Consider the following 72,089-nt stretch of genomic DNA (forward strand, 5'->3'; position numbering starts at 1 on the left):
GCTCATGTTTAATGTTATCTCTATGTGTAATGATATGTCCATGTTTAATGCTATATCCATGTGTAAGGCTGTATGTATGTTTAATGTTTAATGCTATGTCTATGTTCACTGTTATCTCTATGTATAATGCTATGTCCATGTTTAATTCTATATACATGTTTAAAACTATGCCCATGTTTAATGTTATATCTATGTGTAATGCTATATCCATGGTTAATGCTATGCCCATGTTTAATGTTATATCTATGTTTAATGCTATATCCATGTGTAGTGCTATGTCCATGTTTAATGTTATTTGTATGTTTAATGCTATGTTCATGTTCACTGTTATCTCTATGTATAATGCTATGTCCATGTTTAATTCTATATCCATGTGTAGTGCTATGTACATGTTTAATGTTATCTCTATGTGCAATGTTATGTCCATGTTTAATGCTATGTCCATGTTCACTGTTATCTCTATGTATAATGATATGTTCATGTTTAATTCTATATCCATGTTTAATGCTATGCCCAGGTTTAATGTTATATCTATGTTTAATGCTATATCCATGTTTAATGCTGTGCCCATATTTAATGTTATCTCTATGTGTAATGCTATATCCGCGTTTAATGCTATATCCGTGTTTAATGCTATGTACCTGTTTAATGTTATCTCTATGTCTAATGATATGTCTATGTTTAATGCTATATTTATGTTTAATGTTATCTCTATGTTGAATGCTATGTCCATGTTTAATGCTATAGCCATGTTTAATGTTATGCCCATGTTTAATGCTATATCCATGTGTAGTGCTATGTCCATGTTTAATGCTATGTCCATGTTTAATGTTATCTCTATGTTTAATGCTATGTCCTTGTTTAAAGCTATATCCATGTTTAATCTTATCTATATATGTAATGCTATTTCCATGTTTAATATTATCTCTATGTTTAATGCTATATCCATGTGAATGCTATGTCATGTTTAATGCTATGTCCATATTTATTGCTATGTTCATGTTTAATGCTATCTCCATGTGTAATGCTATATCCATATTTATTGCTATGTTCATGTTTAATGCTATGTCCATGTGGAAGGCTGTGTCAATGTTTAATGCTATGTCCTTTTTTAATATTATCCCTATGTGTAATGCTATATCTGTGTTTAATGCTATGTCCCTGTTTAATGTTATCTCTATGTCTAATGATATGTCTATGTTTAATGCTATATCTAAGTTTAATGTTATCTCTATGTTTAATGCTATGTCCATGTTTAATGCTATAGCCAGGTTTAATGCTATTCCCATGTTTAATGTTATCTCTATGTCTAATGATATATCCGTGTTTAATGCTATATCTAAATTTAATGTTATCTCTATGTTTAATGCTATGTCCATGTTTAATGCTATAGTCAGGTTTAATGCTATTCCCATGTTTAATGTTATCTCTATGTTTAATGCTATGTCCGTGTTTAGTGTTATATCTATCTTTAATGCTATATCCATGTTTAATGTTATCTCTATGTGTAATGCTATGTCCATGTTCAATGTTATCTGTATGTTTAATGCTATGTCCATGTTCAGTGTTATCTCTGTGTTTAATGCTATGTCCATGTTTAATTCTATATCCATGTTTGATGCTATGCCCATGTTTAATGTTATCTCTATGTGTAATGATGTGTCCATGTTTAATGCTATATCCATGTGTAGTGCTATATACATGTTTCTTGTTATCTGCATGTTTAATGGTATCTCTATGTTTAATGCTATGTCCATGTTTAATGCTATATCCATGTTTAATGTTATCTATATATGTAATGCTATGTCCATGTTTAATGCTATCTCCATGTTTAATGTTATCTCCATGTTTAATGTTAAGTCCATGTTTAATGTTATCTCTATGTTTAATGATATGTCCATGTTTAATGTTATCTCTATGTGTAATGATATGTCCAGGTTTAATGCTATGTCATGTTTAATGCTATGTTCATGTTCAATGCTATATCCATATGTAATGCTATGACCTTGTTTAATGCTATCTAAATGTGTAATGATATATACATGTTTAATGCTATATCCATGAGTAATGCTATGAAAATGTTAAATGCCATGTCCTTGTTTAATGCCATGTCCAAGCTATGTTCTTGTTTAATGCTATGTCCATGTGTAATGCCATCTCCATGTTTAATGCTATGTCCATTCATATTGAACTGATGATGTTAAGCCTATTCAAGGGAATGAGCTTGCGATGGAGGTATAATCATCCACAGAAGCTTTGTGCTCCCGTGTTGTCAATTATGTTTTGCCTTTTCTTCTCTACAGGTATAAATACACAGTTAACCTCTTAGTGTCCAGAGGGAAGGACAACCTTTCAAGCCATGGTTCCCCAGAGGTTTCCCCCCTTAGGGTGGTTTTTCCTCTCCTGTGTGCTGAAAGGTGACTCTTCGTGAGTCTCGAGGTAGCTGTCACCATGATCAGCTCTTTCAGGCCTAATTAATTGGACTATTAATTAATTAATGTTGTAATTAATAATAAATAAATTAAATGACCATTAGTTTCTGTTGTGGTTTTTTTTTATACTATTGACTAATAGTAGCTGTAACCATATGTAATAACAAAAATGAATGGAGTTTATCCAGACCAATGGATCGGGCCCAACCAGTGTGTACACTCAAGAGCTGCATGGCTGGCTTCCTCAGGGCCCTTTGCCAATGCACAGGTGTACAAAAAAAGACAATGTATGAATTTAAAAGGTTACAAAGTTGCATCAGTGCGTCTTTTTTCATATGTATAGACGTCACTTACATCTTCACACACATCATAGTTAAACATTTAGCGTGAGTAATGTTATAAAAAATACTAAAACCCCATATTTTTCAGATATATCTAATCCCTCATTAAATCAGTTAAATTGACAGAACATACCCCCAACAACAATTCAGGTGTCCAGATTGTATATGCATTTTGAGCATTTTAATTGGGCTTATAAGGTGTATATTGCTATTTTGGAACAGTTTTTTTACATTTAGTATGTTGAGTTTGTAACTGGAAATTTTAAACAAAGAAGCCGTAATCACCACCCAATCTAGGATATGTCACTAATGGCTTCAGGATACATTCCAGGACTTTCCTGAACCTTTTTCACCAATGCTTCTGTGTCGTTTAGAATTTTTTGGCACAGGTTATGTGTTATGGCAGAGAAATCGAGTATATGTTTTTTTTAGATTATGGAAATACCCTACATGCATAGGTTTCTTTACATTTTGTTTTGGAATTTGCCTGGAACGCTGCTTAGAGTTTTTATGTAGGTTATGTGCCATCAAAATACCCCACATTTTCATCTTGTTTTAATAAGTTGCAGCAATCCTACTGTTTTTTGTTATCTCAATTTAAATCTCCGTTTATTCAATGTATGCGTAAAGACAAGTTACAGTGTGTACATTAGAGGAATGGGAGACACCCCCCGCGTTTGCACAGTAAAACAACGGTCCGCTAAAATAAAATGATATTGGTAAGAATACCAGGGTCCGAAAGACTCTAGAATGAACAGTGGACAGTGAATAACACCAGATACGGAGAGGAGATCAACATAGTGTGATTGTGTCAGAAAATACAGTATTACAAAAATACAGCAGTATTAATAAAAAATAAACATAACTAAAACAGAATCCAAACACACCAGGATGTCATTGCTATCCTACTGTTAAAGCAAAAGCAGAACAATATATATTATTGAAAACATTTACAATTCCCTAGTTTTGTATGATACAGAGTCCTATTAGAGAGGGGCAGGAAGGGCAGTGGTACCTAAGGAGTCTGTCCTAATACCTTTTTTATAGCAGACTTTTTGTGCGTTTGGTGGGGGGATCGTACAAGGAAAATGCCATTTTTGTCTTTGGATTAGGATGTTTCTCAAAATCTTTAAATGGAACTGTAGAAAAGTGTAGCTTTTTCCGGTTCCAAAATTATCTTAAAGCCCCTATGTATTAAACACGGCAACTTGGGTCAGGTTGATCACAACTTTTGTATACCATGTTGTGGTCTTGCGTAACACTAGGTAAGGCTGTTTGACTTTGATTGGAAAGGTATACCCCACCATGTTTTATTGTTATTGATAATGCAATTTGGTTTTGGGAACTGTGCATCACCCTTACCTCTGACATGTACCAGCACCAAAGTTTCACTGTGTATGGAGGAAAGAGCATACTCTACATGTCTGGCTGGGTACCTAACAGCCAGAATGTCTTCACAAAGCACTTTGGTTTGGGTACACCAATTGGTGGATGGAAGCTTTTTAGGCTGGGGTGTCATATATATATAAAAAAGTTAAACAACTCCAGGCTGGTATCGGAATTATCTACCTGGATACTAACGGTACGTACATTTCTAGTTTCCTATTTTTCCTTCTTGCTACATAACCCTGCACCCACTGATACTTTTTTAACCTGTTCCATGCCATAAGCACATAAGCTTTCTGGACCTCAGAGGTCTTTTCGTCAACATTTCTTCTGTAGGAGAGACCTCTAATGTCCAAACATACACCTATCAATATAAATCATACAACTTATGCAGTTAAGTGTCCATTTTGCTTGTGGAGCTCTGTAAGAACAATACCAAGACTTTGCTACACCTTTAATTTTATTTCAAATATTTTAAATACACAATAGATACTTAACATAGACACAACTGTACCATGGAACTGACAAAATGTTGATATTGTTATAAAGATACAACGCCTGGCTTCTTCAAAATATACATAAATAAAAATCAATTAATTCAATCTGAATCCCATTATGAGAAATGTATTCTTTGTTTTCATCACATTGGTTACAGATACAAAGGCCTGACAAATGGAGATATTATTTTATTGTGGGGCCTTGAACGGGTTTTCAGGTCTCCCAGGAACAATATGGGAGATAAAGGGATTAGCCTCAAACAGACCCCCACCTCTGATATTTTCCACCGACAGTCAGGCTGGAGCCCTGGCTGGACACCCTGTGGAGATAATCCTGTCTGGTATACATTGTGGGGCAGGAGGCTATTCTAGCCGCCCAGCAGCTCCAAAAGTAAAACCTGTATGTCCTGGTACTGGGCCTGGCGGTGTGGGTGGCAGAGGGCAGCTTCTGGGTCGGGGCAACAGGAAAAAGGGGTATAAAATAGAAACTGAGTTCCAGGGGAATATAAATATCCACAGCGGTGTGACTGAAGGGACGAGTCCGTCACACAGGTTATCAGAGAAATATAGAAAAGAGCATCTCTAGATAGCTTCACCCCACTGATGGGACTCTCCGGGCGTGGTTTATCCTTCTCTGTAACAAATATGTAACGGGCCTTTGAAGTCAGTTGTGGAGATGTTGTCATGTGTGTTCCGATTCACGTTGACACTTGAGACTCCTGTTTCTTCTGCGTACTGTTTGTAAGAGGAGTCACAGCCACCCCAACGCCTGTGCGAAGGACAAAGAACCACTTAAACAAGTGATATTCACAGAAAATATTCCATCTGAAGAAGAGGCCCATGACTTTCTGAAAACCTTTGTAACTTTACATTGTTTTGTATGTTGGCCCAATAAAGTATCAACTTTGACATAATACCCTACTATCACCCTTTCAACTGCTGGGCTGTGTTAAAACACATTAAGAACAATCTCAATGCTCGCTTGACAGCCTTATCACACTAACATCAGCACTCACTAAATAAGACTGCAAAGTAAAATCTAGATCTAGGCTTTCCTGTGTGTTGGACATCACAGCAGGCACAGACCTCCCTAATACCCCTTTGGCCAACCTGTGTGACCTCTGGAGGTGTTATTATGTGAAGTCATGTCCTGGTACTCCAAGATTACACTCAGTACAAGGATGAGGAGGTAGGTTATGTGTCCCTCCCAAATATGTATAAGATCAGGGCAAAACTAAAGACATAGCTACATTTAAGTACAAATACCCCTTGAGGGCATACATATAATTACAAGTGAAAAAAAACAGAAGGTGCCAGTGCCTGACCTCATATCATGAGAAATAAGAAAATTATGGGGATCAGCTGGTCCCCCATCCTTAAAATCACCCTTATCTGTCTGGGTCTTCTGCAGAATCTTTATCAATGCCACATGACATACCTTTTTTATGATTGCCAGCAATAAGATAACAACAGATACCAGCATAATACTTCCTGCAATAGACACCATGATGATCTCATAGGTCCTGTTTGTATAATCTGCTATAACAAGGGCATAAAAAAGTAGTCATTTTCCTCTTCCCGTACTGCCACTCAAGAGTAATACGCAAACATGACCTTTTACAAAGAAAGAGAATATCGAAGTCCCTGCATGCCTGAGTTAAAAATCACACAGCAAGCCAAGCATAGTCAGAAAGACAATTATTTTACACTTTTATAGAAAGTGTTATTGTATGTGAATTAGCACTCCTTTTAACTTTTCTCAGAACAGCTGAGCTCACGAACATTAATGAAACATACCCCTGCTTGAGTATGGGTGACTTAATTCAGAAGTGTTGTATTTGAGTGCCAAGCTAGTTCCCAAGTGTATGTATAACTTAATATTAAAATTAATCAATCCTTGGTTAAGCCTCAACTACTTCATCTGGAAGGCTGTGCCATGCATCAACCACCCTCTCGGTAAAACTTTTGTTGTGTCATGTTTTGTAACAGCTTTCTAGAATGTTACCTAAATTGTGGTTCTCTCTCTCTCTCGCATTTAATATTTCAGCCCACAAAGAAAAAAACTCCTTTTTCGGAGTTTGTGTCTGCAACCATTTCGCTTCCAGAGTTTTCCAGAGCCATTCTGTAAAACAGCAACCAAAACATAATATAAAACATAGTAGAAAACACACACATATATATATATATATATATATATATATATATATCCTATAGTACATTACTGTGGAATATGATGGTGCCACATAAGATAATTATAATAATAAATATTATTAAAAATGAAATTCAATAATTGTGTATTATCAATATATTGTTAAGATATTTATAAGACAAAATATTGCGCTATAATAGCATCAAAAAGCGTAGTGTAAGGATAGTTTAGTCACCTTAACACTTTATTTAGCAATACTTTAGCCTTCATATACTAAAGATTGTGTTAAGTATTTTTTCCACCCTTGTGTTTTACACTATTTTTTTGCCGTAACCAAACAAAATTATATTTAATTAAAATATATAAAAAATAGCATTGAGCGTTCTAGAATATCAACCTCAAAGCAAAACTCATACCATGGGAATGGGTGGTGGATAAGAGAACATCCTAAAATAAACACGTTAGTCTAATAAGAAAGCTATGACCCCTATACAATTTTTTTTCCATTTATATGACTAACATGGCTGGTCCTGAACAACATACGTGATCAGTAAATCTTGTATGTAATGAACGTAAATTACAGAGTGTATTTACCTGAAAAAGAGATGCTTCTGCCTCTATAGCCCACGGGACTCTCTGGCTCTCCTCTTTGATCTTGGGTGGTTTATGATATATTTTATGGCATAAGGTTAGCACCTTGAATCATTCCTTTACGCTCCTCCCCCCCCCCCTTACATTTTTTTCCAGTATAAATTCCATTGTAAAAATGCCAGCGGCTAATTATCAGAGATTAGATCTCCACCTAGAGGGGACTGAAGCTGGATTGGAGTCAACGTTCTGCTACCCTGGACCAGAAGGTTTATGTTGGCAGAGAGCTAAGAAAACAATATACCGTATATTATATATATATATATATATATTGTGACAAACCCTGTTGCATGATGGCCATACATGTCACATTTAGGGGTCCTAAGCACAGTCCTCTAGGACAATCAGAGTCGGGAACACCAGCTTTGAACAAAACAGCACTTTATTTTAATCACTTAAACCCCCAAAAACCAAATCATAAAAAGAAAACCTCCCAATTGGAGCCCTCTCTAACTGAACTATGCTGGTCCAGACTGCCCAGCCTAATCACCCACTACCTCAACCTTCCAGCCGGACCCAGCTACGCCAGGCTCTGGAAAACCTCCCCCAGACAACACACAAAATGTCTAGGCAGGTATTGCCTCACTTGGCTCAGGGATGGTCTTCTTGTTCAAGGCCTCTCCTTGCCCTGGGAGCGCAGGGAACTTCCTCTTCCCCCAACAGTCTCTCTGATTATCAGGCTCCAGGGGTTTTTAATGTCCAGCACCTGTGCCTGATGCCGGCTCCATAGGAATCCCGGACCGGATCCTGCAGACTTCTAACCTCCTGGAAAAGCCGGCATGGATTTTCCACAGAATGGGGACGGAGCATTGGCCCACCCTGCTCTCCAATTGCTCCACCCCAGGGACCCATATTTATGATCTGGATAGCACCTGTACCGAAATGCCACACTAAGCATCTCCCTGGAATTTACACTGTCACAATATATATATATATATATATATATATATATACACAGTATATATACTATACTGTTCAAAAGTTTGGGGTTGCTTAGAAATGTTCTTGTTTTTGAAAGAAAAGTATATATATATCTATATATATATATATATATATATATATATATATATATATATATATATATATATATATATATATATATATTAAATGGATCAGAAATCCAGTGCAGAAGGGGTTAATGTTGTAAATAACGATTAACTGGAAACGATGTAACTGGAAACGGCTGATTTTCTAATGGAACAAAGAAAACACATAATTTGGGGGCACAAATACAAGATCCATTCTACACCCAATTCCAGCAAATTTTAAAATTGCCCCTTTTGCATGTATGTAAAATACCAATCTCAAGTGGTTAGAAGATGTATACTCTGTTGACTTTAATGGGACTCCATTGAATAAGTGGTCATATTTATACAAACCTCAACGTATAAACCAAAAGAAGGCAAAGAAATTGCATTGACAAAACGTCCCGTTGAAAAGGGAAAAGGTATCTAAATATTATGAGAAAATCTGGTTTCCTTGGATCAATGGCACATACATTATCTGTTACGTATTCTAACACTATGAGGGTATTGGCGAAAGCTGACAAAACAACAGTCCTTAGTTCTATCCTATAACGGACAAGTAATCTAAAGTCACGCCACATTAAAGATGTTATTTTCTCAGTATGGTCTAGAGCAGGGGTGGGCAATTAATTTTCCCATGGGGCCACATGAGAAATTGGAATGGTTTTAGAGGGCCAGACCTCTACAAACTACAAACTCCGAAGCCTTGTCCATTTTGTTAACTTATGTGCTGTTTAATAAAGTTATTCAAGCCTACGTCATTGGTAGAGGTGCTTGAATAAGTAAGGCCTGAATAACTATTAGCACAGCACAGAAGTGAACAAAATGAACAAGGCTTCGGAGTGCATACCGTATTTTTCGCTCTATAAGACGCACCTGCTGATAAGACGCACCTAGATTTTAGAGGAGAAAAAAAAGGAAAAAATATTTTGAGCTAAAAAATGGGCTAAAATATTTATTACAATAACTGAATAAGCTATGAACACAGTAAGACACGCAGTAAGACACACACAGACACAGTAAGACACACACAGACACAGTGAGACACACACAGACACAGTAAGACACACACAGACACAGTGAGACACACACAGACACAGTGAGACACACACAGACACAGTAAGATACACACAGACACAGTGAGACACACACAGACACAGTAAGACACACACAGACACAGTAAGACACACACAGACACAGTGAGACACACACAGACACAGTGAGACACACACAGACACAGTGAGACACACACAGACACAGTAAGACACACACAGACACAGTAAGACACACACAGACACAGTGAGACACACACAGACACAGTGAGACACACACAGACACAGTAAGACACACACAGACACAGTGAGACACACACAGACACAGTAAGACACACAGACACAGTAAGACACACACAGACACAGTGAGACACACACAGACACAGTGAGACACACACAGACACAGTAAGATATACACACACACACAGTAAGACACACAAACACAGTAAGACACACACACACAGTAAGACCTCCCTCCCTAACCCCCCTTCTCAGTATCTCCCCTCTAACTCCCTAACCCCCCCTTCTCAGTATCTCCCCTCTAACTCCCTAACCCCCCCTTCTCAGGAACTCCCCCCCCGCCCCGGTCACTTACCTTAAACTCCTGTGTTGGAAGCGTGAGGCGTTTGTCTCGGGTGCCGGCGCTTCACTGCTGATCGCCGGCGTCTGACGTCATATGCCGGCGCCCAGCGTAAAGCGCCGGCACCCGAGACAAACGCTTCCAACACAGGAGTTTAAGGTAAGTGACCGGGGCGGGGGGGGACACCGGACTCATTGGTGAGTCACCAGGACACTCTTTGCGGGCCGGTCCGAGCTATTCAGCGGGCCGGATGTGGCCCGCGGGCCGTGCTTTGCCCAGGTCTGGTCTAGAGTATGTGCACAACAGGGATTTTTTTTATTATTTATTTACAGAGAAAGAATAGGAAATTATTACCTCCACAACCCACTCAAAGAGTTGTTTCTGACCTTCCTGATGCTGTGGTTTGTCCTCCCAGCTACTCACTAGAAACCCTTCCATGCGGAGTTGTTTAAAGAGTAAATAAGGTTGTATGAATGGTCCTATAGGGGAAAGATATTCATAAATTCAGTAAATGGAAACTGGATTATACATTGCCGATGTGCATAAGTGCTTCATCAGGTCGGTTTCTTTGTACCCAAGAATGACATGTGGCCACACCCACTCTTTGCCCACATTCCCTCCCACAAAAGACACTCTGGGACTAGCCCCACCCCTGTACTAAGCCACTCCCCCAAGAGGGAGGTACACCAAGTAGCCTGCCCTGTAAAGTTGCTAGGTATGTCGACTTTTAAAAAAAAATAAGCTTGACTAATCTCACTACATTTCCCTATTTTAAGATATAAAATAGTAACGTTCGGTCTAAATTACACAATGTTTATTAAAAACAAATGTTGTCTAACTCATTACATTTTACAGTAAATATAGGTTTGAATAACAAACAACTGATGATCATGCAGTAAAGATTAGTGTGAAATGTTGACAAGGTTGAAGTGAAGAAGCTTTAGGGCTTTCTGAATATTTTTAGGCGCATTCAGAAAGGTTTGTTGCCTAACCTACAATGGAGTTTAACCACATACCTGTTTGAGGCACTGAATCGTTGTACATGGAGATAGCCCCGCACACAGCAATTCTTCCAAAGTTTTTAATTTGTTGCAGAGCTGTATCTGCATACGTTCCACCAACCTTAAAAAATAAACAGATATATCGCAATGTAATCACAGTTACACAAAGAGCCAGTGTGACCAATGCCCTATTTTAAATTAATATATATACATATATATTATATATGTGTGTCTGTGTAAATATAACATACCGTGTGAGTGTTAAACAAAAGAGGGCAGCACAAAACCTATTTAGAAGCTCAAAGTTTTGTAGTATTTAAACAGAACTCATTCAACCGTAGTGTTAACCCATCACAGATAAGTGATGGCAATGCTTTTGTCAATTCACCTTAACACTTTTACAATAGTTCATATAAAAATGAAGGACATATGAATGTGTATGAATGTTAATGCATATGAATAAAGGATATATTGAAAATAAAGTTTTCTAAAACCAAATATTTTTGTATAGAAATGTCAATTGGCAGTAATTACACAAAAGCATATGAAGTGCAGTATCTCTACTGACATGCCCCATGTTCTTTAAAAAGGGATTTTATGTTAAACCTCCTTTTATATTAAGAATATTTTTGAATGGTCATTACGACATAATAGTAGAAGCTAGGACATCCCCAATAAGGATGGTGCAGGAAAATGTCCCGCAGGAGTCAATGGGAGCCCACACAGTGCGAATGCATTCACCCAGTGCGTGTAAACTTATTACATGGTAGCATTTGTAACTGTACCAGTCCCTTCCAGAGGCCTCCAGTACTTTTCCCAATAACAGGGTTTTTTGTCACTGACCCCTGCCCTTCCTGATTTGCAAACCTATAATGTTGGAGATTAAGGCACTGTTTAAAATGTTTCAAAAATATAAACTTACATTCTCAAAATAACAATCAAATCCCTCTGGAGATGCTTGTTTCAGAGCTTCCTCCAAAGAGCTCACTGTCTTGTAGTTAAAGGCTTCATCAAAACCAATTTCCTTAAGATAGGCAATTTTGTCATCTGAGCCAGCAGATCCAACTGCCTTACAGCCCTGAGCAGGAATACAAGTAGTTCAAATTAGCACAAGCAAAAATGGCTTTATTCAACATTGGAAATTTAATTTAAAGGTTGTTCACCGCAACATAGTTTTAAGACTTCATGTAATACTTTTCTACCTAATAAAAGTTAGTTGTCCTGGTTATCAAACCACAAATCACAGGGCACGATTGCAGCTGACTCAATGCTATCAGAGGTATGCGAGTTCTCTTATCAACAATACGTTCTTCTTGACCATTATGATTTACTTTGCCGTTTTGTGCATCAGCCAGAAAATCATGTAAGATTGGGATGATTATTGTCATATTAACAACAAAACCAACAAAGTGTTCATTGTATATAACACATTGGATTACAATCAAGCATTTGCTAAGCAAAGTTAACAAAAATGTGGAATTCCATAGAAAATGTCCGCTATAAAAATATTTTATAATAACATGCTATTACCAAATTATATGATAGATATGAGTTTATATTCCCTTAGTGAAGCATAGTGCCCACAGACAAAAAGAGAGTGAATTCACTAAGGACTTGGTCATCTCACAGTAGTGATGTATCCTGGCTTAGGGCGACTAGGTCTAGGGCAGCAAGTTCAGGGAGACAACAGTACCTCTGGTACAAAACTAGGGAGCAGACCATCCTCTCAGATGATCTAGCTCCTCAGTGAAAGTAGATCTTGCTAACCAACATTATGGATGTTGTGTCAGCTCAGCCCAGCCCCCATAGACTTCATTAAAAGACGATGCTCGCCTTTACGATGTGGTGCACAGCGTTATGACATCATATGCCTACGCACAGGCCCTTTTATTGTATTTGGGATGCCTTCTGCAGGGGTAGAGATTGAAGAAGTGGCCCTAGGCCAACTCCAAAGGAAAACACATCTCATAGTATTTACTAGACTTGCGCATTCGTCTTCGGGCGAACATGAAAACGAGCATGAAGAGGCCCTTTTTTTGTTCGTTCCGAAGACACGCCGAAGAGAATACAGTGCCGGCAAAACGTAGGAGAAGACGAAGACTCACAACCACGAAGAATCGAAGATTCTTCGTGATCGTCTTCGTTTTTGCCGCGCAGCCGCCAAAATTTCAAACAGGAGTGAGCTGATCTCGTCTGTCCAATCAGCTCACTCTTGTGACGTCACGCTAAGGGTCTCGTCCAATGCCTGTGCTGCTGTTTTTTGAATTCTGAAGGCGCCTTTATAAGACCAGAGCTTGCCTGAGAGATCCATTCATTTTTCGCTGTGACTGCTTTGGCAACACTGCTGTGCTGCATCCGAGCGTTACAGAGAGATTGTTCTGTTCTGTGTGAGACTGGTAAGCCTTAGCCTGCCATTTCTCACAGTGTACTTCATCCTCACTTCAGTGCTACTTAATATAATTAATAATAATAATTTGATTAATTTAATTTTTTTTTATTTAATTTGTCATCAACTGTAGTGTAAGTGCTGTTGAGTTGACAGTGCACCCAGTGTCTCAGTGGCACTGGGGTGCCCTTGCCCTGGGCTGGCACTAGTGCCTACTGCCTGTCCTGCTTAAATAAATTAAATAGAATTTATAAATAATAATTTAATAGAGTCTATAATTTAATAGTTCATTATAATATTATATATATATTTGTCAGTCATATATATATATACTATAGTATACTAGTGTAGAGTGTACTGTAGACATTCATCTACTAGTGTCTAATTTAAAATCAGTAATATTAATTAATATAATTAATAATTGAATTCATTATAAAATTATATATATATTTGTCAGTTATAGTTAGTAATAGTATACTAGTGTAGCGTGTACTGTAGACATTCAAGACATCTACTAGTGTCTAATCTAAAATCAGTAATATCAATAATTCTATAATTCTTTCTTATCTTAATAGTTAATTAAATTAGCTATAAATAAAAGTAATAATATTAATTAATTACTACTAGCGTATAGTTCAGCTAATCTTATTAGTACTGGTGCTGCAGCTCTATACTTTGTGCTTTGTTTTAGCAACAGCAAGAGACCAAGTCAATTTTTCTTAATTAATAATCTTTCATTTTATTTCATTTGTTTTGCTCACCTCAGTCAATCAGTGAAGTGAACTTGTTGGGCTAGTGAGTGCAGCCGCATAAGTGCTGTGTGTTTTTGTTCAGCAAGCAGTGAAGCTAACTGTTTTGCTGTGACATTTTATTTTATTTCTAATTCTTCTCAAGAAAAATTGACTGTGACGAGCTGTACTAAGCAAAGCTTCAAGCTACTAGCTGTAGTACTAAAATAATTCTAATCTTCTTTAATCTTAATCTATAATATATTATAAATAATATATAACAATATAAATTCTAATTCATAATCTATAATATAAGTAATTCTAATTCTAAATTCTAATTCATAATCTATATTCTTCTATCTATAATACATAATATATAAGTACATTATTTCTAATCTATTAATATTATATAACTTAATATTAATTAATAAATCATACTGAATCTGATTTAACCTCACTTTAGCTTAGTGGGTTTGAGAGCGTCTGCCTAGAGGTAGACTTATAGTAAGGAAATATAGCTTTAGGCTAGCATAGTAGTAGGCTAAGCTCTTAGGCCTGTGTAAATTCAAATTAAAAATAAAATACTGCTAGTTATTAAATAGTTAATAATTTAAATAACTTTAGCACTTTGCCAGATTGCACACAACAGCACAGTGCAGTAGTGCATAGTTTTACTTTTTAAGCAGTAGCACTGAAGAGAACTTCCTCTAATTTTTTTGTCTTTAATTCATTTTTCCTTTTTTTTATTTTTATTTTTTTATTTTTTTATAGTTTTTTAAACACTACACTACACTACACACACAACACAAAATTTGAAATGGATCCTCCTTTTGGGACTAAGGAGGGACAAGCTCCATCTACCACCACCACCACCACCACCAGTTCTAAGATGCAGCCTTTGCGTCAGTCTAGTCGGCCAAGTAGGCCAAGCTCTCGCTTATCATTTGGGGAAGCATTGCTTGAAGGATCATCAAGTAAAGGAAAGGCACCAAAAGCAGGCAGTAGTAGTGCGGCTAGGCCCACAAGCTCTATGGTTTTTTACGGAAAGCCTAAAGCACCAGAAGCACGTTCAAAGTTAAATGGTAGCACAAGTAGTACCAGCCCAGTGACTAAAAAGAAGTGCCTTTTGCCCCAAGCAGCATCTTCCCCATCCACAAGCAGCATGCAAGGTACCAAGCAGAGCCAAATTAGCAGCAAGACTCAGAGGGGTCCCAAACAAAAGCGATCTCATTCCTTTGTAGGGAAAACCACCCCCACCGCCTCTACCACCACTAGTGCTGCGCCTACTGTTCCCACTGGTACCGCCACGCCATGTCCTCCTAGTACCTCTAGCAAGCCACCAAGTCCTTACAAAATTTTTGTAAAGACAGTTAGAGAGAGGGCTACACATAGTGGGACTTCACCTAGCGAGGTAGCAGAGGAGCCTGAGACTGAGAGGCCAAGTGCAGAGTCTATTCTTCCTGCTCGCACTACTACTAGTCACGAGTCTCACGACGATATCAGTCTTAGCTCCAGCCTAGCAGGAATTCCATTTGATCTGGCTAATGAAGGGCTAGACTATGAGCCAGAGGAAGTAGAGGAGATGAGTGGTCAGGAATCAGATTCCTCAGGGAGCAGTGTCCAAATGACTAGTGCACAATTTTCCCCTGAGCCTCCACCTTCTCCGCTACGATCATCACCATCACCACCACCACCAGCAGCAGCAGCAGCAGCAAAACCTAGCAAAACCTAGCATTTAGCAGTCCCACTATGGCCAGTACTGTTACCACCAGTCCCACCACCACTAGTTCTGCCTCTGTTCATCCACCCCGAGCAGTAGGAGCAGCACCCAAGGCACACTCCAAGGCTATGCGCGCCCCAATTTGGGAGCACTTTGAAAATGTTGAAGAAGGGCGCTATGGAAAGTGCAAACATTGTGGGACGCTAATAAGCAAAGGGAAAGTGTCTGGCCATTTTACCAGTGCTAGCATGAAGCATCACCTCAGCACTCAACACAACGCTGTGCTATTGGGGAAAGATGCAGAAGTAAAACTTAGTGCAGGCAGCATAGCTGGTGGCCGTGGAAAAACCCCAACAGCTTCTTCTTCTGAGCCAATAGCAGCAGCAGCAGCAGCAGCAGCTAGTGCTGGCAGCCAGAGACCAAGGCAGGTTGGAGCACTGCATGTCCAGCCCACCCTGGAACAATTTGTGGCATTCCAATCCAAAAGGTCAATGCCCAAACAGCAGGCCAATAAAGTAACACGACTGATTGGTCAGTTCATTGCTGTTGGAGGGGCATCCTTCTCTATGATCGAAGGGGAGCCTTTCAAACAATTGATGGCGGCTGTGGCTCCACAATATACAGTTCCGTCACGTTCCACTTTCAGCAGGAACATTGTCCCCTCATTGTATCGGTCCTGTGTTGCAGCAGTGAAAGAGGAGCTTTCCAAGGCTGCTGGTCAGTGTGCTCATTTCACTACAGATTTGTGGAGTGCACCTAGCGGCCAGCATGCCTTTCTTTCTTTGACAGCACACTGGTGGCAGCCCGGTGTGTCTAAGGAAGCTGCTGCAGCAGGCTACCGATCTTTCCTTCTCCATGCAGAAGTGATGGATGAAAAGCACACTTCCAAAAATATTCTGCATGCAATGAGGAAAATGTTTAGCCTTTGGGTGGGAGCAGAGGCGGGCACCAATGTTGAAGTTGGTTTTGTGGTAACTGACGGAGGTGCCAATATGGTGAAAGCGCTGCGAGATGGTCATATTGTTGGTGTGCGCTGTGCAGCCCACATCATCCATCTTGTAGTGAAGGCAGCAATGTCAGAAGGAACTAATGTGGCAGCAGTAGTTCTGTCCCGCTGCAGAAAGATCGCTGGGCACTTTCACCATAGTGTTAAGGCTAGCCAACTTTTGAGGGAAGAGCAAGAGAGGTCAGGTCTTCCCGTACACTGCCTATGCCAGGATGTCAGTACACGGTGGAACTCCACGTTAGACATGCTGGAGAGGATTTTGGAGCAGCAGAGGGCAATCCATAATCTTGCCTCAGAGCACAATATTGGGATTACCTCTCCATTGAATAGGGAGGATTCGACAGTGATCGCCCAGCTAGTGGCAGTCCTTAAACCATTCAGGGATGCCACAGAAAATTTAAGATCAAACACTGCCAGTCTGGCCCAGGTAATCCCAGTGTTCTCCCATCTAGGCAGCAAGATGGATGTGTTCCTTGGAAACCGTGAGGCTGTTCAAGGTGGCACTCTACATCCTGACGTAGCAGCCATAGCCAGGAAGCTGAAGGATCTGCTAAAAGTACACCTTCGCAAACGAATGGAAGAGAGTCCCGAAATAATGCTAGCGTGCCTTTGCGATCCAAGAATTAAGGGAAAGCTAGCTTTGAAATTTAATGTTCTCAGTAGCTACCGGGAGCAATTGGTCAACAAGGTGCGTGACTGGCAGCGTAAAAGGGGAATGCTGTCCGAGGAGGGAGAGGTGCAGGAGGAGGAAGAGATGATGTGGTCTGCTACTCCTAGCAGCAGCATCAGCAGCAGTGCCACAAGCAGCACAACACAGCTGTGTGGAGCAGCTGCGTTTTGGGAAGAGGCACTTGGGAGTATAGTTGGACCATCTGACAGAGCTAGCAGCAGAAAGGAGAGTAGTGCTGCTGAAATGGTCAAACTTTACCTCTGTGAAGTTCCTTCTGCGCCTAATGTTGATCCTCTTAGCTACTGGGATGAAAAGAAGAGTGTGTGGCCTGCACTCTCATGGGTTGCGCAGCAGCTACTATCATGTCCGCCAACCACTGTTCAAAGTGAGCGCATGTTTTCTATGACTGGAAACATACTGAGTCCACAGCGCTCACGCATGGCACCTCATCTGATGGAGCAGATTGCCTTTCTTAAATTCAATCTGCCCAAGTTGGGTTACCCAGCTCTTAGCTTGGAAAGTTAATTTTTTTTCTCTGTAATATTTAAGGTAGTTTCTCCCCCTGGTTGCACGTGTTTGTGGTGTGGCAACGTCTGCTACCTCCGCCGGTGTACCCAATTTACGCTAGGGCCTAGTGTCTGAGTTCTGGAAGTCCGCTCCCAAACGCCATGGACTGACAGACTTTCATGCTTTGCCCTGGGGTGAAACAGGTGAGCGGGTCGTCAATTGCCCACTCATTCACCTTTTTCCGTTTCCAACGCTGCTGCTGGTGGTGGTGCCAGTATCTTTTGCCAGTTCGCTTCCTGGCTGAAATCATGCCTCAAGTGTCCCTAATGGAGAGGGTAGTTCCCCCCCCTGGTTGCACTTGCTGCGGTGTGGCAATGCCTGCTACCTCCGCCGGTGTAGCCAATTTACGCTAGGGCCTAGTGTCTGAGTTCTGGAAGTCCGCTCCCAAACGCCAAGGACTGACAGTCTTCGGATGCTTTGCCCTGGGGTGAAACAGGTGAGCGGGTCGTCAATTGCCCACTCATTCGCCTTTTCCAATGCTGCTGCTGGTGGTGGTGGTGGTGCCAGCGTCTCTTCTCTGCCAGTTCGCTTCCTGGCTAGTGTCATGCCTTAAATGTCCCTAATGGAGAGGGTAGTTTCTCCCCCCTGGCTGCGTCTGTTTGCGGTGTGGCAACGCCTGCTACCTCTGCCGGTGTAGCCAGCTTACGCTAGGGCCTAGTGTCTGAGTTCTGGAAGTCCGCTCCCAAACGCCAAGGACTGACAGTGTTTGGATGCTTTGCCCTGGGGTGAAACAGGTGAGTGGGTCGCCAATTGCCCACTCATTCGCCTTTCCCAATTCTGCTGCTGCTGCTGGTGGTGCCAGCGTCTCTTCAATGCCAGTTCGCTTCCTGGCTAGTGTCATGCCTCAAATGTCCCTAATGGTAAGGGCAGTTTCTCCCCCCTGGTTGCACTTGCTGCGGAGTGGCAACGCCTGCTACCTCCGCCAGTGTAGCCAGCTTACGCTAGGGCCTTGTGTCTGAGTTCTGGAAGTCCGCTCCCAAACGCCAAGGACTGACAGTGTTTGGATGCTTTGCCCTGGGGTGAAACAGGTGAGTGGGTTGCCAATTGCCCACTCATTCGCCTTTCCCAATTCTGCTGCTGCTGGTGGTGCCAGCATCTCTTCAATGCCAGTTCGCTTCCTGGCTAGAGTCATGCCCAAAATGTCCCTAATGGTGAGGGCAGTTTCTCCCCCCTGGCTGCATCTGTTTGCGGTGTGGCAACGCCTGCTACCTCCGCCGGAGTGGCCAGCTTACGCTAGGGCCTAGTGTCTGAGCTCTGGAAGTCTGCTGCCAAACGTCTAAGACTGACAGTGTTTGGGTGCTTTGCCCTGGGGTGAAACAGGTGAGTGGGTCGCAATTGCCCACTCATTCGCCTTTCCCATTTTTCACTGCTGCTGCTGGTGGTGGTGCCAGCATCTCTTCCGTGCCAGTTTGCTTCCTGGCTAGAGTCATGCCCAAAATGTCCCTAATGGTAAGGGCAGTTTCTCCCCCCTGGCTGCGTCTGTTTGCGGTGTGGCAACGCCTGCTACCTCCGCCGGAGTGGCCAGCTTACGCTAGGGCCTAGTGTCTGAGCTCTGGAAGTCTGCTGCCAAACGTCTAAGACTGACAGTGTTTGGGTGCTTTGCCCTGGGGTGAAACAGGTGAGTGGGTCGCCAATTGCCCACTCATTTGCCTTTCCCATTTTTCACTGCTGCTGCTGGTGGTGGTGGTGCCAGCATCTCTTCCGTGCCAGTTTGCTTCCTGGCTAGAGTCATGCCCAAAATGTCCCTAATGGTAAGGGCAGTTTCTCCCCCCTGGCTGCGTCTGTTTGCGGTGTGGCAACGCCTGCTACCTCCGCCGGAGTGGCCAGCTTACGCTAGGGCCTAGTGTCTGAGCTCTGGAAGTCTGCTGCCAAACGTCTAAGACTGACAGTGTTTGGGTGCTTTGCCCTGGGGTGAAACAGGTGAGTGGGTCGCCAATTGCCCACTCATTTGCCTTTCCCATTTTTCACTGCTGCTGCTGGTGGTGGTGGTGCCAGCATCTCTTCCGTGCCAGTTTGCTTCCTGGCTAGAGTCATGCCCAAAATGTCCCTAATGGTAAGTGCAGTTTCTCCCCCCTGGCTGCGTCTGTTTGCGGTGTGGCAACGCCTGCTACCTCCGCCGGAGTGGCCAGCTTACGCTAGGGCCTAGTGTCTGAGCTCTGGAAGTCTGCTGCCAAACGTCTAAGACTGACAGTGTTTGGGTGCTTTGCCCTGGGGTGAAACAGGTGAGTGGGTCGCCAATTGCCCACTCATTCGCCTTTCCCATTTTTCACTGCTGCTGCTGGTGGTGGTGGTGCCAGCATCTCTTCCGTGCCAGTTTGCTTCCTGGCTAGAGTCATGCCCAAAATGTCCCTAATGGTAAGGGCAGTTTCTCCCCCCTGGCTGCGTCTGTTTGCGGTGTGGCAACGCCTGCTACCTCCGCCGGAGTGGCCAGCTTACGCTAGGGCCTTGTGTCTGAGCTCTGGAAGTCCGCTGCCAAACGTCTAGGACTGACAGTGTTTGGATGCTTTGCTCTGGGGTGAAACAGGTGAGTGGGTCGCCAATTGCCCACTCATTCGCCTTTTCCATTTCCTTTTCCATTTCCATTTCATTATTTTCCTTCTGATACACAACCAACCAACCAAACATAACACACACAATAACACAAATAACACAGTGACATAATACATAACACATATAACACACAGTGACAACACCCATAACACCCATAACACATACACGTACAATGCACAAATCACAAGGACCTTTCCTCTTGTTATTTGTCCTGGCCTTCACTTCTACACTCACTAGCATTAACGCTATAACTCACACTTCATACTATAACATTTTTCCATCCACATACCTGCCAACAGACCCAACTTTTTCAGGGACAGTCCTGCTTTTTTCCAGTCCTGTCCCATCTAATTTAGCTATCTAGGTATGCAAAATACACGTTGGTAGTTATAGCTCGGTAGGTAGCACTAGTATAAACATTAAATAAATATAATAAAGTACTAAATAATAAATCTAACTTTAAAATACATTTAAATAAACCCCTTAATTTTTTAAAACCCCTTAAAATTAAAATTAAATTATTATTTAGACATAATACATCTTTAACCAAACCAGTGCACTGCTACTAATCTTAAACATAACCGTACATTAACCCTAAGCTATTTTTTAGTTCTTGTCCAACATTTTTCCATCCGCATACCTGCCAACACACCTAAGATTTTGGTGGACAGTCCTGCTTTTTTCCAGTCCTGTCCAGTAAAAGTTGGGTTGTTGCAAAGTATGCCATTGTGAATAGGTAGCAAATGTTAGGCATGTATTACAAGTGGTCCAAAATCAATTTAAAAATTTAAAATAATCCCTATTCTTTTATTAAACATCTATGGATGTGTGACTGTGTATGATAAACGGAGGCCAAGTTCCTTGGAGCATTTGTCTCTAGGTCATTTTGTGTACAGTACACCTCAGTACGTGTGTGCAACTCTATTGGTCGTTTCGGCAGGGGGCTGGCCTGCCATCAACGAATGAAGTGCGTTCTGCAATTCACTTGTTGATGCCAGACCAGCCCCCTGCCGAAACGACCAATAGAGTTGCACACACGTTCCTTCACGGCAGCTGCTGCTGCTCCGATGTGTTGTTAACCCCGTATTAACCCCTGCTAGGCAACCGGGAAGGAAACGAAGATTAAACGAGCACGAAGAATGTCCGCGAATATTCGCCCGAAGAGAAGACAGGAACGGGCGAATATTCGCGGAATACGAAGGTTTTTTTCCCCCCGAAGACGAGCACGAAGACGAACACGAAGAGCCCCCTGGTGCCCAAGTCTAGTATTTACTATTGAGTGTTAGGCGTTATCTCAGAGAAACTTGTCAGGTCTCTGTGCACCCCCACTTTTCCATCCACTGCTCATGATCATGGATATCTAATGGCAAATGCATAGAAATCATAGTGGTCACAACCTAGTCAGTTCTTATATTCTCCATAGAATGACAGCTTACATTGGCCTGTTAGAAATATGCAAGCCAAAACACGGGGAAGTTGTCCTTGTCAACTGTGCAGCTGGAGCTGTTGGCTCTGTAGTTGGACAGATTGACAAAATCAAGGTACGTAAACTAAGAGCAACTGACTAGGTTGTGACCACTATGATTTCTATGCATTTGCCATTAGATATCCATGATCATGAGCAGTGGATGGAAAAGTGGGGGTGCACAGAGACCTGACAAGTTTCTCTGAGATAACGCCTAACACTCAATAGTAAATACTAGACTTGGGCACCAGGGGGCTCTTCGTGTTCGTCTTCGTGCTCGTCTTCGGGGGGAAAAAAACCTTCGTATTCCGCGAATATTCGCCTGTTCCTGTCTTCTCTTTGGGCGAATATTCGTGGACATTCTTCGTGTTCGGTTTTTCTTCGTTTTTTTCGGTTAAGGGGTTAATACGGGGTTAACGCGTACCGCAGCAGCTCTGGCGCCAGGAGTTTAAATGTCCGTATGATCAACTCTATTGGTCGTCAGCAGGGGGCTCGTCTGCAAATGGTTGATGGTAGACAAGCCCCCTCCTGGCGACCAATAGGGTCGCTCGTACAGACTGTTAAACTCCTGTGCCAGAGCTGCTGCGGTACGCGTTAACCCCGTGGTGCCGTAACTTGTCCGGCAGATACCATTGGTCTCCCTGTTCTATCATTTATTAACTGATAGAACAGGGAGACCAGTGGGATCTGCCGGACAAGTTGCTTCATTAACTTTTTAAAGTCTGTACGAGCGACTCTGTTGGTCGCTCGTACAGACTTTTAGGCTCCTGGTGCTGCAACTTACCCGGCAGATCCCACTGGTCTCCCTGTTCTATCAGTTAATAAATGATAGAACAGGGAGACCAGTGGGATCTGCCGGACAAGTTGCTTCATTAGGGGTTAACTTTTTAAAGTCTGTACTAGCGACTCTGTTGGTCTTCGTCTGTTGTGTCTTCGCCTACGTTTTACCGCCGCTGTCTTCTCTTCGGCGTGTCTTCGGAACGAACACGAAAACGCACTCTTTGTGTGCGTTTTCATGTTTGCCCGAAGACGAATGCACAAGTCTAATAAATATATTAAAATGGAAAGTAAGACAAAATGGCAAAGAGGTCTATTCACTAAAAAGCTGAGTGGCCAAATGAGTTATGTATTTACTTGACCGACCAGACCCATCTGAGGTGCGAATGCCCTCATATGCTAACACTAACAAAGTCCCCATGTAGAATACTTGGAAAAGAAATGTAATGAATTAGTAACTAACAACCAGTTAACCAAAAGGATTGTGTAAACATTCACCATCCCATGTGAAGTGTAGTAAAGAGTAACCAGTGGGGGTTAACAGCCCACCAAGTTCTGCCACCATAGGCCTTGGCTCACTAGAACATGCTACTGCTCACTGAGTGCTCTACCATGCATTCTTCTTTAGTTAGAGGTGTCAGGGAACATGTACTGTCCCTTTAAGAAAAAGCTTGTTGCAAGGTATGAGGAAGATTTTGTGACTCCTAACTTGACAGAACGAGAAACAGCTGGAATGTAAACAGCCTGTTTTTAATGCCTTGATACATTATACGGATTCATGGTCAAAACATGTAGATGACTATGAAGATTTTGCTTTCTTACTTTATGTCAAACTTGTCTGAACGGTCAGAAATTGATAAGTCCGTTGAACTTCTGAAATACCCAAACGCAAGGTGCTTCTTCAAAGGATTAAAAGAGGTTCAGAATGGAATGCGTCACTAGTTGCCATGTCTGTCCCTACATGGAATCCATGTTTCGCACACAAAGAAAACATGGAAAAGCCTAATATTAAACTTCAAAAACCTGCAGAAGTACTACAATGCTTGCCTTTAGAAAAAATCTTTTTTTGAAAACAATTTATGGACTTCTGAGAAATAAATTATGATTTTCAGCGCAAACATTAAATGGTTGAGTTTAGACTTTTTGAAAAAGTTCTCGAAGCATAAAACTATTTCCGCGTAGATTAATTCCTCTAACAAATACAATAGTTAATACCTGATCACAGATACATGTACCAATGTGGATGCATAAATAATCAGGACCATTACTAATGATAATGGCAGCCTGGGAACCAGGGGCGTAACACTCATGGTCACAAGGGTAGCAACTTGGACAATTGATGGGAGATTATGCAATCTAGACAGGAGAGAAAAGTCATTTTCTTAATTGGACTATATATAAGGACTGTTGAAGGGGCAGGGTTTAAGCACCTGAGGAAGCCCATTGGGCGAAATGTGTAGTGCACCAGGAAGTAAACATTAACCAGAAGTCTTGTGGGACACTGTACCACACGGCTGGAGGCTGGAAGTACACGGTGCTATCGGCAGCGTAAGGCCAGGTTCTTCCCTCTGGAGCATGTCTTCATTTGTTGTAAATGTAAGATGTGGATTGTTGTTTTGGGAATAAAACTTGTTATACCTTTTTAACCCCGGCCACTTTGGTCTGGTTGTCATTTTGAGCCATTGATTTGGCTGATACTGTGCCTGTGGTGATCCTGGTCTCTTGTGGGGTTTCCCTATGGCCAGAAGCTATTTATATGGTCACCTATAAATCCATACTTAAACATTGTCGCACTATATGTATATGGGTTTATATATGTGGGTTTATATATATTAAGACAAACCCTGTAGCAGGAGGGCCATACATGTCACTTTTAGGGGTCCTAAGCACAGTACTCTAGGGCAATCAGTCTCGGGAACACCAGCTTGTAACAAAACAGATTTTTATTTTTAATCGCTGAAACCACAAAAACCAAATCCTAAAAAGAAAACCTAGCTCCCATTTGGAGCCCTCTCTAACTGAACTATGCTGGTCCAGACTGACCAGCCTAATCACCCCCTATCTCAACCTCCCAGCCAGACCCAGCTACGCCAGGCTCTGCAAAACCTCCCACAGACAGCACACAAATGTCCAGGCAGGTATTGCCTCACTTGGCTCAGGGATTGTCTTCTTCAGGGCCTCTCCTTGCCCTGGGAGCACAGGGAACTTCCGCTTCCCCCAACAGTCTCTCTGAGTATCAAGCTCCAGGGGTTTTTAATGTCCAGCACCTGTGCCTGATGCCGGCCCCATAGGAATCCCGGACCGGATCCTGCAGATTTCTTGCCTCCTGGAAAACCCGGCATGGAATTTCCACAGCATGGGGAAACGGAGCATTGGCCCACCCTGCTCTCCAATTGCTCCACCCCAGGGACCCATATTGACGATCTGGATAGCACCTGTACCCAAATGCCACACTAAGCATCTCCCTGGGGTTTACACTGTCACAATATACACACACTACTGGAATCAAGCTGCATATAGAATTTTTTTTTATATAACTTCACCCTTGGTAGACACTAAGATGTACATTTTGTCACATTTGTAATGTCTCTCTAAGGGGCCCGGGTGACCACCCCTTTAAAAGCCGCTAGCTGTAACCGCAATTTGTTTTTACACTGGGGCCCTAGTGTTTCTAGTTACAACCCAGCTGGGAACCCTCCTGTCATGGGTTACACAGCCCAGTTAGTCTGGCATACTGTATTCTTTAACAATGCACAGGTAAGCTGTAAAAAAGAAAAAAAAAAGCTGCAGTGCCCATACCCCCCAACCCCCCCCCTGTAAGTTGACCTTTTTGCCCCTACTTAACCCTATAAAAAAAGTGATGGAACCCTTCTGTCATTTGTGTTTAAAAAATCTAGAGGAAAATCTTAGGCATATGAAGTGTTTCTAAACTCAAGACAATATATATATTCCGTACTTTGAATGAGCTGTGTACAGTTTTTAATGGATAAAACTGTGGAAAATGTCTAATTTTCCCCATTCTCTCTTTTAAAAATCTTAAATACAGTGTGTTGTACAGTATATATAAATATGATTTCAAATGAAAACTATATACGGTAATTTGCGTGGGTAACCTAAATGTGAGAGTAAATTTCTGGTTGAATAAAAAGACAAAGTTAAAATGCTGAAAATGTTTCCAACTTTATGAGTAAAAAGATATGTCTGTTTAGTTACTAATCCAAATAGCGAGTATTTGCAGCTTCATTCCATTCACGTCGCCCCTGTAATATTTGATTAGTAAACATGCCAGCACTTAAAGTAACAGAAACACATGGTGTGGGCCAGACTCGGCTGTGTGTGTGCTGTGTCATGCTGACTCTGTAATGACTCCTCATGCAACCAAACACAGGCGGCATAACTTCCATGAAAGGAGTGTATTGTGAAAATACGTTGCTGACTGTAACAAGCAGACATTGAGATTTATAAGCATTGCACATAGGGTTTTTTGTTTGTTTGTTTTTTTACTTTTTGAACTGTAAGCTACCCTAACAAGTGACGGAAAAGGGACCACACTTGTCTCTCCAGACCCTCCTGAGAACTCTGGCTCCCCGTGCAGGTTGAATAGGTTGCCCAGCTTACCGGTGCTTCTGACTTCCCTGTCATGTAGCCGGGGCAGCGTGTAGGTGCGGCACCGGCACCGGTACGGGGAACTCTGATCTCTGACAGCCGGGGAAGGTCTGTGCAATGGACGCAGACAACCCCTGCTGCTAGCCACACCTCCTTCCTGCTGCAGCGGAAGTTGTCTACGCGAATCGCGTAGACATCTACACGCTGCCCCAACTACACACTCAGAAGTACCGGTAAGTGGGGCGGGGGAGACAGGAGGATCCAGGTCCCCTGCAGCTGGGGGGATCTGGATCTTAGTCGTCTCATAGTCAGACCTATTTGAGGTCTGATTATAAGACGACCCCGATTATAAGACGAGGGGTATTTTTCAGAGCATTTGCTCTGAAAAAAACCTCGTCTTATAATCGAGCAAATACGGGCTTCCTGCTGATTCACCAGATATAGCAGAAATGTAAATAAGCCTGTTGTCTTTGAGATACACTATATGGACAAAAGTATTGGGACCATTACACTAATAGGGACGTTTATAATATTGCATTTTGATGTTGGATGAGAAGGCCCGGCTTGCAATCTCTGTTCCAGTTCATCCCAAAGGTGCTCAATGGGGTTGAAGTCAGCTGCTTTGTGTAGCCAGTCAAGTTCTTCCACACTAAACCCATCCAACCATGTCTATGGACCTGTGAGTTGGGATATATGTATAAGTGTTTGTGTGTGTGTATATATTTATATATATATATGCATGAATGTGTATTTGTGTGCGTGTGAGCATGGATGTGTACGTGCGTGTGTGTGTGTGTGTGAGCTTGGATGTGTACGTGTGTGTGAAAGCATGGATGTGTATGTGTGTGTGAGCATGGATGTGTATGTGGGTGTGAAAGCATGGATGTGTACGTGTGTGTGAAAGCATGGATGTGTACGTGTGTGTGAAAGCATGGATGTGTGTGTGTGAGAGCACGGATGTGTACGTGTGTGTGAGAGCACAGATGTGTACGTGTGTGTGAGAGCACAGATGTGTACGTGTGTGTGAGAGCACAGCTGTGTACGTGTGTGTGAGAGCACAGATGTGTACGTGTGTGTGAGAGCACAGATGTGTACGTGTGTGTGAGAGCACAGATGTGTACGTGTGTGTGAGAGCACAGATGTGTACGTGTGTGTGTGAGAACACGCATGTGTATGTGTGTAAGAGCACAGATGTGTACGTGTTTGTGTGTGTGTGTGTGTGTGAGAGCACGGACGTGTACGTGTGTGTGTGAGAGCAAGCATGTGTAAGTGTGAGAGCACGCATGTGTACGTGTGTGAGAGCACACATGTGTGTGTATGTGTGTGTGTGTGAACATCGATGTGTGTGTGAGCATAGATGTGTACGTGTCTGAGCATTAATGTTACATAGTTGCATAGTTCATAAGGTTAAAAAAAGACCGAAGTACATCAAGTTCAACCCTTCTACCTAACCTTCCTATTCTTGATCCAAAAGAAGGCCAAAAAACCCTAATTAAGCTGCTAAGAATTCTGCCATCTGTGGAAAAAAATTCCTTCTTGACTCCAAGAGGCAATCGGATTTCTCCTTGGATCAAGAAGCTCTAAAAATAACACCACCTCCCTTGGCAGTGAATTCCATACCTTTATTGTCTTTACTGTAAAGAATCCCTTCCTTTGTCGTCTATGAAACCTCCGCTCCTCCAGTCTCAGAGGGTGACCTCTTGTTCTTTGTATATTTCTGTTAATGAACAGGTCACTGAAGAGCTCTTTATATTAGCCCTGCATATATTTATATAATGTTATCATATCCCCTTTTCTAGCGTATATCATTTTAACTTTTTTAGCCTGTCTTCATAACTAGTATCTCCCAATCCCCTTATTAATTTCGTAGCCTTCCTTTGCCCTTTTTCTAGTTCCATAATGCCCAGAATTGTACCGCTTATTCAAAATGAGGTCTTACCATTGACCTGTAAAGAGGCAAGATAATATCCTGCTCCCGTGAATCAATAGCTCTTTTTATGCATGCCAAAACCTAACTGGCCCTTGCAGCTGCTTGCTGGCATTGCGCACGGCTATCAAGTCTGTTATCTACCATTATTCCTAAATCCTTCTCATTTGTAGTTTTCCCCATGGATATATTTAAAGAATAGGTTGCATTTTTATTATTTCTACCATAATGCATAACTTTGTTTCTCTATATTGAACCTCATCTGCCACTTGCACGCCCAGTCCCCAACTCTAAATCTTCCTGCAAAGAAGAAACATCCAGATTAGTCTGAATTACCCGGCCTAATTTTGTGTCATCAGCAAAAACTGTGACATGGCTCTCAATGCATCTTGGGAGATCATTTATAAATGAAAAAGGGGACAGACCCCTGAGGCACTCCACTTAATACCTGCGTACAGGCTGAGAAACATCCATTCACAACAACTCTCTGCATTCTATCTTTTAGCCAATTTCTGATCCACATACAGACATTTGCCCCTAAGCCTATTTCTGTTAATTTGTAGATCAGCCTTTTATGTGGAACTGTATCAAATGCCTTAGCAAAGTCCAGATAAATCACATCTACAGCCACACCCAGGTCTATATTTTTACTAACTTCTTCATAGAATGCTAATAGGTTGGTTTGACAAGACCGGTATTTCACAAATCCATGTTGACTTCTACTAATTGGATTATGGATTAATATGTGATCTTGAATGTATACCTTTAGCAACCCTTGAAGTAATTTTCCCACTACCGATGTTAAGCTTACTGGCCTGTAAATGCCCGGTTCAGATTTTGATCCCTTTTGAAATATGGGCACAACATCTGCTTTGCGCCAATCTAATGGAACTATGCCTGAGCTGAAATCCCTAAAGATTAGTAATAATGGTTGGGCCAGAATTAGGCTTAACTCCTTCAGTACCCTTGGTTGTATACCATCCGGTCCAGGGGCCTTGTCTACCTTAACGGTATTTAATTACTTGAGCACTTTTTCTTGTGTCAGCCAATCCCATGTTTGATGCAACGGTTCCTTAAGATTAGCCAGCAGGGGCTCCGTTATTGGCCCTTCGTTGGTATAAACAGAAGAAAAAAGTATTTAACCCCTTGATGACAATTGCCGGTCCGGGCACGTCACGGAAAAACATGTCGTGCTAGGACCGTCATTTGTTAAAACGGGTAAAAAAAAAAAAATAAAAAAAAAAAAAAAAAAATCGATCCGTGATCGATTTTTTTACCCAAACGGCGTTGCTGTAATGCCTCGACCTCGAGGCATTCAGCAACGCCATGATCGGAATCAGGGGCCATGTCTGGCCCCTCCCCGGGGCGTCAACATCCACCATACAATGTATGGCGACGGACCTCCTAAACTTAAATGGTGTCGCTGGAATGCCTCGATCAGGAGGCATCCAGCGACACCAAACACTTACCTCTTGATGGACTGTGACCGCTCCGGAGAGCTGCCGGTGATCTTCGCCATCAGCCATCAGCCCGGGAAAAAAAATAATAAAGATGAAAACGTTCGCTAGACGGTCTCCAGACCCTCTAGAGAACTCCACTTGCAGGTTGAATACAGGTACTGCATTCAACCATGCAAGTCAATGGAGCCCAGCTTTCTAATCACACTGTGATAAATAAAATAAAATTAAAAATAAAATAAAATTAATAATAATTAGAAAAAAAAAATAGTAAAAAACCAGTAAAATGTAAAAATAATTTCCCTCTGATGTCACTATCAGGGGAACCTTCAAGTTGAAAAAAAATGTTAAAAATGTTTTAAAAAAAGGCAAAAAAAATTAAAATATATATATAAAAAATATATTTTTGTGAGCAAGTCCTAAAATTAGCACATTAGCTTAAAACAATTCTCGCATGGAAAGAGTTAAAATACTGGCATATTAAATGCCCATGGGGTGTCTACTTTAAAAAAATGTATGATTTGATGGGGTAAATTGAATTGGCCGGATTCAACAATGTCCTAATTAACACGGGGGGGGAAGGATGGCCACACATCTAATTTCCAATTAGAAAAATGCACACGTACCAAATGTGGCCTTTTAGTTCCCCCCAAAAATGACAAACCCATGCATGTGGGGTATCACTGTACTCAGGAGATATACCATATACCATATACCAGGAGCTGTAAATTCATACATAAAGTAGGTGTGTGTGGGAAAAATACACACACAAAAATACTACTGCAAACTTTGAAAAAATGCTGGTGGTAAAATGTGTGCATGCAAAGAGTTAAAATACCAGCATTTAAAATACCCTATGGTATCTAGTTTTCAAAAATATATGGTTTTGTTGGGCACACTGAAATGGCCCGGCTCAAGATGTACCAAATAGGGCATGGGCAGTGGATCCCCAAATGCCAAAGTTCAACATTGAAAAATGTGCATGCCCCAAATGTGGCCCTTTTGCCCCCAAACAGCCAGGCAAAATCATTCATGTGGGGTATCACTGCGCTCATGAGATGTTGCTGAACACATATTGGGGTGTTTTGTGATAGTGACATATACGAGAACTTTTTAATTCATACCTGAAGTAAAATGTGTGTGAAAAACAAATGCAAAAAAATGACTACCACAAAGTTTGACAAAGACTTTTGGTAGATATGGTGCATGGAAAGAGTTAAAATACTAGCATTTGAAATACCCTGGGGTGTCTAGTTTTCAAAAATATATGGCTTTATTGGGCATACTGAAATGGCCCGGCTCAAAGATGTACCAAATAGGGCATGGGCAGTGGATCCCCAAATGCCAAAGTTCAACATTGAAAATGCGCATGCCCCAAATGTGGCCCTTTTGCCCCCAAACAGCCAGGCAATATCATTCATGTGGGGTATCACCGCGCTCAGGAGATGTTGCTGAACACATATTGGGGTGTTTTGTGATAGTGACATATACGAGAACTTTTTAATTCATACCTGAAGTAAAATGTGTATGACAAAACAAATGCAAAAAAATGACTACCACAAAGTTTGACAAAGACTGGTGGTAGATATGGTGCATGGAAAGAGTTAAAATACTAGCATTTGAAATACCCTGGGGTGTCTGGTTTTCAAAAATATATGACTTGATGGGGTAAATTGCATTGGCCGGCTTCAAAGATACCCGAAATGGCACATGGGGGGAAGAATTACCAGATTTGGAAAAAATGGCTTTGAAATAGCAAAACGCTACCTGTACTTTTTGCCCCATAATGTGTAGAAAAAAGCAAAAAAACATTGGGTATTTCTAAACTCAGGACAAATAGTAGAATCTATTTAGCAGGTTTTTTCATTACCTTTTATAGATGAGTAAAAGATTTTTCAACAAAAAGTTAGAAACAGTCATTTTTTTCTAAATTTTTCACCATATTTTATACTTTTTTTAATAGTAAATAATATGTAAATAATATATGTGGGTACAGTAAACGGGAAAGAAGAAAATTACAACTAAACACGAGCAGCGCAGAAATGTTAAAACGGCCATTGTCACGAAGGGTACAAAAAGTAAAATCAGCCTTTGTCACGAAGGGGTTAAGATGTCGGCTTTCTCTCTGTCCTCACTAACTAAATTTCCAGTTTCAGATAATAAAGGACCAACATTCTCTACCTTTAACTTTTTCCCATTTACATACTTAATTTTTTTTCCAGTTTAGCCATTTTAATCGCCTTTTTGCAGGCTATGTTGGCATCTTTCTATGCCATAAATGATACTACCGTCCCTTCGCTTTTATAATGCTTAAATGCCATTTGTGTATTCCTTATTTCCTGTTTTACTTTCCAGGTAAGCAACATTGGTTTTGATTTGCTTCTTTTGTATTTGTTTCCCATAGGTATATATTGGGATGTGCAATTTTGCAATGTATGCTTAAAGGTATTCCATTTGTCCTCTGTGTTTAGCCCAGAGAACAATCCATCCCAGTCTATACATTCCAAAGTTTGCCCTTCTGAAATTAAGTGTTTTGGTAGAGTAGTTACCCATTTGCTTTTTGGAATTTATCTCAAATGAAACCATGTTATGGTCACTATTCCCTAAGTATTCTATTACTTTAATGTTTGAGATAAGTTCTTCATTGTCAGTTATTACCAGATCCAGACAGGCATCCATTCTGGTTGGGGTCTCTACTAATTGCGACATAAAATGGTCATTAAGCAGGTTCAGAAACGTGCTGTCCTTAGTTCCAGTATTCCAGTCTATATCTGGGTAATTAAAATCTCCCATGATTAAAACCTCATTCCTATTTGCAGCCAGTGGCGGAACTACCGGGGTCGCAGGGGTCGCGACTGCGACCGGGCCCCGGCGGCAGGGGGGCCCAAGCCAAGGGGCCGCCCGAAATCAGGCAGGGGCGTCCAACATGCGGCCCGCGGGCCAAATGCGGCCCGCGAGACCTCGAGGTGCGGCCCGCGTAAGATCGGCAGCCAGGGCAACCGATCTTACGCGAGCCGCACCTCAAGCCCTGCTACTTACTTGTGGGAGGGTCTTCTGGACTGCACAGAGGAAGCGGAGTTCACGTGACATCCTACTTCCTCTGTGCTTTAGCAGAGAAGGCAGAGGGAGGCCGCGCCCCCTGCTGAAGTCTGTGAGCGGCATCGAGGAGCTGCAGTGCAGGTAAGGGGGTGGGGAGGGTGTTTGAATGAGTGTGTGTGATTGAGGGAATGAATCTGTGAATGAATGATTATATGAATAAATGAGTGTGTGTGTGATAGCATGGATGTGTAAGTGCTGGAACCTAGGCATGATGGGACTGTGATTGCTGTTAGCAATCACACTCCTATCATGCCAAGTCAGCCAGTACATGCTGAAACCTGGCCAGCTGCCCCCCTTGTGTAGTGATGCTGCCAGCAGTATGGGGTCTGCACTTACAGCCACCCTGTACCAGCATGTACTGGCTGACTTGGCATGATAGGAGTGTGATTGCTAACAGCAATCACAGTCCCATAATGCCTAGGTTCCAGCATTTACTGGATGGATGTGTAAGTGCTGGAACCTAGGCATGATGGGACTGTGACTACTGTTAGCAATCACACTCCTATCATGCCAAGTCAGCCAGTACATGCTGAAACCTGGCTAGCTGCCCCCCTTGTGTATTGAGGCTGCCAGCAGTATGGGGTCTGCACATCACTTACAGCCACCCTGTACCAGCGTGTATTGGCTGACTTGGCATGATAGGAGTGTGATTGCTAACAGCAATCACAGTCCCATCATGCCTAGGTTCCAGCATTTACTGGATGGATGTGTAAGTGCTGGAACCTAGGCATGATGGGACTGTGACTACTGTTAGCAATCACACTCCTATCATGCCAAGTCAGCCAGTATATGCTGAAACCTAGCTAGCTGCCCCCCTTGTGTAGTGATGCTGCCAGCAGTATGGGGTCTGCACATCACTTACAGCCACCCTGTACCAGCATGTACTGGCTGACTTGGCATGATAGGAGTGTGATTGCTAACAGCAATCACAGCGAGCACAGTCCCATCATGCCTAGGTACCAGCATTTACTGGTTGCCTGGGTATGATAGGAGTGTGATTGCTGTTAGCAATCACACTCCTATCATGCCAAGTCATATTGCTAATTTTGTCCAATTGTGTGTTACCTACTTTTATTAAAAATGTGAGTTTTTATTATTATTTTTAAAGGTGGGGGTCATTTTCGGTTTTGGCTAAGTGAACCCTGAATGTTTTGGTCCAGAATTCTCATTTTAGTTCATCCCTAGAATAAATCTAGGGAATCCTGAATTTGTAGTCGCAAAACTTTCTAGGCCCAGAAATTAGTAAGAGGAAGAGTAAAGGTTTTGTGTCATTTTACTTTATTTTAATCTGCATATTTTATTAAAGGCCATATTTTTTGTCACAGTGAAAAATGAGTGCGGCCCGCGCACGTATACAATTCTGATGAAGTGACCCACTGCAGAAAAAACTTGGACACCCCTGGATTATGCCCTTTGTACATGCGCCCCTTTTTCTTTGATTTTTTTACAGATATGATTCAATATGTAAATTGAATTTGTTGAATTTGTTGAAAAAAAATTGTTGGGTAAAAATCATGTTTTTTTGGGGGGGGTGAGGGGGTGGGGGGGCCCTTAACAGATTCTCGCACCCGGGCCCTGAGGCGTCTAGTTACGCCCCTGTTTGCAGCCTTTTCAATTTGAAATAGCAGCTGATCTCCCCCGTCATTACTTATGTTGGGTGGCTTGTAGCATACACCCACAAGTAATGTGTGACTCTTTCTACTATCTAGGTTAATCTCCACCCACAGTGTCTCCACATTACCACTGTCATCATGCACAGCTTCCTTAACACTGGGCTTTAGTTTAGGAAACTTTAGGGTTTGCAAATAAACAAATCCCTTCCTCTTTTCTATTCTGCGTGTGTTAGCATGGATGTGTACATGTGTGTGTGAATATGGATGTGTAAGTGGGGTGAGATGGAGTGTGTGTTAGTGAGTAGGAGCAGGGCCGGCCGAAGACTTAACGCCGCCTGGGGCGAAGTTTAAAATGCCGCCCCCCGCCGAGGGGGGGGGGCATTATCTACCCCCCCCCCCGGTACTTACCCTTAAACAGTCCTGCGGCGAGTCTCCCTGTGCTGCCACGGTGCCGGCTTGTAATGCTGAGCGCCGGAAATTCGCGTCACTTCCGGCGCTCTGCATTACAAGCCGGCACCGAGACCGAACAGGTAAACTCGCCGCAGAGGAGAGAGAGAGGGGCGCCGAGCGGGTAAACGAAGACCACTCGGTGCCCCTCTCTCCTCCGCTTCAAAAAAAAACCGCTTGGGGCGGCAAAGTGCCGCCCCTTCTGAAGTGCCGCCTGGGGCAATTGCCCCAGTCGGCCCCATTGTAGGGCCGGCCCTGAGTAGGAGTAAGTGTATGTAATTTGTGTAAGTGTGCTTTGATATGTTGTATGTTGGACGGGGGCAAGGGGAAAAGAAGGCACAGACCAGTTATGTGGGGGCAATGATGGCACAGAAATTGCTGCTGAAATTGGGGGACCTGGGACAATTATCACACCAGGATCCCGTGGTTTCTTGTTACGCCCCAGGCAGTATTGATTAGTTTGAGGCAATGTTGTTCAAGTATGCATTCGTGAGTTTGATATTTCTCTTTGGCTAAAGCTGATCTGAGTGATGGGAGTGCTTCAGCATGGCTTATTATTACAGTAGGTTTAAATACCCCCTCACACTGTCTGCCAAGCCCCAACCTCCTCACAGGGACTACTAAATCTCCAATAGTGGTCACAATCTACCCTAGTGGGCCCAATCTGCACCTGCATGCCCCCAGGGGCATGATCTGCAAGCCAGCCCCCAGGGGCCTAATCCTCACCAGCAGGCAGAGAAAGTCCATTTTAAGCTACTTTACAGGTCCAAATAGAAGGCCTTTAGGGTTCTTTCACCCCCATACTGGGCTCCATGGGTTTTTCTTATTCCTAAACTGGAATATTTGTTAATCCTAAACAGGGTGGAATGGGTCCTGTACCCTCCTCACAATTGGGCTACATGGACCCTGTACCCAAAAAGGAGGAGACTGACAGGCCCAGTACACCAGTACTGGTTATACCCCCCTGCTGACCAATCAGCATTTACAAGGGTAAGGGACCAGCACAGACATACAAGTCTGGTCAGTAGTAGCCATAGACTCAGGGCCGGATTAACGTAGGGGCTGATGGAGCTGCAGCTCCAGGACCCTACCTTAAAACAGGTCCAGTCAGAACCGGAGAGACTGGGCTTATGCACCTGCCCCTTAAACCTGCAGCAACTCTGGTCGCTGCCACTGCGACCGGGCCCGCCCCTCTAGGGGACCCGGGAAACTCTCACGATCAATTCCACAGGGGCCTGTCCTGGTGTGTGTCGGTGTGGCAGAGCCTGTCCTGTGTGTGTGTGTGTGTGTGTGTGTGTGTGTGTGTGTGTGTGTGTGTGTGTGTTCGGGTGTCGGTGTGGCAGGGCCTGTCCTGGTGTGTGTGTTTGGGTGTCGGTGTGGCTAATTCCCTGCACCTCTCCGACAGTCGGGGAAGGTCTGCGCGATGGACGCAGACAACCCCCGCTGCTAACCGCACCTCCTTCCGGCTGCAGCGGAAGTTGCCTACGCGAATCGCGTAGACGTCAACCCGCTGCCCTGGCTACACAGCAGGGAGTCGGAAGCACCAGTAAGTGTGTATGTGTGTGGGGTGTTAAATGGGGGCATAAGGCATTTCTGTAGGCAGAGTGCTCTATGAAATGCCTTATGTATTAAATACATATAAAAAAATATATATAATAAAAAAGCATCTCGGCACCAAGACACATATAGGAAGGTACATATGAACAAGGGCACAGGACTACAGGAACTAGGATGGAAATACGTATGTATATGAAGGCACAAATGAGAAACACAAGGATGACCACAGCGATAAAGTGAAAAGGAACAAATGAAATGACATACAGCAATGGTACATCAGTGCTCAAAAGTAACTAACCAAACCTAGAAACAAGGCTGAAAACAGCAAAAAGCCTGGGGTTGGTAAGTTTGGACTTGGCACCATTCATTCATCTGGTCAGGCTTTTTGCCGTTTTCAGCCTTGTTTCTGGGTTTGGTTAGTTACTTTTGAGCACTGATGTACCATTGCTGTATGTTATTTCATTTGTTCCTTTTCACTTTATCGCTGTGGTCATCCTTGTGTTTCTATACCTTTTTTCCTTACGTGCTCTCCTTGCATTAGGTTTTGGTGTTTATATATGCTGCCAGCAAATGTGACGGAGACCCGTACTGGTACTGAGTAGCTCCGCCGTAGAGATTTTCCTTGGCGCGGAAAACTTAATTGCTAATGGGATTAAACCTTCATATTCCCCCAAGCACTCTCTTTATTGAGGACTGCACACATATATATACAGCAAACATGATAGGATTAAAGGTATAATCCCATCAACTACCAGACAGCCCAGCGCCACCATACAGTTCTATGGCCAGCAAGGCCCACCCGACAAAGAGTCACTATTTCAGGGTGATCCCGAGAGAGCGGCGTCAATCCCGGGGTACCAATGGAGAGTTTAGGGTAAGCTAAGATTTTATAATCAAAGAAGCGACGTGATCCGACGTTGGGGCCCTGAGTGACAGCGTTTGAAATATCCCTGGGAAAAGTCAGTGAAATAGCCATATTTTCATAGCCACGGCTGGGTAAACCCTGGTCCTAGAGATAATTAAACCACGGTTCCCGAAGGAGCTCCCTCACTGTAACCACCGCCGAGTGTTGCCCACCACAAGCTTAATGTACCCTCAAAAGAGCAACTTGGTGGGGCAAAGGGCGTCCTTAGTGACGCTGTTCCAATTGTCGGCAGGCATCGTCGTGGTTCCTAGCCGCCGCAGAGTTCCATGAATTTGCTGCTAGGTCCCGGTCAGGCGCATCGAGTGTTTCCTGGCTTGTAGAGCCCCCATAGCCGGCAAGTCCATGGGAGTCTGGTTCCGGCAGACCAGACGGGGTTTTCCAGTCACCCTGTGCCCCCCAAAGAAGGGGTTGGGAAAGCAGGTAAGGAGTCTCCCCAGAAATCCAACAATACCCTCCTCCCACACCCATTCTCCTCAGCCTTAAAGGGTTAACTTGACACTTACATTGCCCCTTAGCCTCTGACCCTCTAGGTTTAGACTATGACCTGTTGTTCTAACATTGTTCTTCCTTTTAAATAAGCTTGCCTCTTCTACTTTGTTAATTCGCTTTTAAGTATTTAAATGCTTCTATTGCATCTTAGATCCTCTTCTTTACTCCAAGCTAAATATATATTAAGATACTTTAGTCTTTCCTGATAATTTCTATCTTGTAAACGATTTAATCTGCAACACAAGAGGGATCCTATGCACCAAGCAGGACCCCACCGTGGCCACCACCTCACCCATTCATCCAATATTTAAAATGATTAAAAAAAGCTTTGACTATTCTCATAATCATTGTTAATATTTCTTTCTAAATTATAAAAAAAGTTGCTCTACCTTGTCCGCTGACCCCTTACGCATCTTCTTTCAGGCAGCTCCACTTCTTATATTTCTTCTTATATTTCTTCTTGGACCATTGACCAGGACTCCTGGATTACTTCTGCAAAAGCTAAGGAAACCGTCTTTGTCGGCCACTTTCTGTGTGCTAACCATCCAAATAGGTATATACACTGCCAGTGCCTGCACTGTTGGTGACCAGTATGACCAACCACAAGAGAGACAAGGCACATTACAAAAGTGGACAGCAGATGTAAGCTAAAAATTGGAAGCTTTTAGCTAATTACTAAAAACCATATATTTTAATGTAAGTAACAGTTCGCGAAGATTTAAAAAAAAAAAAGATTGTCTTTAAAGACCACACCTTTGCTTGAGATGGATGGTTAAGAGGTGTAGTTATGACAAAGGGCATAGGCAGCAGCATATTTACCCCAGCAGCCGTCTTACCCACCCTCGTTGAGGAGCGCAAAAAAAAGCTGTCATATCCAGGAGCTCTGCAATGAAAATGAGGAGGCAGTAGCTTGGTGCTGCTCTGGAAGAGACCAAGGGTAGTCTCCCACCAGCCACCTTCCCCGTCCTCACTTCAGAGGGCAGTCTAAAAACTGCCACCAGAACTCAGAGTTGCATGATCGCACATGTCTATGTAAGTGCCCCTTATAAGAAACATTTGTAAACAATACAGTGTTCGCCCTTGCTGCACCACCCATAGGTATGCTCTGTCTCTCCCCCAAGCCCCACCATAACATAAACCAATGGTGTACTTTTTTTACAGCATGTACTTTTAAAAAAATATATTTTTTAGCAAAAAAACCCACAATGTCCAAAAAAATTATAATAATATTTCGATGCCATTTCATCTGTAGAAATGTATACATTTGGAAAGACACATCAAAAACCAAGCATACCTGTTTAGGAATTCTCCCTTCCCACATTTCACTTGCTCTTCTCTCATATCTGAAATGAAAAGGAAACAAAGTAAGTCTTAATAGCTTCAATTATCACATTAAAATAAGACTTTTACATTTAAAAAATCCAGGGAAATAAATGCCCCTGATAAGCCTTATACCTTATATTTGAATTGCCCCACAGAAATGCCTTATACCCCCCCCTATATGCCACTCTGCCCATGGCTGACCCAAGGCATTATGCCGCCTGGCGCAAAGTTTAAAATGCCGCCCTCCCCCATTATCTACCCTTCCTCTCCCTCCCTCTTATCTACCCTATTCCCCCCCTTTGTACTTACCTTTTAGCAGTCCTGCGGCGAGTCTCCCTGGTCGGTGTCGGCTTGTAATGCCGAGCGCCGGAAATGACGTCATCTTCCAGCGCTCAGCATTACAAGCCGGCACTGAGACTGAGCTAGAGGGCTCGCAGAGGAGAGAGAGAGGGCGCCGAGCAGGTACTGACAACTTGGTAAGCGAAAACCACTCGGCGCCCCTCTCTCTCTTCCTCTTTAAAAAAAAAAAAAAGGGCTTGGGGCGGCAAAGTGCCGCTCCTTCAAAAGTGCCGCCTGGAGCAATTGCCCCACTCTGCTCCATTGTAGGGCCGGCCCTGACTCTGCCCCACAGATATGCCTTACACCCCCTATATGCCACTCTGCCCCTGGATATGCTTATACCCTATATTTGCCACTCTGCCCCCCAGATTTGCATTTTACCCCTATATGCCACTCTGCCCCACAGATATGCCTTATACCCCCTATATGCCACTCTGCCCCTGGATATACTTATACCCTATATTTGCCACTCTGCCCCCAGATTTGCATTTTACCCCTATATGCCACTCTGCCTCCCTGATATGCCATATACGCCCTATATATATGCTGTGTCCATGTATCATGCTATGTCCATGTGTGTAATGCTATGTCCATGTGTGTAGTGCTATGTCCACGTGTGTAGTGCTATGTCCACGTGTGTAGTGCTATGTCCACATGTGTAGTGCTATGTCCACGTGTAATGTTATCTCCTTGCCCAATGCTATGTCCATGTTCAATGCTATCTACTATACACAAAACATAGCAAAAATTCAGTGCATACCCAGTAAATATCATTCAAAAAAACCTAAAGTATATACATTGGGGATTTCTTTATACTATATGGCTATATCTAAGGCTGGTTAGACAGCACTCGTCCAACTCGGGGTATTTTGATGTAGTGGCAACTGAGCGTTATATAGCCATATAGTGTGATGGAATCCCCAATACTTACTCCTCAGATCAGTGAATGATATTCGCTGAGTATGCGCGGAATTCTTCTATTGTTTTATGTTAGTGTGTGTGCGGGCATGTTATTACTGTGTGTCTCTCTGGGTATGTTTTTAGTGTGTGTGTCAGGGTATGATATTGTCTATGTGTGTCTCTCTGGGTATAATAGCATGCATTTGTGTTGGTGTGAGTGTCTGTGCATGTGTGTTAATGTATGGGCCTTGTTGTGTTAGTGTCTGTGTGTGTATTAGTCCTGGTTGTCTGGTTGTGTTAGTGTCTGGCTGTGTGTTAATGTATGGGTCTGGTTGTGTTAGTGTGAGTGCCTGGGTGTGTGTGCTTTAGTAAAAATATTGTGAGGAGAACTGGTGTGCCCCAAAAATAGTGTGTGTCAGGACCCGGGCGAGCAGGTCGGGTAGGATACGGGGGACTCTGTCTGTACCCCTTTATGCATAGTGACAGAGAGATAGGTACAGACAGAGTAGCAGAACTGGGATGGCAGAGACACGGGAGCGGACGGCAGAGACACGGGAGCGGACGGCAGAGACACGGGAGCGGACGGCAGAGACACGGGAGCGGACGGCAGAGACACGGGAGCGGACGGCAGAGACACGGGAGCGGACGGCAGAGACACGGGAGCGGACGGCAGGCACAGGCTCGGGTGCAGGCACAGGCTCGGGTGCAGGCACAGGCTCGGGTGCAGGCACAGGCTCGGGTGCAGGCACAGGCTCGGGTGCAGGCACAGGCTCGGGTAAGCCCACTGGCAGGGCGGATGGCAGGTTCCGGTTCAGGTACAGGTTCAGGTAAGCCCACTGGCAGGGCGGATGGCAGGTTCCGGTTTAGGTACAGGTTCAGGTAAGCCCACTGGCAGGGTCGGAAGGCAGGTTCAGGTAAGCCCACTGGCAGGGCGGATGGCAGGTTCAGGCTCAGGTACAGGTAAGCCCACTGGCAGGGCGGACGGGAACGCAGGCCCACTGGCAGGGCGGACGGGAACGCAGGACCACTGGCAGGGCGGACGGGAACTGAGTAATACAGGCACAGGCACAGGCACAGGCACAGGCACAGGCACAGGCACAGGCACAGGCACAGGCACAGGCACAGGCACAGGCACAGGCACAGGCACAGGCACAGGCACAGGCACAGGCACAGGGCAAAGCAGTCCTTCAACTTCAATGCCAAGGCCATGGCTGAAGGGCAGGTCTTATAAAGGCAGAGCTTCACTCAGGCAATAAGGCGCAGCTGTACCTGATAATGAGCTTCAGAGCACTCCAGTGGGAGGAGGGTGGCCACTAGAGGTAGCAGATAGAACTACCACATGTATGATTAAGCCATGGTTCAGGCAGCAAAGAGTGGACCCTGACAGTGTGCTAAATAAGTAAATCTCTTAAAAATACTTCCCTTTTGTTTTCTCACAGCTGCCGCCTTAAAAACACCTCTCTCCAGGTGTTGTTAAGTATAGGTTCAATTTCAATAGGGGGCATCATGTAAGAAAAACAAACAAAACAACAACAATAGTGTAGACTGTTCAGACGATACGGTTTTAATTATATTGTGTTAGTTTTACTCACAATAGTGCTGAAGATTTGTGTCTGTTTCTCATTCCCCTCTCATAGCAGCTTGTGAATAAGGTAGTAAATGGTTGCACTCACGGGATCCAATGCACATAAAAGTATGTGCAAGGTGCGCTCAGGGAGCCCACGGTGTCCAGGATCTCTTCTCCAAATTTCATGGAATTTCAGGTCCGATCCCCCGAACGCTGTGATACAGTGCGGCAACTTCTTCCAGCCAGGGAGCGGGAAAACCACCCCCAGAGAATAAACAACTGCTGCTTATATTTAAATATATAGATTTATTATGGGAATATCCCTTTAAAATAATTTGATATACATTATAAAAAAGTACTTTAAGATATAAAATATAAATCTGTAAAAGTCAAACGATTAAGTGAAATAAAAAGTCTTTCCTCAATGCGTTTCGCCTTTAATTGCTTCCTCAGGAGGTAAAAAGTATTTAATCGCTTCTTCCACTCTTTTTATATGTATGTTAATTCGTTGTATTTTCTTCCAAGTTACGCTAGATGGCGGTGTAACGTTGTTTCCCAGAACATGAGGACGTGTTGTACGCACATGTACACTAGGTGGCGCTGTTACGTCATTCCACAATACGTGAGGACGTATTGGAAGCTGGATGTGTGCTCTATACTGGCGTCATTCTGTTTATACGCGTCTCCATAGAAACGCCACATTCTTTGGCAGAGATACCGGCTTCTCCTTCTCCGTAGCGCTGTCTCTTTTCTTAGTGTTGCATCGGGTCCTGTTGTCCTGCTGTGCTGTGAAGTGCAGATGCTAAGCAATGACCTTTGAAGACGGATTAACATGAAGGTGGTGTAAACGCTATAGGATGTAAACGTTTAAGGATGTGATTGCATGAATGAGAAAATATTAAACGTATGAACTATAACTAAAGATTGTGCAGAAACATACTATGGGTTTTGTTTATACATAAATGTCTATATGAATCCACGGAAAAGGGAGCAATAAGGGTGGAAAAGTGCCAAACAATAATACAAAATACGAAATATTGGAATTGTGCATAGTAAAAAGTAATATTGAAGAACCCATGAATGAATAAGTAGTCTGTGTCTATTTATTTCAAGGGGTTACAAAAAACAAAACAAAAAAAACAACCTTTTGCATTGCCCCGCATATCCTAGACCCCTATTTGGGATCCCTTAGGTGAAAGCTTGAATATCCAAGTTTATGTTCAAGCCTCCTTTTTTATATGTTCCTAATTCCTCTCCAATTTGGGGGTACAATGTCTATTCCCATGATTCAGAATTGATTAATTGAGAAAACAGGACATGAATTACAGTATCGCGGGACACCATGTTTAATGCTTGAATTCATAATGTTCCCAAGATGTTCCAAAATTCTTCCTTTAAGTGGTCTGATTGTTCTTCCCCCATACTGTGCACCACATGGACATTGTAATAAATAAATTACAGATTTGGTGGTGCAAGTGATGACTTTCTTAATTTCGTATGTAGTCCCTGTCCTATTACTGATAAAACGGTTTGTTTTCCTTGGTAGGTAGGTGCACATCTTGCACCTACCGCATGGGAAAAAAACAATGGGTTTCTTACCCAGAAAGGTATTAGAATTATTCTCTGTTTTCTTTGTTGGGAGGAAAATGTTTTTCAAATTATTTGTTTTTTTTTAATATTTATGATTTTAGGTTTTTCCGGTAAGAGGGGACCTAAAATGTCATCGCTCTTCAGGACATGCCAGTGTTTCCGCAATATCTTTTTAATGTGGTGAGCCTTAGTATTATATTCCATCATGAATAAAAAACTGAAATCATTTTTGTTCATATTATGTTTGGGCTTTCCTTTTAGTAGATGAGATCTGTCCATTTGTTCCACTTTCTGTTGACTTCTCGCTAATAACTCTATTGGATAGTGTTTCTCCCTAAATTTACTTTTAATATCTGTGGTGTGTTTAATAAAGTCCTGGTCCCGTGTACAGTTCCTCCTTATTCTCATCATCTGTCCCGTGGGGATGTTATCTAACCATGCTGGGTGATGACAGCTTGTGTAATCAATGAAACCATTGGCATCGGTAGCATTTTTATAATTTCTGGAGCATTGCCTTCTGTGAATAGTTCCACATCCAAGAATTCAACACTTTTAGTATGTTGAAAGTAAATTTTAGGTTGTATTGGCTCTGGTTGATGTATTCTATAAATTGATGTAATTTATCCAGTGTTCCCCTCCATAAAATTAACACATCATCGATATATCTCTTTCACAGCACCAGGTCCGCTTCGGATGGATTGTTGTGCCATATCTGTTCTGCTTCCCATTCGGCTACGAAAAGGTTGGCGTAACTCGGCGTGAACCTGGCACCCATGGCTGTCCCACATAGATGACGGTAAAACTGGTGTTCAAACCAGATATAGTTATATTTCAGAATGAAATCGATATATTCCAAAATGAAATCCTTCTGTATTGTGTTAATTTCTAAGTCCCCTGGTTAGTGTTTTATTAATTGCTTCAATTCCCTGTTCATGCTTTATTACCGTGTATAAAGAAGATACATCCATTGCGGCCCATAGCCAACCTTCTGACCACACTATCGAATCTATTAAATTGAGTAGGTGTGTAGTATCTTTAATATATGCGGGGGGTGCTGGGTACGTATTTTTGTAGGAAGTGGTCCACATATTCCGATGTGTTGCATGCTATCTCCGTGTTTAATGCTATCTCAATGAGTAGTGTTATGTCCATGTTTATCGCTATCTCCATGTGTAATGCTATGTCCATGATTAATGCTATGTCCATGTTTAATGTTATTTGTATGTTTAATGCTATATCCATGTTTAATGTTATCTCTATGTGTAATGCTATGTCCATGGTTAATGTTATCTGTATGTTTAATGCTATGTCCATGTTTAATGTTATCACTATGTGTTATGTTGTGTCAATGTGTAATGCTATGTCCATGTTTAATGCTATGTCCATGTTTAATGTTATCTCTATGTGTAATGCTATCTCCATTAGGGCTGCAACTAACGATTATTTTCATAATCGATTAGTTGGCCGATTATTATTTCGATTAATTGATTAATCAGATAAAAAAAACAATATGCAAATGTTTTGTTTATTTAAAATAAAAACGTATAATTTACATTAAGATGTGTCATTAACACTTTTTTTCTCTTTATCACAATGGCATTTCTCTATTTGCCTTCTTATTTTACTGACATAATAATGAAAGGTACAAGAACCCAAAACACATTATTTCTCAAACTAAGTTTTACCAAAATACCAAAAAAAGTTTTACTAGTAAATATTCATTCATGTAAACTATTTTTTTCATATTTAATCCAAACTATGATTGAGAAAAATGCTTCTTGTTTATATTTTCTTTTATTTGCCAACCTGCCCCCAGTTATGTACCTCTCATTTCCAGTTTGCCTCTCTGCCCCAGAAATGCCTTATACCTCCTAAATGCCAGAGATTCCACTGTGCCCCCTGATATCCCTTATACCTCCTATATGCTACTCTGTCCCCTGATATGCCTTTTACCCCTGATATGCCTTATACCCCCTATATGCCACTGTGCCCCCGATATGCCTTATAGCCCCCTATATGCCACTGTGCCCCTCTGATATGCCTTATAGCCCCCTATATGCCACTGATATGCCACTCTGTCTCCTGATATGCCTTAAACCCCCGTGATATAAGAAAAACTGACAGTGCTAAAATGGGTATTAACATATGCTGTAATAAATATAGACAAAAAGGAATACACAATACAATATAAATATATATAAATATATAGACAATCAAAAAACAATAAATCAAATATTACAGCAATCAAAAAATAAAAAACACATATTAAAGAATGCACATAATTAATAGATCCCGGAAAAATTCTACCTGCCCCACCAGAAACACGGGGCAAATACGCATAAAAATAATACTCCAGGCTTAGCTTACCCATTGGTCCTTATTTGTCCCGTTTTTCTTCTGTTGATATATTAACCCCTGGTGGGGCAGGTAGAAGTGGAAGTGAAGGGAAGTAGCGGAGGTTGCGCACATCGCACTAAAATCCAAATCCACTGCAGCGCTGCAGGGGACCTGGATCCTCTCCGGAAGCCGGTGGGGGTCTGTGCGATGCGGGCAGACAGCCGCTTCTCCCCTCCACTTCTGTTGGGGTTTCCATGATGGTGCGCCAGTCCGGAAAGTCACGTGACGCAGGCGTTCAGTAATTAAAGCCCCAGCGGAAGTGGAGGGGAGAAGCGTAGGATGTCTGCACGTTTTGCACAGACCCCCACCGGCTGACAGAGGAGAATCCAGGTCTCCTGCACCTCTGCGGGGGATCTGGATTCTAGTGTTATAATCTGATCTCTCTTTCATGTCGGATTAGAGAAGGAGGGGAGTTTTTCAGAGCATTTGCTCTGAAAAAACTCATTTTTTAAATCGATAAAAATCGATTCAACTAACCGATAATGAAAATCGCTGACAATTTTCATAATCGATTATTATCGATTTTATTGATTCGTTGTTGCAGCCCTAATCTCCATGTGTAATGTTATGTCCATGTTTAATGCTATGTCCATGTTTAATGTTGTGTCCATGTTTAATGTTTAATGCTATGTCCATGTGTAATGCTATCTCCATGTGTAATGCAATATGAAGGCGTAATGCTATATCCATGTTTAGTGCTGTGTCCATGTGTAGTGCTATGTCCATGTTTAATGCTATGTCAATGTTTAATGTTATCTCCATGTGCAATGCTATGCCCATGTGTAATGCTATCTCCATGTTTAATGCTATATTCATGTGTAATGCTATATCCATGTGTAATGCTATGCCCATGTTTAATGCTATATCCATGTGTAATGATATGTTCATGTTTAATGTTATTATAATTTTCATAATCAATTAGTTGGCCGATTATTTTTTCGATTAATCGGATAAAAAAAATATGCAAATGTTTCGTTTATTTAAAATAAAAACGTATAATTTACATTAAGATGTGTCATTAACACTGACATAATAATTAAAGCTATATTTTAAAGGAACCCAAACACACTATTTCTCAAACTAAGTTTTAAACCAAAAAAAAGTTTTACTAGTAAATATTAATTCATGTAAACTATTTTTTCATATTTATTAAAAACTATGAGAAAAATGCCTCTTGTTTATATTTTCTTTTATTTGCCAACCTGCCCCCCAGTTATGGACATCTCACTCCCAACTTGCAACTCTGCCCCATATATGCCTTATACCTCCTATATACCAGAGATGACACTGTGCCCCCCCAATATGCCTTATACCTCCTATATGCCACTGTGCCCCCCCTGATATGCCATATAGCCCCCTAAATGCCACTGACATGCCACTCTGCCCCAAAATATGCCTTATACCCCCTATATGCTACTGTGCCCCAATATGCCTTATAGCCCCCTATATGCCACTCTGTCCCCTGATATGTCTTATAGCCCCCTATATGCCACTATGCCCCGCTGATATGCCTTATACCCGATATGTCAGTGATATGCCTTTTACAATTGATATGCCACTGTGCCCCGATATGCCACTGTGCCCCGATATGCCTTATACCCCCGATATACCACTGTGCCCCGGTATGCCTTTTCCCCCTATATGCCACCATGCCCCCTGATATGCCTTACACCCCCTTAATGCCACTGTGCCCCCTGATATGCCTTATAGCCCCTTAATGCCACTGTGCCCCCCTGATATAAGAAAAACTGACAGCGCTAAAATAGGTATAAAAATATATGCTTTAATAAATATAGACAAAAAAGAATAGATAATACACAATACAATATAAATATATATTAATATATGGACAATACAAACAATAAATCAAATATTACAGCAATCAAAAAAGAAAAAACACAAATTAAGGAATGCACATAATTAATAGATCCTGAAAAAATTGTACCTGCCCCACCAGGAGTTAATATATCAACAAAAGAAACACAGGGCAAATAAGCATAAAAATAAAGATAATACTCCAGGGAGGGCGGGCAAAAATTCAGTTGTTGTGGGGAAGATGGAGGAGTGTATTGCAGGCTTTGAGGGCTTTCAGCAAAGTATGGAGGTTTGCTTAGGCTTCGGTTGTTGTGGGGAAGACGGAGGAGTGTATTGCAGGCTTTGAGGGCATTCAGCAAAGTATGGAGGTTTGCTTAGGCTTCGGTTGTTGTGGGGAAGACGGAGGAGTGTATTGCAGGCTTTTGAGGGCTTTCAGCAAAGTATGGAGGTTTGCTTAGGCTTCGGTTGTTGTGGGGAAGACGGAGGAGTGTATTGCAGGCTTTTGAGGGCTTTCAGCAAAGTATGGAGGTTTGCTTAGGCTTCGGTTGTTGTGGGGAAGACGGAGGAGTGTATTACAGGCTTTTGAGGGCTTTCAGCAAAGTATGGAGGTTTGCTTAGGCTTCGGTTGTTGTGGGGAAGACGGAGGAGTGTATTGCAGGCTTTTGAGGGCTTACAGCAAAGTATGGAGGTTTGCTTAGGCTTCGGTTGTTGTGGGGAAGACGGAGGAGTGCATTGCAGGCTTTTGAGGGCTTTCAGCAAAGTATGGAGGTTTGCTTAGGCTTCGGTTGTTGTGGGGAAGACGGAGGAGTGTATTGCAGGCTTTTGAGGGCTTTCAGCAAAGTATGGAGGTTTGCTTAGGCTTCGGTGGTTGTGGGAGTGTATTGCAGGCTTTTGAGGACTTTCAGCAAAGTATGGAGGTTTGCTTAGGCTTCGGTGGTTGTGGGGAAGATGGAGGAGTGTATTGCAGGCTTTTGAGGGCTTTCAGCAAAGTATGGAAGTTTGCTTAGGCTTCGGTTGTTGTGCGGAAGACGGAGGAGTGTATTGCAGGCTTTTGAGGGCTTACAGCAAAGTATGGAGGTTTGCTTAGGCTTCGGTTGTTGTGGGGAAGACGGAGGAGTGCATTGCAGGCTTTTGAGGGCTTTCAGCAAAGTATGGAGATTTGCTTATGCTTCGGTTGTTGTGGGGAAGACGGAGGAGTGTATTGCAGGCTTTTGAGGCCTTTCAGCAAAGTATGGAGGTTTGCTTAGGCTTCGGTGGTTGTGGGAGTGTATTGCAGGCTTTTGAGGGCTTTCAGCAAAGTATGGAGGTTTGCTTAGGCTTCGGTGGTTGTGGGGAAGATGGAGGAGTGTATTGCAATCTTTTGAGGGCTTTCAGCAAAGTATGGAGGTTTGCTTAGGCTTCGGTGGTTGTGGGAGTGTATTGCAGGCTTTTGAGGGCTTTCAGCAAAGTATGGAGGTTTGCTTAGGCTTCGGTGGTTGTGGGGAAGATGGAGGAGTGTATTGCAGGCTTTTGAGGGCTTTCAGCAAAGTATGGAGGTTTGCTGAGGCTTCGGTGGTTGTGGGGAAGATGGAGGAGTGTATTGCAGGCTTTTGAGGGTTTCAGCAAAGTATGGAGTTTTGCTTAGGCTTCGGTGGTTGTGGGGAAGATGGAGGAGTGTATTGCAGGCTTTTGAGGGCTTTCAGCAAAGTATGGAGGTTTGCTGAGGCTGCGGTGGTTGTGGGGAAGATGGAGGAGTGTATTGCAGGCATTTGAGGGCTTTCAGCAAAGTATGGAGGTTTGCTTAGGCTTCGGTGGTTGTGGGGAAGATGGAGGAGTGTATTGCAGGCTTTTGAGGGCTTTCAGCAAAGTATGGAGGTTTGCTTAGGCTTCGGTGGTTGTGGGATTGTATTGCAGGCTTTTGAGGGCTTTCAGCAAAGTATGGAGGTTTGCTTAGGCTTCGGTGGTTGTGGGGAAGATGGAGGAGTGTATTGCAGGCTTTTGAGGGCTTTCAGCAAAGTATGGAGGTTTGCTTAGGCTTCGGTGGTTGTGGGGAAGATGGAGGAGTGTATTGCAGGCTTTTGAGGGCTTTCAGCAAAGTATGGAGGTTTGCTTAGGCTTCGGTGGTTGTGGGGAAGATGGAGGAGTGTATTGCAGGTATTTGAGGGCTTTCAGCAAAGTATGGAGGTTTGCTTAGGCTTCGGTGGTTGTGGGGAAGATGGAGGAGTGTATTGCAGGCTTTTGAGGGCTTTCAGCAAAGTATGGAGGTTTGCTTAAGCTTCGGTGGTTGTGGGAGTGTATTGCAGGCTTTTGATGGCTTTCAGCAAAGTATGGAGGTTTGCTTAGGCTTCGGTGGTTGTGGGAGTGTATTGCAGGCTTTTGAGGGCTTTCAGCAAAGTATGGAGGTTTGCTTAGGCTTCGGTGGTTGTGGGAGTGTATTGCAGGCTTTTGAGGGCTTTCAGCAAAGTATGGAGGTTTGCTTAGGCTTCGGTGGTTGTGGGGAAGATGGAGGAGTGTATTGCAGGCTTTTGAGGGCTTTCAGCAAAGTATGGAGGTTTGCTTAGGCTTCGGTGGTTGTGGGGAAGATGGAGGAGTGTATTGCAGGCTTTTGAGGGCTTTCAGCAAAGTATGGAGGTTTGCTTCGGTGGTTGTGGGAGTGTATTGCAGGCTTTTGAGGGCTTTCAGCAAAGTATGAAGGTTTGCTTAGGCTTCGGTGGTTGTGGGAGTGTATTGCAGGCTATTGAGGGCTTTCAGCAAAGTATGGAGGTTTGCTTAGGCTTCGGTGGTTGTGGGGAAGATGGAGGAGTGTATTGCAGGCTTTTGAGGGCTTTCAGCAAAGTATGGAGGTTTGCTTAGGCTTCAGTGGTTGTGGGGAAGATGGAGGAGTGTATTGCAGGCTTTTGAGGGCTTTCAGCAAAGTATGGAGGTTTGCTTAGGCTTCGGTGGTTGTGGGGAAGATGGAGGAGTGTATTGCAGGCTTTTGAGGGCTTTCAGCAAAGTATGGAGGTTTGCTAAGGCTTCGGTGGTTGTGGGGAAGATGAAGAAGTGTATTGCAGGCTTTTGAGGGCTTTCAGCAAAGTATGGAGGTTTGCTTAGGCTTCGGTGGTTGTGGGGAAGATGGAGGAGTCTATTGCAGGCTTTTGAGGGCTTTCAGCAAAGTATGGAGGTTTGCTTAGGCTTCGGTGGTTGTGGGAGTGTATTGCAGGCTTTTGAGGGCTTTCAGCAAAGTATGGAGGTTTGCTTAGGCTTCGGTGGTTGTGGGGAAGATGGAGGAGTGTATTGCAGGCTTTTGAGGGCTTTCAGCAAAGTATGGAAGTTTGCTTAGGCTTCGGTGGTTGTGGGGAAGATGGAGGAGTGTATTGCAGGCTTTTGAGGGCTTTCAGCAAAGTTTTGAGGTTTGCTTAGGCTTTGGTGGTTGTGGGAGTGTATTGCAGGCTTTTGAGGGCTTTCAGCAAAGTATGGAGGTTTGCTTAGGCTTCGGTGGTTGTGGGAGTGTATTGCAGGCTTTTGAGGGCTTTCAGCAAAGTATGGAGTTTTGCTTAGGCTTCGGTGGTTGTGGGGAGTGTATTGCAGGCTTTTGAGGGCTTTCAGCAAAGTATGGAGGTTTGCTTAGGCTTCGGTGGTTGTGGGGAAGATGGAGGAGTGTATTGCAGGCTTTTGAGGGCTTTCAGCAAAGTATGGAGGTTTGCTTAGGCTTCGGTGGTTGTGGGGAAGATGGAGGAGTGTATTGCAGGCTTTTGAAGGCTTTCAGCAAAGTATGGAGGTTTGCTTAGGCTTCGGTGGTTGTGGGGAAGATGGAGGAGTGTATTGCAGGCTTTTGAGGGCTTTCAGCAAAGTATGGAGGTTTGCTTAGGCTTCGGTGGTTGTGGGGAAGATGGAGGAGTGTATTGCAGGCTTTTGAGGGCTTTCAGCAAAGTATGGAGCTTTGCTTAGGCTTCGGTGGTTGTGGGGAAGATGGAGGAGTGTATTGCAGGCTTTTGAGGGCTTTCAGCAAAGTATGGAGGTTTGATTAGGCTTCGGTGGTTGTGAGGAAGATGGAGGAGTGTATTGCAGGCTTTTGAGGGCTTTCAGCAAAGTATGGAGGTTTGCTTAGGCTTCTGTGGTTGTGGGAGTGTATTGCAGGCTTTTCAGGGCTTTCAGCAAAGTATGGAGGTTTGCTTAGGCTTCGGTGGTTGTGGGGAAGATGGAGGAGTGTATTGCAGGCTTTTGAGGGCTTTCAGCAAAGTATGGAGGTTTGCTTAGGCTTCTGTGGTTGTGAGAGTGTATTGCAGGCTTTTGAGGGCTTTCAGCAAAGTATGGAGGTTTGCTTAGGCTTCTGTGGTTGTGGGAGTGTATTGCAGGCTTTTGAGGGCTTTCAGCAAAGTATGGAGGTTTGCTTAGGCTTCGGTGGTTGTGGGAGTGTATTGCAGGCTTTTGAGGGCTTTCAGCAAAGTATGGAGGTTTGCTTAGGCTTCAGTGGTTGTGGGAGTGTATTGCAGGCTTTTGAGGGCTTTCAGCAAAGTATGGAGGTTTGCTTAGGCTTCGGTGGTTGTGGGGAAGATGGAGGAGTGTATTGCAGGCTTTTGAGGGCTTTCAGCAAAGTATGGAGGTTTGCTTAGGCTTCGGTGGTTGTGGGAGTGTATTGCAGGCTTTTGAGGCCTTTCAGCAAAGTATGGAGTTTTGCTTAGGCTTCGGTGGTTGTGGGAGTGTATTGCAGGCTTTTGAGGGCTTTCAGCAAAGTATGGAGGTTCGCTTAGGCTTCGGTGGTTGTGGGGAAGATGGAGGAGTGTATTGCAGGCTTTTGAGGGCTTTCAGCAAAGTATGGAGGTTTGCTTAGGCTTCGGTGGTTGTGGGGAAGATGGAGGAGTGTATTGCAGGCTTTTGAGGGCTTTCAGCAAAGTATGGAGGTTTGCTTAGGCTTCGGTGGTTGTGGGGAAGATGGAGGAGTGTATTGCAGGCATTTGAGGGCTTTCAGCAAAGTATGGAGGTTTGCTTAGGCTTCGGTGGTTGTGGGGAAGATGGAGGAGTGTATTGCAGGCATTTGAGGGCTTTCAGCAAAGTATGGAGGCTTGCTTAGGCTTCGGTGGTTGTGGGGAAGATGGAGGAGTGTATTGCAGGCATTTGACGGCTTTCAGCAAAGTATGGAGGTTTGCTTAGGCTTCGGTGGTTGTGGGGAAGATGGAGGAGTGTATTGCAGGCTTTTGAGGGCTTTCAGCAAAGTATGGAGGTTTGCTTAGGCTTCGGTGGTTGTGGGGAAGATGGAGGAGTGTATTGCAGGCTTGTGAGGGCTTTCAGCAAAGTATGGAGGTTTGCTTAGGCTTCGGTGGTTGTGGGAGTGTATTGCAGGCTTTTGAGGGCTTTCAGCAAAGTATGGAGGTTTGCTTAGGCTTCGGTGGTTGTGGGAGTGTATTGCAGGCTTTTGAGGGCTTTCAGCAAAGTATGGAGTTTTGCTTAGGCTTCGGTGGTTGTGGGAGTGTATTGCAGGCTTTTGAGGGCTTTCAGCAAAGTATGGAGGTTTGCTTAGGCTTCGGTGGTTGTGGGGAAGATGGAGGAGTGTATTGCAGGCTTTTGAAGGCTTTCAGCAAAGTATGGAGGTTTGCTTAGGCTTCGGTGGTTGTGGGGAAGATGGAGGAGTGTATTGCAGGCTTTTGAGGGCTTTCAGCAAAGTATGGAGGTTTGCTTAGGCTTCGGTGGTTGTGGGGAAGATGGAGGAGTGTATTGCAGGCTTTTGAGGGCTTTCAGCAAAGTATGGAGGTTTGATTAGGCTTCGGTGGTTGTGAGGAAGATGGAGGAGTGTATTGCAGGCTTTTGAGGGCTTTCAGCAAAGTATGGAGGTTTGCTTAGGCTTCGGTGGTTGTGGGAGTGTATTGCAGGCTTTTGAGGGCTTTCAGCAAAGTATGGAGGTTTGCTTAGGCTTCTGTGGTTGTGGGAGTGTATTGCAGGCTTTTCAGGGCTTTCAGCAAAGTATGGAGGTTTGCTTAGGCTTCGGTGGTTGTGGGGAAGATGGAGGAGTGTATTGCAGGCATTTGAGGGCTTTCAGCAAAGTATAGAGGTTTGCTTAGGCTTCGGTGGTTGTGGGGAAGATGGAGGAGTGTATTGCAGGCATTTGAGGGCTTTCAGCAAAGTATGGAGGTTTGATTAGGCTTCGGTGGTTGTGAGGAAGATGGAGGAGTGTATTGCAGGCTTTTGAGGGCTTTCAGCAAAGTATGGAGGTTTGCTTAGGCTTCTGTGGTTGTGAGAGTGTATTGCAGGCTTTTGAGGGCTTTCAGCAAAGTATGGAGGTTTGCTTAGGCTTCGGTGGTTGTGGGGAAGATGGAGGAGTGTATTGCAGGCATTTGAGGGCTTTCAGCAAAGTATAGAGGTTTGCTTAGGCTTCGGTGGTTGTGGGGAAGATGGAGGAGTGTATTGCAGGCTTTTGAAGGCTTTCAGCAAAGTATGGAGGTTTGCTTAGGCTTCGGTGGTTGTGGGGAAGATGGAGGAGTGTATTGCAGGCTTTTGAGGGCTTTCAGCAAAGTATGGAGGTTTGCTTAGGCTTCGGTGGTTGTGGGGAAGATGGAGGAGTGTATTGCAGGCTTTTGAGGGCTTTCAGCAAAGTATGGAGGTTTGATTAGGCTTCAGTGGTTGTGGGGAAGATGGAGGAGTGTATTGCAGGCTTTTGAGGGCTTTCAGCAAAGTATGGAGGTTTGCTTAGGCTTCGGTGGTTGTGGGAGTGTATTGCAGGCTTTTGAGGGCTTTCAGCAAAGTATGGAGGTTTGCTTAGGCTTCTGTGGTTGTGGGAGTGTATTGCAGGCTTTTCAGGGCTTTCAGCAAAGTATGGAGGTTTGCTTAGGCTTCTGTGGTTGTGAGAGTGTATTGCAGGCTTTTGAGGGCTTTCAGCAAAGTATGGAGGTTTGCTTAGGCTTCTGTGGTTATGGGAGTGTATTGCAGGCTTTTGAGGGCTTTCAGCAAAATATGGAGGTTTGCTTAGGCTTCGGTGGTTGTGGGAGTGTATTGCAGGCTTTTGAGGGCTTTCAGCAAAGTATGGAGGTTTGCTTAGGCTTCGTGGTTGTGGGAGTGTATTGCAGGCTTTTGAGGGGTTTCAGCAAAGTATGGAGGTTTGCTTAGGCTTCAGTGGTTGTGGGAGTGTATTACAGGCTTTTGAGGGCTTTCAGCAAAGTATGGAGGTTTGCTTAGGCTTCTGTGGTTGTGAGAGTGTACTGCAGGCTTTTGAGGGCTTTCAGCAAAGTATGGAGGTTTGCTTAGGCTTCGGTGGTTGTGGGGAAGATGGAGGAGTGTATTGCAGGCTTTTGAGGGCTTTCAGCAAAGTATGGAGGTTTGCTTAGGCTTCGGTGGTTGTGGGGAAGATGGAGGAGTGTATTGCAGGCTTTTGAGGGCTTTCAGCAAAGTATGGAGGTTTGCTTAGGCTTCGGTGGTTGTGGGGAAGATGGAGGAGTGTATTGCAGGCTTTTGAGGGCTTTCAGCAAAGTATGGAGGTTTGCTTAGGCTTCGGTGGTTGTGGGGAAGATGGAGGATTGTATTGCAGGCATTTGAGGGCTTTCAGCAAAGTATGGAGGTTTGCTTAGGCTTCGGTGGTTGTGGGGAAGATGGAGGAGTGTATTGCAGGCTTTTGAGGGCTTTCAGCAAAGTATGGAGGTTTGCTTAGGCTTCAGTGGTTGTGGGGAAGATGGAGGAGTCTATAGCAGGCTTTTCACGGCTTTCAGCAAACTATGGAGGTTTGCTTAGGCTTCGGTGGTTGTGGGGAAGATGGAGGAGTGTATTGCAGGCTTTTGAGGGCTTTCAGCAAAGTATGGAGGTTTGCTTAGGCTTCGGTGGTTGTGGGGAAGATGGAGGAGTGTATTGCAGGCTTTTGAGGGCTTTCAGCAAAGTATGGAGGTTTGCTTAGGCTTCGGTGGTTGTGGGGAAGATGGAGGAGTGTATTGCAGGCTTTTGAGGGCTTTCAGCAAAGTATGGAGGTTTGCTTAGGCTTCGGTGGTTGTGGGGAAGATGGAGGAGTGTATTGCAGGCTCTTGAGGGCTTTCACCAAAGTATGGAGGTTTGCTTAGGCTTCGGTGGTTGTGGGGAAGACGGAGGAGTGTATTGCAGGCTTTTGAGGGCTTTCAGCAAAGTATGGAGGTTTGCTTAGGCTTCGGTGGTTGTGGGGAAGACGGAGGAGTGTATTGCAGGCATTTGAGGGCTTTCAGCAAAGTATGGAGGTTTGCTTAGGCTTCAGTGGTTGTGGGGAAGATGGAGGAGTCTATAGCAGGCTTTTGACGGCTTTCAGCAAACTATGGAGGTTTGCTTAGGCTTTGGTGGTTGTAGGAGTGTATTGCAGGCTTTTGAGGGCTTTCAGCAAAGTATGGAGGTTTGCTTAGGCTTCGGTGGTTGTGGGAGTGTATTGCAGGCTTTTGAGGGCTTTCAGCAAAGTATAGAGGTTTGCTTAGGCTTCGGTGGTTGTGGGGAAGATGGATTAGTGTATTGCAGGGTTTTGAGGGCTTTCAGCAAAGTATGGAGGTTTGCTTAGGCTTCGGTGGTTGTGGGAGTGTATTGCAGGCTTTTGAGGGCTTTCAGCAAAGTATGGAGGTTTGCTTAGGCTTCGGTGGTTGTGGGGAAGATGGAGAAGTGTATTGCAGGCTTTTGAGGGCTTTCAGCAAAGTATGGAGGTTTGCTTAGGCTTCGTGGTTGTGGGGAAGATGGAGGAGTGTATTGCAGGCTTTTGAGGGCTTTCAGCAAAGTATGGAGGTTTGCTTAGGCTTCGGTGGTTGTGGGGAAGATGGAGGAGTGTATTGCAGGCTTTTGAGGGCTTTCAGCAAAGTATGGAGGTTTGCTTAGGCTTCGGTGGATGTGGGGAAGATGGAGGAGTGTATTGCAGGCTTTTGAGGGCTTTCAGCAAAGTATGGAGGTTTGCTTAGGCTTCGGTGGTTGTGGGGAAGATGGAGGAGTGTATTGCAGGCTTTTGAGGGCTTTCAGCAAAGTATGGAGGTTTGCTTAGGCTTCGGTGGTTGTGGGAGTGTATTGCAGGCTTTTGAGGGCTTTCAGCAAAGTATGGAGGTTTGCTTAGGCTTCGGTGGTTGTGGGGAAGATGGAGGAATGTATTGCAGGCTTTTGAGGGCTTTCAGCAAAGTATGGAGGTTTGCTTAGGCTTCGGTGGTTGTGGGGAAGATGGAGGAGTGTATTGCAGGCTTTTGAGGGCTTTCAGCAAAGTATGGAGGTTTGCTTAGGCTTCGGTGGTTGTGGGGAAGATGGAGGAGTGTATTGCAGACTTTTGAGGGCTTTCAGCAAAGTATGGAGGTTTGCTTAGGCTTCGGTGGTTGTGGGAGTGTATTGCAGGCTTTTGAGGGCTTTCAGCAAAGTATGGAGGTTTGCTTAGGCTTCAGTGGTTGTGGGAGTGTATTGCAGGCTTTTGAGGGCTTTCAGCAAAGTATGGAGGTTTGCTTAGGCTTCGGTGGTTGTGGGGAAGATGGAGGAGTGTATTGCAGGCTGTTGAGTGCTTTCAGCAAAGTATGGTGGTTGTGGGAGTGTATTGCAGGCTTTTGAGGGCTTTCAGCAAAGTATGGAGGTTTGCTTAGGCTTCAGTGGTTGTGGGAGTGTATTGCAGGCTTTTGAGGGCTTTCAGCAAAGTATGGAGGTTTGCTTAGGCTTCGGTGATTGTGGGGAAGATGGAGGAGTGTATTGCAGGCTTTTGAGGGCTTTCAGCAAAGTATGGAGGTTTTCTTAGGCTTCGGTGGTTGTGGGAAAGATGGAGGAGTATATTGCAGGCTTTTGAGGGCTTTCAGCAAAGTATGGAGCTTTGCTTAGGCTTCGGTGGTTGTGGGGAAGATGGAGGAGTGTATTGCAGGCTTTTGAGGGCTTTCAGCAAAGTATGGAAGTTTGCTTAGGCTTCGGTGGTTGTGGGGAAGATGGAGGAGTGTATTGCAGGCTTTTGAGGGCTTTCAGCAAAGTATGGAGGTTTGTTTAGGCTTCGGTGGTTGTGGGGAAGATGGAGGAATGTATTGCAGGCTTTTGAGGGCTTTCAGCAAAGTATGGAGGTTTGCTTAGGCTTCGGTGGTTGTGGGGAAGATGGAGGAGTGTATTGCAGGCTTTTGAGGGCTTTCAGCAAAGTATGGAGGTTTGCTTAGGCTTCGGTGGTTGTGGGGAAGATGGAGGAGTGTATTGCAGACTTTTGAGGGCTTTCAGCAAAGTATGGAGGTTTGCTTAGGTTTCGGTGGTTGTGGGAGTGTATTGCAGGCTTTTGAGGGCTTTCAGCAAAGTATGGAGGTTTGCTTAGGCTTCAGTGGTTGTGGGAGTGTATTGCAGGCTTTTGAGGGCTTTCAGCAAAGTATGGAGGTTTGCTTAGGCTTCGGTGGTTGTGGGGAAGATGGAGGAGTGTATTGCAGGCTGTTGAGTGCTTTCAGCAAAGTATGGTGGTTGTGGGAGTGTATTGCAGGCTTTTGAGGGCTTTCAGCAAAGTATGGAGGTTTGCTTAGGCTTCAGTGGTTGTGGGAGTGTATTGCAGGCTTTTGAGGGCTTTCAGCAAAGTATGGAGGTTTGCTTAGGCTTCGGTGATTGTGGGGAAGATGGAGGAGTGTATTGCAGGCTTTTGAGGGCTTTCAGCAAAGTATGGAGGTTTTCTTAGGCTTCGGTGGTTGTGGGAAAGATGGAGGAGTATATTGCAGGCTTTTGAGGGCTTTCAGCAAAGTATGGAGGTTTGCTTAGGCTTCGGTGGTTGTGGGGAAGATGGAGGAGTGTATTGCAGGCTTTTGAGGGCTTTCAGCAAAGTATGGAAGTTTGCTTAGGCTTCGGTGGTTGTGGGGAAGATGGAGGAGTGTATTGCAGGCTTTTGAGGGCTTTCAGCAAAGTATGGAGGTTTGCTTAGGCTTCGGTGGTTGTGGGGAAGATGGAGGAATGTATTGCAGGCTTTTGAGGGCTTTCAGCAAAGTATGGAGGTTTGCTTAGGCTTCGGTGGTTGTGGGGAAGATGGAGGAGTGTATTGCAGGCTTTTGAGGGCTTTCAGCAAAGTATGGAGGTTTGCTTAGGCTTCGGTGGTTGTGGGGAAGATGGAGGAGTGTATTGCAGACTTTTGAGGGCTTTCAGCAAAGTATGGAGGTTTGCTTAGGCTTCGGTGGTTGTGGGAGTGTATTGCAGGCTCTTGAGGGCTTTCACCAAAGTATGGAGGTTTGCTTAGGCTTCGGTGGTTGTGGGGAAGACGGAGGAGTGTATTGCAGGCTTTTGAGGGCTTTCAGCAAAGTATGGAGGTTTGCTTAGACTTCGGTGGTTGTGGGGAAGACGGAGGAGTGTATTGCAGGCATTTGAGGGCTTTCAGCAAAGTATGGAGGTTTGCTTAGGCTTCAGTGGTTGTGGGGAAGATGGAGGAGTGTATTGCAGGCTTTTGACGGCTTTCAGCAAACTATGGAGGTTTGCTTAGGCTTTGGTGGTTGTAGGAGTGTATTGCAGACTTTTGAGGGCTTTCAGCAAAGTATAGAGGTTTGCTTAGACTTCGGTGGTTGTGGGGAAGATGGATTAGTGTATTGCAGGGTTTTGAGGGCTTTCAGCAAAGTATGGAGGTTTGCTTAGGCTTCGGTGGTTGTGGGAGTGTATTGCAGGTTTTTGAGGGCTTTCAGCAAAGTATGGAGGTTTGCTTAGGCTTTTGTGGTTGTGGGGAAGATGGAGGAGTGTATTGCAGGCTTTTGAGGGCTTTCAGCAAAGTATGGAGGTTTGCTTAGGCTTCATGGTTGTGGGGAAGATGGAGGAGTGTACTGCAGGCTTTTGAGGGCTTTCAGCAAAGTATGGAGGTTTGCTTAGGCTTCGGTGGTTGTGGGGAAGATGGAGGAGTGTATTGCAGGCTTTTGAGGGCTTTCAGCAAAGTATGGAGGTTTGCTTAGGCTTCGGTGGTTGTGGGAGTGTATTGCAGGCTTTTGAGGGCTTTCAGCAAAGTATGGAGGTTTGCTTAGTCTTCCGTGGTTGTGGGAATGTATTGCAGGCTTTTGAGGGCTTTCAGCAAAGTATGGAGGTTTGCTTAGGCTTCGGTGGTTGTGGGGAAGATGGAGGAGTGTATTGCAGGCTTTTGAGGGCTTTCATTAAAGTATGGAGGTTTGCTTAGGCTTCGGTGGTTGTGGGAGTGTATTGCAGGCTTTTGAGGGCTTTCAGCAAAATATGGAGGTTTGCTTAGGCTTCGGTGGTTGTGGGAGTGTATTGCAGGCTTTTCGAGGGCTTTCAGCAAAGTATGGAGGTTTGCTTAGGCTTCGGTGGTTGTGGGGAAGATGGAGGAGTGTATTGCAGGCTTTTGAGGGCTTTCAGCAAAGTATGGAGGTTTGCTTAGGCTTCGGTGGTTGTGGGAGTGTATTGCAGGCTTTTGAGGGCTTTCAGCAAAATATGGAGGTTTGCTTAGGCTTCGGTGGTTGTGGGAGTGTATTGCAGGCTTTTGAGGGCTTTCAGCAAAGTATGGAGGTTTGCTTAGGCTTCGGTAGTTGTGGGGAAGATGGAGGAGTGTATTGCAGGCTTTTGAGGTCTTTGAGCAAAGTATGGAGGTTTGCTTAGGCCTCGGTGGTTGTGGGAGTGTATTGCAGGCTTTTGAGGGCTTTCAGCAAAGTATGGAGGTTTGCTTAGGCTTCGGTGGTTGTGGGAGTGTATTGCAGGCTTTTGAGGGCTTTCAGCAAAGTATGGAGGTTTGCTTAGTCTTCCGTGGTTGTGGGAATGTATTGCAGGCTTTTCAGGGCTTTCAGCAAAGTATGGAGGTTTGCTTAGGCTTCGGTGGTTGTGGGGAAGATGGAGGAGTGTATTGCAGGCTTTTGATTGCTTTCAGCAAAGTATGGAGGTTTGCTTAGGCTTCGGTGGTTGTGGGAGTGTATTGCAGGCTTTTGAGGGCTTTCAGCAAAATATGGAGGTTTGCTTAGGCTTCGGTGGTTGTGGGAGTGTATTGCAGGCTTTTCGAGGGCTTTCAGCAAGGTATGGAGGTTTGCTTAGGCTTCGGTGGTTGTGGGGAAGATAGAGGAGTGTATTGCAGGCTTTTGAGGGCTTTCAGCAAAGTATGGAGGTTTGCTTAGGCTTCGGTGGTTGTGGGAGTGTATAGCAGGCTTTTGAGGGCTTTCAGGAAAGTATGGAGGTTTGCTTAGGATTCGGTGGTTGTGGGGAAGATGCAGGAGTCTATTGCAGGCTTTTGAGGGCTTTCAGCAAAGTATGGAGGTTTGCTTAGGCTTCGGTGGTTGTGGGGAAGATGGAGGAGTGTATTGCAGGCTTTTGAGGGCTTTCAGCAAAGTATGGAGGTTTGCTTAGGCTTCGGTGGTTGTGGGGAAGATGGAGGAGTGTATTGCAGGCTTTTGAGGGCTTTCAGCAAAGTATGGAGGTTTGCTTAGGCTTTGGTGGTTGTGGGAGTGTATTGCAGGCTTTTGAGGGCTTTCAGCAAAGTATGGAGGTTTGCTTAGGCTTCGGTGGTTGTGGGAGTGTATTGCAGGCTTTTGAGGGCTTTCAGCAAAGTATGGAGGTTTGCTTAGGCTTTGGTGGTTGTGGGAGTGTATTGCAGGCTTTTGAGGGCTTTCAGCAAAGTATGGAGGTTTGCTTAGGCTTCGGTGGTTGTGGGGAAGATGGAGGAATGTATTGCAGGCTTTTGAGGGCTTTCAGCAAAGTATGGAGGTTTGCTTAGGCTTCGGTGGTTGTGGGAGTGTATTGCAGGCTTTTGAGGGCTTTCAGCAAAGTATGGAGGTTTGTTTAGGCTTCGGTGGTTGTGGGGAAGATGGAGGAGTGTATTGCAGGCTTTTGAGGGCTTTCAGCAAAGTATGGAGGTTTGCCTAGGCTTCGGTGGTTTTGGGAGTGTATTGCAGGCTTTTGAGGGCTTTCAGCAAAGTATGGAGGTTTGCTTAGGCTTCAGTGGTTGTGGGGAAGATGGAGGAGTGTATTGCAGGCTTTTGAGGGCTTTCAGCAAAGTATGGAGGTTTGCTTAGGCTTCGTTGGTTGTGGGGAAGATGGAGGAGTGTATTGCAGGCTTTTGAGGGCTTTCAGCAAAGTATGGAGGTTTGCTTAGGCTTCGGTGGTTGTGGGAGTGTATTGCAGGCTTTTGAGGGCTTTCAGCAAAGTATGGAGGTTTGCTTAGGCTTCGGTGGTTGTGGGAGTGTATTGCAGGTTTTTGAGGGCTTTCAGCAAAGTATGGAGGTTTGCCTAGGTTTCAGTGATTTTGGGAAGATGGAGGAGTGTATTGCAGGCTTTTGAGGGCTTTTAGCAAAGTATGGAGGGTTGCTTAGGCTTCGGTGGTTGTGGGGAAGATGGAGGAGTGTATTGCATGCTTTTGAGGGCTTTCAGCAAAGTATGGAGGCTTGCTTAGGCTTTGGTGGTTTTGGGAAGATGGAGGAGTGTATTGGAGGCTTTTGAGGGCTTTCAGCAAATTATGGAGGTTTGCTTAGGCTTCGGTGGTTGTGGGGAAGATGGAGGAGTGTATTGCATGCTTTTGAGGGCTTTCAGCAAAGTATGGAGGCTTGCTTAGGCTTCGGTGGTTGTGGGAGTGTATTGCAGGCTTTTGAGGGCTTTCAGCAAAGTATGGAGGTTTGCTTAGGCTTCGGTGGTTGTGGGAGTGTATTGCAGGCTTTGAGGGCTGTCAGCAAAGTATGTGTAATGCTATGTCCATGTTTATTGTTATCTCTATGTTTAACGTTATGTCCATTTTTAATTTTATATCCATGTTTAATGCTGTATCCGTGTGTAATGCTATGCCCATGTTTAATGCTATGTCCATTTTTAATGCTATCTCTGTGTAATGCTATATCCATGTTTAATGCTATGTCCATGTTTAATGTTATCTCTATGTGTAATGCTTTGTCCATGTTTAATGCTATTTCCATGAGTAGTGTTATGTAAATGTTTAATGCGATATCCATGTATAATGCTATGTCATGTTTAATGCTATGTCCATGTTTATTGCTATGTCCATGTTTATTGCTATGTCCATGTTTATTGTTATGTCCATGGTTATTGCTATGTCCATTTTTATTGCTATGTCCATGTTTAATGCTCTGTCCATGTGGAAGGCAATGTCACTGTTTAATGCTATGTCCATGTGTAATGTTATGTCCATGTTTAATGCTATGTCCATTTTTAATGTTATCTCTATGTGTAATGATATGTCCATTTTTAATGCTATATCCATTTGTAGTGCTATGTCCATGTTTAATGTTAACTGTATGTTTAATAGTATGTCCATGTTCACTGTTATCTCTGTTTCATGCTATGTCCATGTTTAATGCTATATGCATGTGTAATGCTATATTCATGTTTAATGCTATGTCCATGTGGAAGGCTGTGTCAATGTTTAATGCTATGTCCTTGTTTAATGTTATCTCTATGTGTAACGCTATATCCATGTTTAATGCTATTTCCCTGTTTAATGTTATCTCTATGTATAATGCTATGTCCATGTTTAATTCTATATCCATATTTAATGATATGCCCATGTTTAATGTTATATCTATGTTTAATGCTATATCCATGTTTAATGCTATGCCCATGTTTAATGTTATCTCTATGTGTAATAATATGTCCATGTTTAATGCTATATCCAAGTGTAGTGCTATGTCCATGTTTAATGTTATTTGTATGTTTAGTGCTATGTCCATGTTCACTGTTATCTTTATGTATAATGCTATGTCCATGTTTAATTCTATATCCATGTTTAATGCTATGCCCATGTTTAATGTTATCTCTTTGTGCAATGCTATATCCATGTGTAATGATATGCCCATATTTAATGCTGTGTCCATGTTTATTGCTATGTTCATGTTTAATGCTATGTCCATGTGGAAGGCTGTGTCAATGTTTAATGCTATGTCCTTGTTTAATGTTATCTCTATGTTTAATGCTATAGCCAGGTTTAATGCTATTCCCATGTTTAATGTAGGGCTGCAACTAACGATTATTTTAATAATCGATTAGTTGGCCGATTATTTTTTCGATTAATCGATTAATCGGATAAAAAAAAACAATATGCAAATTTTTTGTTTATTTAAAATAATTTAATGAACTGGATGTTAAAAAAACAACTTAAAATTTACATTAACATTCTTATTTTGTTATGATGTAATAAAAAAACTATATTTTCAAAGTACAAAAACCCAAACACAATATTTCTGAAACAAAATAACCCCAAACATTCTGAAAAGAGGTGGACTATTACTGTTCAAGAAACTTTGCACCCAGCACTTTGCACCCAGCACTTTGCACCCAGCCCTGGCACTTTGCACCCGGCACTTTGCACCCAGCCCTGGCACTTTGCACCCAGAACTTTGCACCCAGCCCTGGCACTTTGCACCCAGAACTTTGCACCCAGCCCTGGCACTTTGCACTTTGCACCCAGCCCTGGCACTTTGCACTTTGCACCCAGCCCTGGCACTTTGCACCCAGCCCTGGCACTTTGCACCCAGCCCTGGCACTTTGCACCCAGCACCCAGTCTCCAACTCTGCCCTGCACCCTGCCCTGCCCCCACACTCACACCCTGCACCCACTCTGCCCTGCCCCCACACTCACACCCTGCACCCACTCTGCCCTGCCCCCACACTCACACCCTGCACCCACTCTGCCCTGCCCCCACACTCACGCCCTGCACCCACACTCACACCCTGCACCCACTCTGCCCTGCACCCACACTCTGCCCTGCACCCAGTCTCCAACTCTGCCCTGCACCCCCACCCCCACTCTGCCCTGCACCCAGTCTCCTGCCCTGCATCCCCTGAAACCCCACCCCCACGATTCGCTCTGTGTGAATGGAGCCACTCGCACAGAGCGGTTCGCTCTGTGCGAACGGAGCCACTCACACAGAGCGGTTCGCTCTGTGCGAACGGAGCCACTCGCACAGAGCGGTTCGCGGAAGCGGGGAACGCTCGCGGAGGTAAGTAAAAGGAGCCGAGTGCTCCAACAACGAATCGATCACTCGATTAATCGATAACGGAAATCGTCTACAACGATTTCCGTTATCGATTATTATCGATTTTATCGATTCGTTGTTTCAGCCCTAGTTTAATGTTATCTCTATGTTTAATGCTATGTCCGTGTTTAATGTTATCTCTATGTTTAATGCTATGTCCGTATTTAATGCTATGCCCATGTTTAATGTTATCTCTATGTGTAATGATATGTACATGTTTAATGCTATATCCATGTTTAATGCTATGCCCATGTTTAATGTTATCTCTATGTGTAATGATATGTACATGTTTAATGCTATATCCAAGTGTAGTGCTATGTCCATGTTTAATGTTATTTGTATGCTTAATGCTATGTCCATGTTCACTGTTATCTCTATGTTTAATGCTATGCCCATGTTTAATGTTATCTCTATCTTTAATGCTAAGTCCATTTTTAATGCTATGTCCATGTTTATTGCTATATCCATGTGAATGATATGTCATGTTTAATGCTATGTCCATGTTTAATGCTATGCCTATATTTAATGCTATATCCATGTGTAGTGCTACGTCCATGTTTAATGTTATTTGTATGTTTAATGCTATGTCCATGTTCACTGTTATCTCTATGTATAATGCTATGTCCATGTTTAATTATATATCCATGTTTAATGCTATGCCCATATTTAATGTTATATCTGTTTCATGCTATGCCCATGTTTAATGTTATCGCTATGTGTAATGATATGTCCGTGTTTAATGTTATCTCTATGTGTAAGGCTGTGTCTATGTTTAATGCTATGTCCATGTTCAATGTTATCTCTTTGTGCAATGCTATGTCTATGTTTAATGATATGTCCACGTTTAATGCTATATCCATGTTTAATGCTATGTACCTGTTTAATGTTATCTATATGTCTAATGATATGTCTATGTTCAATGCTATATTTATGTTTAATGTTATCTCTGTTTAATGCTATGTCCATGTTTAATACTATAGCCATGTTTAATGTTATGCCCATGTTTAATGCTATATCCATGTGTAGTGCTATGTCCATGTTTAATGTTATTTGTATGTTTAATGCTATGTCCATGTTCACTATTATCTCTATTTATAATTATATGTCCATGTTTAATTCTATATCCATGTTTAATGTTATGCCCATGTTTAATGTTATGTCTATGTTTAATGCTATGCCCATGTTTAATACTATGTCCATGTTTAATGTTATATCTATGTTTAATGCTATGCCCATGTTTAATGTTATCTCCATGTGTAATGATATGTCCATGTGTAATGCTATGCCCATGTTTAATGCTATGCCCATGTTTAATGCTATCTCTATGTTTAATGCTAAGTCCATGTTTAATGCTATATCCATGTGAATGCTATGTCATATTTAATGCTATGTCCATGTGTAATGCTATGTCCATGTGGAAGGCTGTGTCAATGTTTAATGCTATGTCCTTGTTTAATATTATCCCTATGTGTAATGCTATATCCGTGTTTATGTGTAATGATATGTCCATGTTTAATGCTATATCCATGTGTAGTGCTATGTCCATGTTTAATGTTATTTGTATGTATAATGCTATGCCCATGTTTAATTCTATATCCTTGTTTAATGCTATGCCCATGTTTAATGTTATCTCTGTGTGTAATGATGTGTCAACGTTTAATGCTATATCCATGTGTAGTGCTATGTCCATGTTTAATGTTATCTCTTTGTGCAATGCTATATCCACGTGTAATGATATGTCCATTTTTAATGTTATATCTACTTGTAATGCTATGTCCATGTTTAATGCTATCTCTATGTTTAATGCTATATCCATGTTTAATCTTATCTATATATGTAATGCTATGTCCATGTTTAATGCTATCTCCATGTGTAATGCTATATCCATGTTTATTGCTATGTTCATGTTTAATGCTATGTCCATGTGGAAGGCTGTGTCAATGTTTAATGCTATGTCCTTGTTTGATGTTATCTATATGTTTAATGCTATGCCCATTTTTAATGTTATCTCTATGTGTAATGCTATATCTATGTGTAATGCTATATCTATGTTTAATGCTATATCTGTGTTTAATGCTTTGTCCCTGTTTAATGTTGTCTCTATGTCTAATGATATGTCCATGTTTAATGCTATATCTATGTTTATTGTTATCTCTATGTTTAATTCTATGTCCATGTTTAGTGCTATAGCCATGTTTAATGCTATATCCATGTTTAGTGCTATGTCCATGTTTAATGTTATTTGTATGTTTAATGCTATAGCCATGTTCACTTTTATCTCTATGTATAATGCTATGTCCATGTTTAATGCTATGCCCATGTTTACTGTTATCTCTATGTGTAATAATATGTCCATGTTTAATGCTATATCCAAGTGTAGTGCTATGTCCGTGTTTAATGTTATCTCTATGTGTAAGGCTGTGTCTATGTTTAATGCTATGTCCATGTTCAATGTTATATCTACTTGTAATGCTATATCCATGTGTAATCCTATGTCCATGTTTAATCCTATGTCCATGTTTAATGTTATGTCTATGTTTAATGCTATGTCCTTGTTTAATGCTATGCCAATGTTTTGTCCATGTTTAATGTTATGTCTATGTGTAATGCTATATCCGTGTTTAATGCTATATCCGTGTTTAATGCTATGTCCCTGTTTAATGTTATCTCTTTGTTTAATGCTATGTCCATGTTTAATGCAATAACCATGTTTAATGCTATATCCATGTGTAGTGCTATGTCCATGTTTAATGTTATTTGTATGTTTAATGCTATGTCCATGTTCACTGTTATCTCTATGTATAATGCCATGTCCATGTTTAAATCTATATCCGTGTTTAATGCTATGCCCATGCTTAATGTTATATCCATGTTTAATGCTATGACCATGTTTAATGTTATCTCTATGTGTAATATGTCCATGTTTAATGCTATATCCAAGTGTAGTGCTATGTCCATGTTTAATGTTATTTGTATGTTTAATGCTATGTCCATGTTCACTGTTATCTCTATGTATAATGCTATGTCCATGTTCAATTCTATATCCATGTTTAATGCTATGCCCATGTTTAATGTTATATCTATGTTTAATACTATATCCCTGTTTAATGCTATGACCATGTTTAATGTTATCTCTATGTGTAATGCTATGTCCATGTTTAATGCTATATCCAAGTGTAGTGCTATGTCCATGTTTAATGCTATGTCCATGTTCACTGTTATCTCTATGTACAATGCTATGTCCATGTTTAATTCTATATACATGTTTAATGCTATGCCCATGTTTAATGTTATATCTATGTGTAATGCTATATCCATGTTTAATGTTATCTGTATGTGTAATGATATGTCCATGTTTAATGCTATATCCAAGTGTAGTGCTATGTGCATGTTTAATTCTATATCCATGTTTAATGCTATGCCCATGTTTAATGCTATCTCCATGTGTAATGCTATATCCATGTTTATTGCTATGTTCATGTTTAATGCTATGTCCATGTGGAAGGCTGTGTCAATGTTTAATGTTATCTCTATGTCTAATGATATGTCCATGTTTAATGCTATATCTATGTTTAATGTTATCTCTATGTTTAATGCTATTTCCATGTTTAATGCTATAGCCAGGTTTAATGCTATTCCCAAGTTTAATGTTATCTCTATGTTTAATGCTATGTCCGTGTTTAATGCTATATCGATGTGTAATGCTATATCCATGTTTAATGCTATCTCTATGTATAATGATATGTCCATGTTTAATGCTATATCCATGTGTAGTGCTATGTCCATGTTTAATGTTATTTGTATGTTTAATGGTATGTCCATGTTCACTGTTATCTCTATGTATAATGCTATGCCCATGTTTAATTCTATATCCATGTTTAATGCTATGCCCATGTTTAATGTTATATCTATGTTTAATGCTATATCCATGTTTAATGCTATGCCCATGTTTAATGTTATCTCTATGTGTAATGATATGTCCATGTTTAATGTTATATCCAGGTGTAGTGCTATGTTTATGTTTAATGTTATCTCTATGTTTAAGGCTGTGTCTATGTTTAATGCTATGTCCATGTTCAATGTTATATCTTACTGCAATGCTATGTCCATGTTTAATGCTATATCCATGTGAAATGATATGTCCATGTTTAATGTTACATCTACTTGTAATGCTATATCCATGTGTAATGCTATGTACATGTTTAATCCTATGTCCATGTTTAACCCCTTAACGACAATTGCCGGTCCTGGCACGACACGGAAAAGCATGTGCTTTACGACAATTGACGTGCCAGGACCGGCACGTCTTTAAACGCGTGCAGAAAGCGATCTACTATCGCTTTCTGCACCCAAAAAGCGTTGCTGAATGCCTCGACCTCGAGGCATTCAGCAACGCCGCGATCGGCACGAAGGGGCCATCTCTGGCCCCTCCACGGGGCGTCAACATCCGCCATACTTTGTATGGCGGCGGACGCCCGTTTTAAAAGCGTTTAGGAGGCGATCGACGATCGCCTCCTAAACTTAAATGGTGTCGCTGGAATGCCTCGATCAGGAGGCATCCAGCGACACCAAACACTAACCTTTTGATGGGCTGTGACCGCTCCGGAGAGCGGTCACAGCCGCAGCTGCCGGCAATCTTCGCCATCAAGGAAGATGGCCGCCGTCCTGTAACAGGAACCACAAATTTTAAAAGTTCGCTAGACGGTCCAGACCATCTAGAGAACTTTGGCTCCACTTGCAGGTTGAATACAGGTACTGCATTCACCATGCAAGTCAATGGAGCCCAGCTTTCTAATCACAGTGTGATTAGTAAAAATAAATTAAAAAATAAAATAAAATTAATAATAATTAGAAAAAAATAGTAAAAAAACAGTAAAATGTAAAAATCATTTCCCACTGATGTCACTATCAGGGGAACCTCCAAGTTGAAAAAAAATGTTAAATTTTTTTTAAAAAAATATAATAAAAAAAAAATATATATATATATAAAAAATATATTTTTGTGAGCAAGTCCTAAAATTAGCATATTAGCTTAAAACAATTCTCGCATGGAAAGAGTTAAAATACTGGCATATTAAATGCCCGTGGGGTGTCTACTTTTAAAAAATGTATGATTTGATGGGGTAAATTGAATGGGCCAGGTTCAACAACGTCCCAATTAACACGGGGGGAAGGATGGCCACACATCTAATTTCCAATTAGAAAAATGCACACGTACCAAATGTGGCCTTTTAGTTCCCCCAAAAAATGACACACCCATGCATGTGGGGTATCACTGCACTCAGGAGATGTTGCTGAACACATTATGGGGTGTCGTGTGACAGCGGCATATACCAGGAGCTGTAAATTCATACATAAAGTAGGTGTGTGTGGGAAAAATACACACACAAAAATATTACTGCAAACTTTGAAAAAATGCTGGTGGTAAAATATGTGCATGCAAAGAGTTAAAATACCAGCATTTAAAATACCCTGTGGTGTCTAGTTTTGAAAAATATATGGTTTTGTTGGGCACACTGAAATGGCCTGGCTCAAAGATGTACCAAATAGGGCATGGGCAGTGGATCCCAAATGCCAAAGTTCAACATTGAAAAAAGCGCATGCCCCAAATGTGGCCCTTTTGCCCCAAAACAGCCAGGCAAAATCATTCATGTGAGGTATCGCTGTACTCAGGAGATGTTGCTGAACACATATTGGGGTGTTTTGTGATAGTGACATATACGAGAACATTTTAATTCATACCTGAATTAAAATGTGTGTGGAAAACCAAATGCAAAAAAATGACTACCACAAAGTTTGACAAAGACTGGTGGTAGATATGGTGCATGGAAAGAGTTAAAATACTAGCATTTGAAATACCCTGGGGTGTCTAGTTTTCAAAAATATATGGGTTTATTGGGCACACTGAAATGGCCCGGCTCAAAGATGTACCAAATAGGGCATGGGCAGTGGATCCCCAAATGCCAAAGTTCAACATTGAAAAATGCGCATGCCCCAAATGTGGCCCTTTTGCCCCCAAACAGCCAGGCAAAATCATTCATGTGGGGTATCGCTGCACTCAGGAGATGTTGCTGAACACATATTGGGGTGTTTTGTGATAGTGACATAAACTAGAACATTTTAATTCATACCTGAAGTAAAATGTGTATGACAAAACAAATGCAAAAAAATGACTACCATAAGGTTTGACAAAGACTGGTGGTAGATATGGTGCATGGAAAGAGTTAAAATACTAGCATTTGGAATACCCTGGGCTGTCTAGTTTTCAAAAATATATGACTTGATGGGGTAAATTGCATTGGCCGGGTTCAAAGATACCCGAAATGGCACATGGGGGGAAGAATTACCAGATTTGGAAAAAATGGCTTTGAAATAGCAAAACGCTACCTGTACTTATTGCCCCATAATGGGTAGAAAAAAGCAAAAAAACATAAAAACATTGGGTATTTCTAAACTCAGGACAAATAGTAGAATCTATTTAGCAGGTTTTTTCATTACCTTTTATAGATGAGTAAAAGATTTTTCAACTAAAAGTTAGAAACAGTCATTTTTTTCTAAATTTTTCACCATATTTTATAATTTTTTTAATAGTAAATAATATGATACAATCAAAACAATGTCATCTAAAGAAAGCCCTTCTTGTCCTGAAAAAAACAATATCTAATGTGTGTGGGTTCAGTAAACGGGAAAGAAGAAAATTACAGCTAAACACAAGCAGCGCAGAAATGTTAAAAAGGCCATTGTCACAAAGGGTACAAAAAGTAAAATCAGCCTTTGTCTCGAAGGGGTTAATGCTATGTCCTTGTTTAATGCTATGCCAATGTTTTGTCCATGTTTATTGTTATCTCTATGTGTAATGCTATATCCGTGTTTAATGCTATGTCCCTGTTTAATGTTATCTCTATGTCTAATGATATGTCTATGTTTAATGCTATATCTATGTTTAACGCTATGTCCATGTTTAATGCTATAGCCATGTTTAATGCTATATTCATGTGTAGTGCTATGTCCATGTTTAATGTTATTTGTATGTTTAATGCTATGTCCATGTTCACTGTTATCTCTATGTATAATGCTATGTCCATGTTTAATTCTATATCCATGTTTACTGCTATGCCCATGTTTAATGTTATATCTATGTTTAGTACTATATCCATGTTTAATGCTATGACCATGTTTAATGTTATCTCTATGTGTAATGATATGTCCATGTTCAATGCTATATCCAAGTGTAGTGCAATGTC

The sequence above is a fragment of the Sceloporus occidentalis genome, unplaced genomic scaffold (genome assembly GCF_023333645.1).
Source record: "Sceloporus occidentalis isolate IW3139 unplaced genomic scaffold, rSceOcc1.0.p SCAF_310, whole genome shotgun sequence".
NCBI classification, from domain to species: domain Eukaryota; kingdom Metazoa; phylum Chordata; class Lepidosauria; order Squamata; family Phrynosomatidae; genus Sceloporus; species Sceloporus occidentalis.